The 72089-nt window shown below is 39.1% G+C and overlaps 2 protein-coding genes across 4 annotated transcripts; one reads left to right on the forward strand and one right to left on the reverse strand.

Moving 5' to 3' along the window:
- Nucleotides 1–976: 976 nt before the first annotated feature.
- On the reverse strand, nucleotides 977–15022 carry ftcd (formimidoyltransferase cyclodeaminase). Its single transcript, XM_004573198.5, has 14 exons — nucleotides 14865–15022; nucleotides 13149–13332; nucleotides 12946–13074; nucleotides 11083–11171; nucleotides 10698–10877; nucleotides 10259–10396; nucleotides 8229–8360; nucleotides 8083–8144; nucleotides 2433–2559; nucleotides 2193–2354; nucleotides 1995–2038; nucleotides 1615–1753; nucleotides 1283–1378; nucleotides 977–1199 (listed from the first exon to the last, which is right to left on the reverse strand). The coding sequence occupies exons 1-14, from the start codon at nucleotides 14916–14918 to the stop codon at nucleotides 1116–1118; spliced, it is 1620 nt and encodes a 539-aa protein (XP_004573255.2). The 5' UTR covers nucleotides 14919–15022; the 3' UTR covers nucleotides 977–1115.
- A 5250-nt stretch (nucleotides 15023–20272) lies between these two features.
- On the forward strand, nucleotides 20273–43665 carry LOC101466236 (adhesion G-protein coupled receptor G7). 3 transcript variants are annotated; one of them, XM_023154147.3, is made up of 15 exons: nucleotides 20275–21434; nucleotides 22004–22108; nucleotides 22189–22298; nucleotides 22471–22611; nucleotides 22702–22790; nucleotides 23402–23550; nucleotides 24009–24122; nucleotides 24318–24508; nucleotides 25005–25157; nucleotides 29307–29419; nucleotides 29721–30079; nucleotides 30394–30475; nucleotides 35640–35798; nucleotides 36154–36310; nucleotides 40525–43665. In XM_023154147.3, exons 3-15 carry the CDS (start codon nucleotides 22224–22226, stop codon nucleotides 40732–40734), a joined length of 1992 nt encoding a protein of 663 aa, XP_023009915.3. In that variant the 5' UTR covers nucleotides 20275–21434; nucleotides 22004–22108; nucleotides 22189–22223; the 3' UTR covers nucleotides 40735–43665. The 3 variants fall into 3 exon arrangements, with proteins under 3 accessions (XP_076736465.1, XP_076736466.1, XP_023009915.3); XM_076880350.1 differs by lacking the exon at nucleotides 36154–36310 and having other exon boundaries at nucleotides 20273–21434; XM_076880351.1 differs by lacking the exons at nucleotides 36154–36310; nucleotides 40525–43665 and having other exon boundaries at nucleotides 20273–21434; nucleotides 30394–30479; nucleotides 35640–35793.
- The last annotated feature ends 28424 nt before the right edge of the window (nucleotides 43666–72089 follow it).

Here is a 72089-nt window from a genome sequence, read left to right on the forward strand (position 1 = left end):
ATTACTCCATGCACAGCTAGCTCTCTCTCTATCTCTCTCTGTACTTCAAGAACAGTCTCCAATCTCTGTTTTCTGTATTATTCATTCGCTTATTACCCACCAGTCTACCGTTGTTTACAGCGCTGTCGGCTGCTGGCTTTTTCTTTTCTTTTTCTTTTTTTCACTTAAATGACCTCGGACAAGAAAGCCTATTTTTTCTGTTGTTCAATACTGAAGAAATTTAAACTTTATATGCAGAACATTGTAGAATATTTTTAAGGTTATCTGCTATAAAAAGCCAGACCAGGAAAATCTCCTTCATGTTCTTCTGTGTTTTATTCTCAGTTACTTTCACACAAAGGCATCTGCTGTGATGTTCACAATTCTGATGAAGTCAGTACTGATAAATGATCAGAATTATAATATTTCTGACTGTCTGAGGCTAAGTTGAATCGAATTGGGACTTTGAAAACCGGAATCGAATGGATTATAGAAATCAGTGATGATACCCAGCCCTAGTGAGCAGCCTAGGCACGACAGAAGTGGATGTAGCTGTAATAGGAAAAGAACTATTGCTAACTTTTCTGTTAAGGCCTGATCCTTCTGAAATTCATAGCCAGTGCTCTGACACGGTGTCATCAATCTTTGAATGCTGAAAAAGCACAGTGTATCCAGAAAAACACATTATATTATATAAATTATTATAAAATTTGTGTGCGCCTAACTTTTGTGCCAGTACGCCTAACTTTAAAAAGTTAGGCGTACCGGTACGCCCATGGCAAAAAGTTAGTCTAGAGCCCTGCCGGCGTTTGGGTCCTCTTTCCCCACATCTCCACGGTCTGCCATCGCATACGATAAAATTTTTACCAGTATTTCTAGTACCATGTTCGTCCACTGCAACATAATCTGTCCCGACAGAAAATCATCTTACAATAAAATGTTATTGTGATTCTGCTCTGTGAATATGAACGGAAAGAAATGACCAAAAATTAAAAACTTTTACCATTTCAAGTAACCTCTTTATTCTGAAGATTTTCCCTTGTAATACATTCATTGTATCCAGCTCTTCAGTGTTTAAAGTCACATTAATGTCAGATTATCTTCCTTGTGCAGCTTTATTTATTTCTTCAGTCTATTCAGTTTCTTTTCTCTGCAGCATGGAGGATGGCAGCACTGCTGTCTTTGGCTTCATGCAGCAGTTCTGACGCTCTCTTCTGGGTCTGCAGCAGAAACAAAAAAAACGAGTTATTCACAAGCAGAGCATATCAACAGCAACATTGAAGAACCTCATGGACACACTTACTGCTGCTCTGAAGGCTTCATCTGTGATGTCTTTGAGGTTGATCGTGACATTGTAGTATGCTCCAAAAACAGCTGTTTCTAAAGCTTTAGCTGCTACCTGAGACCAGAAATAAAACATGACAGGTGGGCTTATTTACAGCTTTGCTGTTGCAGGCGATGTTTGACAGAAAAGTGGGAGTAAAGACTAAAAGATTTAATATGCATTCATGTTTTAACACACCACTAATAAAAGACAAAGTTCCTCTCAGTTTATATCACCATGATGCTGAAGGTGCACTTTATAACCTTCAGAGAATCTGAGCAGAACAAGTAGAAATGAGTGTTTTTTCACACCTGAGCATCAGACTTGCAGCTAAAATTTCCGTAGACAACCATTTCTTTAAGAGATGGCCAAAGGATGCTGATCCTCTCAGCAAGAGCCAATGGGACAGCAACAGCTTGCTTCAGTCCTTCCTGCATCGCAGCTTCTCTCCTGATGAGAACAACAAACAAATAAACAGGAAGTGTTTCTGCAGCTGACAGAAATGAAATTAGTTTTGACCTTTTCAGCTGTAAAAAGAACAAAGTGAATATTTGATTATTTAAAAAAATGATCACAGGTGGAAACGTGGTTCTGAAAGTTACAAGGACATTTTAAAGACGTTTAAAAAATGTAACCTGACGGCATTCAGTCATTAGCAGTAATTGGTGGTCTTAAAGTCTTGAGTATTCACCTTTTCATTTCCTCTGCAGTTTTCTTTGGCATTTTCAGTGCTGCCTACAACATGAGACGAATATGATCAACTCAAATCTGACATGAAGACAAAACATAATCACACTCTGGTTACAGTGAAAGAAGTAAAGAGTGGAAATGGTTCCGGGTGCCTGCAGATGTTTCTGAGGCTCTGCAGCTGTTGGACCTTCCTCCTCACCATGTAGCTGTTGAAGGCGGAGGAGTCGGCATCCACCATGTCCAGCAATTCATTCATGGCCTGATAAAATGGAGGAATCAGCCTCCTCATCACACTGTCCAGATTCTCAAACTGCCTCTTCCCATACGTCATCTGACCAACCATGGCACCCAGTGCGGCCCCCTACAAGAGGGATACGAAATAAAATAAGTAACTAAAAGTAAAATTGTATCATTTTGTTATGAACCTAAAAGCTCGTACCATTGCACCAACTGCTGCAGAAACTGATCCTCCTCCGGGAGCTGCTGTCCGAGCACCAACGCTCTGAACAAACTGCCGCAGAGACAAAGACACCAGCTGTCCATCCTCCTGTGACTTCACCATGTACCTGCACAGGTGATACACACCACACCTACTTTTAACAAGATATCATGATCATTTATCATCTACTATATAATACTGACAAATAATGTTATATATAGCTTTTGTTTTATTTTAAAATATTCTGGGTTTGTCACAGGATTGATGCTGGATGTTGTTAAGGTTTAAATTTATAATCTTAAATGTTTATATGCTAATTATATTGCTTTATATAAGAAAGGCCTAACTCTGAGTACACTCTGTGCCAAAAGTGCTGACACGAAACTGCATGCTTTTGCAGAAGCATTGTAATTGCAGTAGAAAGTGAAACCAACTAGGCTGTTTGATCGAAACTTAAAGTGTGGTGTGACGTAGAGAGCAAGTATATAAATACCTAGGCTGCCGTTTGTGCTTCAGACCTGGGGTTGTGTGTTTTGTGTTCAGGTCTCATTATCCTGGATATGTAAAATAAAGATAATTTTTAAAGTAAAAGGACCACTTTTGAGCCATGTCTTTCTTGGCCCTAAAGAATCCAAAAGAACCGGAATTTAATACTTGGTGCCAGTGACCCGGATTCTTTTGCGGCTGAGGGGACTAATTTGGACCTTAAGGTACGATCTGATATGAGGTGGACAACAGACCACCTCATACCTATACAAAAGAGTATAGGTAAGCGCAAGCCTGTTGAAAATTGTGCACATTGGATGAATTCTAAATTAGTTGTCCACTGAATTGATGATTATTACCATTAAAGTGGCTCAGTAGTGGAAATTAAACTAAATTATAAAATCTATTAAGTAGATCTCAGGTGACATGTCCATGATACCTTTGGGTAATTAGAAATAAATACAGGTAAAGTTTGGGGATATTTGATAAAATTTATTGTGATTAATTTTAGGGTGAAGTTGAAAGTTGTTGTGATGTATGTTTGAAGTTGGTGTGTTATGTGTGTGTTAAGTCAGCCAAGAAAAGAGATTAGATTAGGACATTTGGTCAGGGAATTTTATTCCCACATTGATTATAGGGTGGGACCCGGGCATCAGATAATAAACTGGCGGTTATAGTCCACAGTGATGCTTCCAGAATTATTTAAAGTACTTAGGAAGGGAATTTGGACTTCCTAGGGGTGCAAAATGTTCTGAGGGTTATGCCTCCACTCTGTTCCGGACGCGGAACATTGTCCTTGGGCGAGAGGGTTAATTCAGCTGGCAACTGCGAGCACTGGGGACGCTCGTTAATAGCTAGTGGTCAAGCACCACTTTTCTTGCACCATTTGACCGACAGGGGCGGGGCCCCCGGGCGTGACCATTTTAAACGTGGCTCACATGTAAGCTTTACATAAAGCTTCAGGCGCCAGCACGACGCTGGGCGTTCATGAGGTGGAGCTTCTTGTCGAGCTGCGTGAAGCTCTTATAGATTAAGATAGGACTTAGTAATCGGGCCGCTGTCCCGGACAGATAACGGCTACAATTGACCAGCAAGGTGGGTGAACCTGGGCTTAGATGCTTTTAAATTAGTCGAAATGGTAGGATGACTAGTACTAGAGGAAGATGAAGTGAAGATGTGAATATGGTAATGGAAATAATTTATCTTGGCAGTTACTGGGAGTCTTTTGTTATATATAAATGTGTGAATGTATAAGTGAAGTGTAAAATTGTCATTTGGAATGAATGATTAAAGGTGAACATTGTTTTGAGAAAAAAGTGTGTGTGAGACGACGAAGTTCAGGGAAGTGTGTAAAATGCTGATGAAAGTATTGCGTGAATGATGCTACAAAACTGAGCTGAAAGAATGGTGATATGTGTGGAAAATTGTTAATTGTCCTGATGTCTGAAAGAGCTTTGCTGGGCACGCTGAAGATTTGGTGTGAATGCTGGCAAATGAAAGAGCTTAGTATATTTAAGTGTGTGTGTGCGTGAAATAAGGGCACATTGTCTTTAGATCAAGACTTAGCAGCAGTGTTGGTCAAGTTACTTGAAAAAAGTAATCAGTAACTAATTACTGATTACTTCCCCCCAAAAGTAATCCTGTTACTTTACTGATTACTTATTTTCTAATTACTTAGTTACTTAGTTACTTTTTAAAAACACGATTTACAACCTGAAGAGGTAATAAAGCGATAGATCTTTCAGTCCAATTCTACTTTTTCTGCATAATCCATCATACAAAATGTAATCAAATGGAAAAGTCTCTTTTTTTTAACTTGTTTTATCAGTTTTAATCTTTTAACTTTATGCATCAAGCAAAAATTTAATTATATGCAACATTCTCTGAGTTGAATAAATTAGTTTAACATTTAAACCTATTTTCTACACATTCCAGCACATAAAATAAAATATTTTTTGTTTTTACACTCACTCTTTCAAATAGATGCAAGTAAAACACAGCAGAACATAAATAAAGTCAAAGACTCAGCGGTCCTGTTGCTCTATTTTCACCTGTAAAGCAGGACTGCGGTAGGCGGAGGTTTACCCTGGTGCAGGTGTGCCGCGGTCAGTTGAAGAATCCGCGAGTTTCTCTGTGAGTTTCCCATTACATCGTTGCGCACTCGGTGCTTGCTTGGAAGTTAAGGAAGTTTTTTCGTTGTAAAAAGAAGTTTTCTTCCCACGCACGATGGACACTAATGTTTTTGTCACTTTTTATGGAATCAAACTCAAAGTAAGGTCAGTACTTCCACGCTTTAAACGCTGCACGCTCATACTCTCTCCCACAATCGATATGTGATCCATTGTTGATCTGCACACAGCTGTTGTCACTAACGGCGCACTCGCTTACGTCACTGTCGTGAGACATTCTCGCACGAAATCACGGTTTTAGTAACGCAGTAACACAGCGTTCCTACGGGAAAGTAACGGTAATCTAATTACCGTTTTTGCAATAGTAATCCCTTACTTTACTCGTTACTTGAAAAAAGTAATCAGATTACAGTAATGCGTTACAAGTAACGCGTTACTGCCCATCTCTGACGTTCACCATATCACAACAATGAGGTTATACAAAACACACATATACAAAGGGTTACATGTGAAATTACTTTTGGGGAGAAGCAGAATTGAGATAGTTTGAATCCACAGCTCAGTGCAAAGAGGCATGAGTTAAACCTGATTATAAAATACATATGCAATGAAGAAGCAGCTTACACTCCATTAACATGACCACATAACATGAACGCAAGGAAGAACACGCTTACATTTATCAAGGTGAATACATGAAATAAATTGGTATTTCTGGCCGGAGAGAGAGAAGTGGGTCATTTAAGCACTCATGATAATAATGAAAATGTCTCAGTTTTGTTATTTTTAGGTGTAAAGCAGACCTGGATCAATTTTCCACATGCAGCGGTCGGAAGAAACTTATAGGTAAACATCACTGGAAACGTTCAGGCCGAGTTTCTGGTTGAATTGGCTGAAGACAAGGAATGCTGTTATTTAAGGTGGGACATCAAAATTTGGGTTAGTAAACTTGGGGAAGAGAAAACTGACTGCTTAAGTGGGAAAACACTGCAAAAAGAAACATACAAAATCACACACACAAACAGAAACTGCATTAACCTTACAACTACGAGAGAGCTCATGAAGATTAGACAGCATGTTGAGCATGTGAGTCTGTTTATTAGTGTTAAAATAGTGTGAATTTAACACACTTAAACTCTGAAGTTGAGGAATAACTCAGAAAAGCTCCATGACAAGAGAGTGACGTTGGTGAAAATGAAAAAGTGATTAAGAGCTTGAAGTAGTTTTAAAATAGTGAATTGGAAATGCTCTTGTGTCGATTGAGCAAAACAAGTGATTTTTCTAGGAAGGAATAAAATAATTTAATAATGTGGTAAGATTTAAATATGCCTTTCTCTTGTCATGGTAACTTCTTGAGATATGACTCAGTATGCAAATTAGCTGAAATGAGTGGTGAGAAAGAAGCTTCCTGTGTGGCTGTGTGTCTGAGGCTTTCAATGAAGGAAACATAGCAGAGACTGAGGAGGATTACTTGGTGAAAGATATAATAGCAAAGTAACAGGATAATAAATTAAGGTGGTCAGGTCTGTTCAGAAGGGCAGATTTGGACAAGAAATTTATAATTTAGTGATGACACATTGTTATAACGGGTTTACATCTTATGCTAAATCTATGTATGTTAAAGTGCTAAAAGGGGAACATAACTGTGTGGCTTTTAACAAGATTTTTTGTGTGTATTTAGCAGGTGAAATTATGTCAGTTGACCTCGGACTCTCAGGACGCTGTGGAATCTGAGGCCAACCACTGAGATATGATGTGGGGAAGAATGAACAGAGGGAGTGATTTTAAGTCTGATTTCAGACTATGTAAGTATTAATTAAACCAAGAGTAGGGCAAAACTTTTGTGGCCCTGAAGTTTTAATCTCCATAACATATTGATAGATTAATAAGCAAAATTTTTGTGTGTTTAAGATCCTTGGGGTTGTTGTTTGAGTGATGGGTGGATTCTGTCAGTTAGATTTGGGTTGTTTTCTTATTTTATTAGAGGGAGTTTTAGTAAACATGGACATGTCTAGAATTGGGCCCTTTAAAATTGTAACAGTGCACTTAGAGAAAACCTGTCAGGTGGTTATGTGTTGTGTTTTGATGAGCTAATAATCAGCTCTCTTTTTTTTCATTTTTTGTAAGCAGGCCTTCAAGATTGAATTAACAGCGCTGAAAAGCGCCAAGCAAACTACTGTTTTGGACGCTTGGCCTCAAATTAGGTGAACCACAGCCTCACAGATCTGGGACTATGGACCATACGGATCGGGCTCTCATTGGCATGTTTCAATTTTTTTTATTTTTTTTTTGCCTCAGATGAAGACAGATGAACTGCTCCATCTACAAAGTGGAATTTCTGAGCACCTGAATAGAGAAACTCTAAATCCCCCAACAGGACCTTCATGAAAATCATAACATGTTTGACCTCTTTTCTAGTGACGGCACTGCTAGTGAGAAACGTACGGTTTTTGATATTGTCATTGCAGAACAAACTGACATTGATACAAGATATCAGATATCACTGATACAAATATGATTGATATGGAACCACTGATATCAGTAACTACTGGAGGGACTACTATAAAAAAAAATAACTGATTCAACCAACAGATTCTGTCTGCCATGATTCTTTTTAAGACATGTCCCACCTTAACACTGTATAAGAAATGGTTCTCACATTTGTTGAAATATGGTCCTTAAAAGACACCAAAATACAACAGATGCTGGCATCATCTCAGTGGAAAAGAAGCATCCGACTGGTGTGCTAGGGTTCAGAAGTTCAGAAACATGATGTAAAATCTGGTACCAGAGACAACCTACTAACCCTCAATGATTATTAGGTGGGTTTGGCAGTTTTCTCAATCCACTCCACAAATGTTCTAGAGACTTTAAAAGGATTTATAATGTCCTTCTGCTTTCTGTTTATTTATTACTCACAGATAAAATGTAATCCTGTCATTATAAGGGCTGAATGTTCTTTGATGTTCTTATATATTTTTCGGGATATAAAGTATATAATGAATCAGCTGACTACATCACAGTTTGTAAATACTCACTCTATGATTCTCTCCTTTGGATTAAACAGACCGAGGGAGTCGAGGCCAAGTTTACTGATCACCTGACAACAAACAAACAAACAATCAGAGCCTATAATTTATTAAAATATCTTAAAAAAAAACAAAAAAAAGAGTCATCTGCTGACCAGTCGGACTTTGTGCTCCTCTTTGATAATGAAGAGTCGTTCTCTCTGGATGTAAAAGTCAGCAGAGTCCAGCAGAGCCTTCAGAGGGATCAGGCCGACAATCTGAGAGCCGACCACAGGCAAGTTTAGGTCCTAAAAGACAATTTCAATAAAAGAAAAAATTAAGTCAGTAACAGTCTAAGGATTTGTTGGTCTTTACTTAACCCTTTAAGACCTACCATAGTCTGCCAGAGCTTATATTTATATTTTTACATGCTGTAGTTCCCTTTTTGGGAGCATTTCAAGTTGCTATACGTTAATACAACAGTTATAGCTCAAATTTTAATAATATGTATGCATTAAGTCCATAGTAACCACAAAAATTGCAAAAAAGTGCAATAAACCACAAAAGAAATTAAAATCGTTTTTAGTTTTTTTTTTACATATATTTATAGTTAGAGAAATTTAACCTCTTAAGCACCAAGGGGGGTTTCTGAACTTCCTGCTCGAAAATGTAATGCCCAAATTTAATTGATTATTTCTCTCCAATTACAAACTCTGTCCTTACAATCTCGGTATCAAAATAAAGCTAACACTCACCAGAGGTGTAAATATTGAAGCAGATATTACTGTGTCAAAGTTCCTGAGACTGGAACACAGGAAAAGTAAGTATATTTTATCCTCGCCTAATTTTTTTTTTTTTAAATTTTTAGCATATAACCCTTTTAAAAATATGCCTCAGATCACATTTGGTTCCAGGATTTCAGTAACCAACATATAAACATCATCTGTGCAAAGATTTATGTTTCTAAAGTGAAACAGTGAAAAATTACTGCCCTGTCAATACATCAATATCCAGACGTAGTACAAAAATGACCAAATTTGGCACATAATTGGACACCATGCCAGTTGAATTTTTTTAGGTATTAAAGAGCAGAAATTAATAAATTTTATTATCAGGCCTAAAAATGCTCTTTTTTAAAATATATTTTTGAAGAATTAACCACACATTTACATGGTAATGGCCCTTTTCTGCAGTGCGCATGAAGCGTTTAAATGGTCTCTGGCCCTTTAAACTCCGAGGGGCTGTAACTTTGGTTTCTTTTGGTCAATTTGCATGATTGACACCTCTTTTTAATTGTTTTAGACAATAGAATCAAAGTAACGATGCCACGTTCACGTCACTTCAACCAATCAGACGTGGGCCCAAATTTGCTGCATGTGGCGTCTGTCCAGTCACGTGTCTGTAGGTGGGTCTAAAATGGAGGTTGTTGACAGAAAACGGCTCTGATGCGGCTAGGTAGGCATGGTAACTACTGGTAATCACGTGGCTACCGGCTACCAGCGAAAATAACGGAGGAAATCGGGATGGTAAGCCAATCTCTGTCTTAGCGCATTTGCACCACTCTGTGTTTTAGTGGTCTTCTTTTGCGGCTCATTCAGTGAATTTTGGTCTGATCGTGGTGAAACTTGGTGTGTGGAGTCAGTGATAGCTCTGGAAGCTATCCAGCCTATCTTTAGCCGGTTACATGAAGTCTGGAGAATTTCCGGTTCAGTTTTGTTTGTTTAGCGGTCTTCTGTGCATTTACGTAACTGCTTGTTTAATCATGGCTTGTTTTCAATGTGTTTGGTGGTTGTAGAAATGGTTTATATGACATTTTAGCTGAGATTCTGAGGTTTCTGTGGATACCACACATGTCTGGACTTATATTTCTCATCCTGTGTTATAACTGATTAAACGAGATGTCCTCCTTTTTGCCCCCGGTACCGGGGGCGTGGGGCTTAAGTGGTTTTAAGAGGTTTATCCCTCAAAACTGTAAATAAAAAAAAGTTGTACAAAAAAGTTTCCAACAACAGGAAATTTATTTTGAGTGTCTTCATAATTTTATTTTTGAGATACATCAATTTTTATATACTACAGGAAAAATGAAAATGAGTATTATAATGCTAATTTGCAAAAAAACCAGCATGTGCATCAAAATAAACTATTTCCAGCAGTGTAATTTGAGTTCTAAGCATCCCAGAAACGACACAAAGTACACAGCTCTAACCTCCGCATCTCTGCAGATCTCCTCATACACAGCATGGAGGGGCGTCACCTCATAGTCCAGAATGTTGGTGGAAACCTGAGCAAGGTTAGCCTCATCCAGGTACCAACCAATCCCCTGCACCTTCTTCAGCTGCCCAGGCTTATGAACACAGAGAAGAAGAAGAAAAGATTTTAATACTTAGTTTTATATCAAGTCCTATTTAATTAAGTAAACCTTTCAAACAAACATAAGAAATTCAAAAATAATCGGAAATTTCAACAAATTCTCCAAAAAGTGGAAAATATTAGAAAAAAATTGATTTAAAAAAGAAAAATCTGAAAAATTCATCAACAAAACAGGAAGAAAGAAATCCTAAAAGGACATTTTAATCATGTCATGACAGCGAGCAACACCCACAGCATGAAAAGCTAAATAAATAACCCAGATTCCCAGGACGCACCTGGTCCTTCCCTCGACCCTGCTCCCGGATGTCCAGTGCTATGCGATGAGCCTGTTCTTTAGTGCTGATCAGGTTCACATTATAGGCAATGAGGAACTTACGAGCACCAGTTACTGTTGCGCCCCAAGATGGTACAAAGTCGGCGGGGCCAAAGTCAGGGGCCCATTCATCACGTTTCAACTGGAGGGAGAAAAACATTGTAATTGGAAATAGAGACAATTTTCTTGTGGTTAACCATATTTCAAGTTAAAAATAAAAATCAATCACTGACCCTGCTGTTACAAAGAAACCTTTTTTTTTTTTTAGAAATCATTCTCAGAAGTTAGAACCACACAACACTAAATGAGCGAAGAAGAAAGGAGATAATGATTTGATGAGTCCTCACCTTTTCAGGCAAAGCTTCGTACTCTCCTGTTCGCACAGATGGGAGGCTTCTCCTGGTCTCTGTTCGAGCTGCTTCTCCATAAAGATACACTGTGGAAAAAGAAACTTATTTACTTCTTAATTTGAATTTAAACCAAAAACAGTGTATAGTAAGCTGAGACTTGAATCTCGGGTTTATTGCTGAGAGGGTGAAGCCTCCCTTTTGGTTCTAATGTAAAAACATTTTGTGGTTTTTAAAAATCAGAGCAGTCAGGAAAAACCCCCCAAATCATTTTACCTCATTAACCTTCCAGTTCTGTGCTCCCCCATCCCCCTTACTTTAGTGTTCTCATTCAAAATTGACCAGTCTGTTTTAACAGCTCTTAAAAGAATGACCAGGAATACAGTGCCACCCACTCATTTGCACTTCTGGAGTTTTGTTCTGGGCTCAGCATGCACTGGAGCTGACGTCCAAATGTTTGCATTTGTAGTGACAAAGTTGCTCTCTGACTTTGGCAGCAATTTATTGACAACTCAGTAAGAACATGGTAATAGTGTGGAGTGTGGCATAAAGGGACAATAGTTCCATAATACCATATACCACTATGCAATTACAATATAATAACTAGTAATAGCTTGTTTCATTGGCTTTTAGCTTTTGCATGCAGCATAGTAGAAATGGTAGTCTTATATTTAGTTGCACTGATTTATAGTTATTATATAAAAACTACCACACAAGTACACCACAGCATCAAATATAAAATATTTGAATATTATTACATTCAAACAAAGGACCCTTTTTAAGGTATATGGAAAATTCATTTCACATATAAATATTGTAATATTATCCTAATATATGAAAACACCAACGTGCATTATTATCTTATTATCATGCCATTACTACCACATCACTGTTATTATAAATGTATTCCCATAATTCTGCACAGAAATTACTATTTTATTGCTCACAGCTTCTCTTATTCTTAGAAAAATATTACTGTACTGTTACTAACAGCTTTACCCTCACAGGCATCATTATTCTATGCTATACATTTCGGCCAATAGTGGTCAACTAAAAATTACTTTGTTTATTATCTTGTATGTACATTAAAATTAAATAGTAATACGTAGTTCCCACTCTTTTATTGCCACATTATTGGCCCAGGATTATGTTATTATTGGGCTCTAACATAAAGTGTTTTATTTTCATCTCAGAAGTCAAGATAAGATAAGACTTTTGACTCAGTTAAGAAACAATAAATAAATCAACTTCTGACTCTTTGGCTTCATTTGAATGCGACAGGTGATTTTTTTTTCATGTACTTGGTCTCTCACCACTGATACAACACTAGCATCTGTGCAATCGGTCTCCGTACAGCTCTTATAGTCCTGAATAACAAACCAAAACCTTCCACTTCAGTCTGATTTCCTCAGCTACAAAAGACTTATTAAATTCCAGACTTATTTACTTACAATATGAAATTCTGAATTAAGTAGCACCTCTGTCATTTACCTAACTCACACAAAAATTCTGGGCACTGATCAGCACCTTCCACAAAACAAGGAGACATTGTTGCCATCATTAGAAAACCACTGGGTGGAGAAAAAGGCTTAACAACAAAAACCTCACAACTGTGAAACATTGCAGGTTGTCATAAGTCTGTCTGTGTTACTTGCTTTTTGTGCTTTATGTCTCGTCTGTCTTATCCAGGTATCGCTGTTTTTTGTTTTTTTTTAGTTTTCCTAATAAACAATAAAAATTGACTATTTTTTTTTAATTTTACATTGGCATTTAGTTTTATAATTTTATTCTGTTTCTCATTCTTGTTTTCTTGCATGTTTGACTGCAGTAAAGCTGAAGCTGTTTTTTTTTAATGAGCCTCACCGGGCACATGCAGCATCTCTGCCAGTTTCTGTCCAAACACGTTGGCACACTGCACGCAGTTGTCCATGCTGACGTTCTGGACGGGGATGAAGGGACAAACGTCCATGGCCCCGGTCCGAGGATGTTCACCTGGACAGGAAACATGTTAATGCCTTGATGTTAGGAAGCAGCTCCCTGAGATGAGCTGCTGGGCTCAGACACACCTGAATGTTTTCTCATGTCAATAAGGCTGAAGGCCTGGCGGGCGGCGTTCAGCGCCCCCTCCACCACTGCCTCAGGAGAGCCCACAAAGGTGTAGACGGTGCGGTTAGTGGAGGCTCCAGGGTCGACGTCCAGCAGGCTGCAGCCGGGTGTGCTGGAGATGGCTGCTGAGATGGCATCGATCACCTAAACAGTTCATAGAGAAGTTGTAATAATGTGGCTCACCTGCTTTAGTTAGTCAAGCTCAAAGGAAATATTGTGTTGATAAAGAGCAAGAACACTTTGGATTGCGAGTAAGGATACTGCGGTGGCCAGAGTTTAGACTGTAATAATGGCTCTAATGAGCATCACAATGAAGTGAATGACCAGAATTTTATGCAGAATTGATTCTATAACTGTAGAAATTTACACTCAGCTGTCATTGAAATAAAATGGAAACAATTTGAAATGATTTAAAACCCGCATTAAACTGGAAATAGAACAAAGATAACATCAAAAAATTGAGAATTTGTGTTAGCAACAAGTATCAAAGTCTTAAATTAGGAACATGTTTCTCAATGTACTGCATCGGCTCTATTTATTTATTTATTTATTTATTTACATTGTTATGAGGACACCAGTTGCTGCAGTTTGAAAACGACATACGTCCTTTCTCTTTCATAAAGTTGGGTTTCAGCTTCACCTGTTTTGTATTTTTGGTATCATAAAGCATCAGATGCTTTCAGTGAGTGTCCAATTTGGACTGTACTCTGGTTTGATTGGCAGCTGATTTTTTACAAACCAGTGCTGCTGGAATATGAGAACAGTGTAGTTTGTCAAAAAACAAGCAGCTTCTGTGGTTAAACAGAAAATCAGCTGATTATTTAATGTTCCCACTTCCGTGGAACTGTTTTCCTCTTGTGGGAACAGAGGGCAAAGGTCAGTACACAGCTTTACTCTGGAGGGAATCTTTAATGTCTGTTTAACGAATGTTTCAACAGATAATCTGAACTCAAGAGCACCTCACTCACACGTTAAACACATCAGTCTCCTGCAGATTTCATGTTGAGACATTTAAACTGTTTTCAGAGCAGTTTAAAGATATTTTGTTTGTTTAAAGATAAAAAGATTAGCTGTTTAATGTTTAATGACATATCTCATTACTCTAAACCATATCTTGGTCACTTTTTACTGAACCGCAGTTTTTGACAGTTTAAGTTATATTCTAGCATTTTATGCACTTCCTGTTCAGTAAAGATCCAGAAATCTGTCAATATTTTTATTTTAAATTCAAAGGCAAATGAAGAATGAAGTCTAGGATCTTGCTATGCTCTTCTTTTCTCTTTTCCTTTCTCCTCAGATGGCTGTTCCTCTGAGGGAGGCTACTTCCTGTAAGATGAAGTTCTTCCTCCCCACTGTCACCAAGTGCTGTTCACAGGGAATCATCCGATTCTCTCTCTCTCATGATCTCAAACTGCCAAAAGAGCCTAAAGTTTTTTCAGATTTTTTAAAATCATCTCAATGTCAAAGATATATAAACTATTAAATCAAACACACAGATCAAAGCAGCAAATACAAACACTTGCAGTTGTAACTTTAAAACTAAAGTCAAACAGCATTTCAATTCACAATGAGCACATTTATACTTGAATCACATTTTGCTGATAATACTCACACACCTTTACTTATTTACTTTAAACTGTTTAAATGTTAATTAGGCAGAAAAGTCCTCCTCTCACCTCTTTGTTTCGGCCCTCGGAGAAGTTGGGGACACACTCCACCAGCCGAGCCATGGTGCCTGCTAACTGAATGAAAACCCAAAGAGTTCAGTTTCACCCAAGTCCAACCTCACATACCCCCCTCCAAAAACCTCTGAACCCCTCAGACAGACACTGAGCAGCGGTTCAATCATTAACTGTGTGCAGCAGATCAGTATGTAGGTCACCTGACAATGATTACCACCTCTGCACACAGACACTCTTTCAAATGCCAGCAGATTTTTTCTACATAAGAGAACTCTGTCTCAGTTTCTGATCACAGGCTGCGCTCTTGAGATAGTCCAGTCCAGAAGGGCAGAAAAAGCATGTTTCCTTCTATTCCTAAATCCTTGACCAACCAATCAGCATACTTCAAGACATTACTGATGCTGAATTTGTGAAAACTAAAATAAAACATAGACTTTTCATTCTAATAATTTTATCCTTTAGCTCTATGTTCACCGAGATCTGTCTCGCTAGCGTCCTGTAGCTGAATTTTTGCCAATTTCAGTACAGTGTGAGACATATAAGGACAGCCATAAACATCTGGGCTCTGTGCTGTGAAACAAATTCAACATACTCAGAATAACTTCCAGTTACCTGGATTTATGGCTTTACCCTACCCTAACATCATCAGTCAGACAAAGAGGCCATAAGAAAGTAGGTATCAACATTAGGTTAAACCAGGTCAGTCTAGGTACAAGTGCTGTAAAATGACAAGGGTGGCTTTGGCAGCATGTGACCAATTTGCCACCTAGCCGAAAACCCGTAGTGATCACGTACGTGTCTGTAGTATTGGAAGAGTTGAGACACATTTTTTTATAAACACTGCATCTCTGTGGCTTTTAAACCCCAAAACACGCTGCACCAAAAATTAGCCCACTCCAAGAATCGGGTCCCCCGACACAAACAGAGTAAGATAGTGTACGCTGTTAAGTGCCAAGAGGATTGCCAGGATTTATCTATTGGAGAAACCAAACAACCTCTGCCAAAGCAGATGGCACAACACAGAAGAGCTACCTCATCAAACCAAGACTCTGCGGTCTATTTACACGTACAGGCCAGTGCACACTCTTTCAATGATGAGGATGTACACATCCTGGACAGGGAGGAACGCTGGTTTGAGTGCGGAGTCAAGGAGGCCATTTACGTGAAAAGGCGAGGAATCCAGGCGGGGGCCTATGGGTACATCTTTCACTATCTTACAATGCTGTGATTGCAGCCATTCCCCAGCTCTCTGTAAATGGTACTCATGGCCATTGATCAGTCGTCTTTGATCAGTGGTCTTTGATCAATGATCTTTGATCACTAGTTGTTGATCAATGGTCATGAGAATTTGCATAATTATGATGAAGAAACTAACCTCCTAGCCTACTGTTCCTTCAGTGGTGCTAGTTTCTCATTATACAAATGTACTGTTTATAAGATTGGGGAAACCTGCAGTCAGCTGAGACTGAAGAAGTCACTTAGATGAGTGACGAAACGTTTCTCCCACTGAAAACGCTACGTCCAGATGAACAGAGTCAACTTTTTGGGACTTGGAGTTGATGTTCCTCACTTTTGCCTAATAATGATTTACATTTCAGGTGTAGAGAGGTTGACCCAAACATGGAAGCTTTTTTGTTCCATTTAACTCATAAGGAGCAGTGGGCAGCCACCAGCATGGTCAGCATCAGTGGTCATTACTTGTTTTCTCTGTACATTTGAATTCTGGGTTAAATTGTCCTAAAACAAAACTCCCCCTACTGAATAATTTACAGCCAGTCCCTGTAAACTGGCTCTAAATTATTAGAGTGGGTGTCAAATGTAAGGCTCGAGGCTCACAGTCGGCTCATAAATGTTCGATTTTAACTGTATTTTCATGAGTTTTACTGCTTGTCCTGCTGATAAAGACCTCCCCCATGTGCATTCATACCACACTAAAGTAATTAAGTAATAGATAAAAAGTTCAATGACAGAAAAGTTGCATTTTCTTTGTGTACTATAGAAATCTCTCTGTTATTTATTTATTTATTTTACAATCGGCTCATAATAATAATAATAATAATAATAATAATAATAATAATAATAATAATAATAATAAAAAGGTAGAGGACAGTGAGCTACCAGGACGTCTCTGTAATTTTACAAAATGATTGTTTAAAGTTTAAACCCAAAGAGTCATGCTGACAGATTTCTTTGATTAACTACATTAGCATTTCTCTATCATGTAGAAAAAAAAGACATACGATTGTAGCAACACTTCTTTTTCCCGTATTAAGATATCTCATGGATTGCAGTTAAACTTCTGTACAGTGACAAAAAGAAGGGTTTCACTGGTCAGGACCACTTAAAGGCAAAGTGGGTGGTGCATGGTCCATGATGTAAAATGAGTTGGACATCACTGCTATACAGTATTATGGTGTTTCTATTATTTTGACCTGTTTTTGATGAACACGTGTTACCTTTACCTTCACTGCTGCTGACTGTAGGTCCTTGATCGTTTTACAATAAAAACAAAAACGACATTAAAAGTTTGCAGATACTGAGATTTACCAGTGACACTTCAGGTTTCACACTGTGCACCTTCCCTACGGTAAATCACACCATATTTATTGATTTAGCACCTTTTACGAAGGTGGACTGCAGTTCAAAGTCCTTTATAGGTAACTTATGAGCAAAGACAGTCGATACAGGAACTTTTTCCTGAAAAAAACGTGCAGTAAAACAATCATGTGTTATATGATCTGGTGGCTCATTGTGAAGCAGAATAATGCAGCTGAATGGTTTCATGCAGACTCACAGAGTGGCGTCTTTAAATATGTAAACTTTTACCAAACCGGACAAACAGGAAATCTGATTTGCAGCAGCTCATCATCATGGATGGCTGGGTTTGGCTCGTTTTCACTCTGGGTAAGAACAACTGAGTTTATCTGATTGTTGCTGGCATTTCTGGAGTTGTTAGTGAGACACAGTGTGACCTAAGTCACATCATATGATACCATAAAACACAATTTCTACTGTATTTTTTCCTTGACAACAATAACTATTATTTTAGTCATCACTGAAATCTCATCTAAGTCAAACTTGATTTTTCTTAATTTTAGATAAATAAGGTTAAACTAATGTTTACAGTATGAACAGATAAGTTATGCATGCAATATATAAAATTATTTATATAATTTGTCTATTTTTTTTTTTGCTTTTCTCAGACTTAACCCAACAATTAAAAACATCTCAGCAACAGAATGAAAAAACATGTCATTTTATTGTTTTGGTTAATTTGTCATTCCCCAAAAGTTGATTCTGTTCATCTGGACGTAGCGTTTTCAGTGGGCGAAACATTTCCTCCTAAGTCATCCAAGTGACTTATTTAGTCTCAGGTGACTGGTGGATTCCCCAACCTTATAAACAGTACATTTGCACAATGACTGATACCAGCCCACTGAATGAAAAATGGGCTGGGAGGTCAGTTCCTTGATTGTTAATATAAAAATTGTGAGACTAAAGAAATCACTTTGATGACTGCTGTTTCTTCCACTAAAGATGCTACATCCAAATGAACAGACTCAAGTTTTTGGGATTTCCTTGCCTGGATGATTGAGCATGTATCAAGACTTTTCTTTGTCATTATCTTTATAACTAGCAAACTCTGTGATATATATACCAGTATATACACACACGAGTGCAGAATTTGTATTAATTATTTTTCTACATCATATAGATGTTGATGCTCACAGTGATCTATGCAGTGTCTGTTAAACACTTTTTTTTTTCTATTTTTTATGTCACTGCTCGAGATTAATTGTTTGCAAAACTATGACTGTTATGTGTGTCCCATAATCATAATGAGCAGTGCCCAGCTATAAAACATAACAGTTCATCATAAAACAGCCCAGATTTTCTCTGTGGATCAAGCCTAGGCATCATTATCAAGTAAAGAGTTATTAATTAGTTGCAACACTAGATTGTAGACTTGTACTTAATTGACACATTGGTGTTTTTCTTAAAAAAGTTATAGAAAACAGAAGTGTTACACAATAAATCATTCGCTATTACCTTTCAGGAGCTCCATATTAATAGATTTTAGTACTGAGTGCATTTTTGTCATTCAGACTTTTATTTCAGACTGAAAAAAACATTACTGGATATCAGGGTTCAGATGTTCATGTCCCCTCAGGTTGAAATTGAATGACCTGAGTAGTCCTGATTCTACCTGTACTGCTACCATCAGATCATCATTTTAATGTGCAGTACCTGTAAAACTATCTGTATCAGCCTAAGCTGTGCATTGTGTTTAATAACAACACACTAAAGTCATGGTAAGCACAGAAAATACTCTACATTTAATTTGTAGTACTTTTATAGTATTTGTTTTTTACATATCACTTCTGCTGACAATCACTAATTACAAAGCATGTTAACATTGCTAATGTCAAACTGATCATTGTAATGCTGATGCGTTTCCCACATCTGTTCCTTTAGCCTCCTCCACAGCTGGAGCAGAGTTGACTGCAATAACAGACATCCCTGATACTGCAACTACTGCACTCCTGCCCACTGCTCTTCCTGATCATTCTACTACCTCACAAAATATTACTACTACACCAAGCTTCACCGCTTCACAAAGCATTACTGCACCAAGCCTTACTACTACACAAAACATTATTACTGCATCAAGCATTACTACTGCCACACAAAACATTACTACTGCATCAAGCATCACTACTGCTACACAAAACATTACTACTGCACCAAGCATTACTACTGCTACACAAAACATTACTACTGCATCAAGCATTACTACTGCCACACAAAACATTACTACTGCATCAAGCATTACTACTGCCACACAAAACATTACTACTGCACCAAGCATCACTACTGCCACACAAAACATTACTACTGCACCAAGCATCACTACTGCTACACAAAACATTACTAGTACTACACAAAACATTACTACTGCATCGAGCATTACTACTGCTACACAAAACATTACTACTGCCACACAAAACATTACTACTGCACCAAGCATCACTACTGCTACACAAAACATTACTAGTACTACACAAAACATTACTACTGCACCAAACCTTACTACTACACAAAACATTACTACTGCACCAAGCATCACTACTGCTACACAAAACATTACTAGTACTACACAAAACATTACTACTGCACCAAGCATCACTACTGCTACACAAAACATTACTACTGCACCGAGCATCACTACTGCTACACAAAACATTACTAGTAGTACACAAAACATTACTACTGCACCAAGCATCACTACTGCTACACGAAACATTACTAGTACTACACAAAACATTACTACTGCACCAAGCATCACTACTGCTACACAAAACATTACTACTGCACCGAGCATCACTACTGCTACACAAAACATTACTACTGCACCGAGCATCACTACTGCTACACAAAACATTACTAGTAGTACACAAAACATTACTACTGCACCAAGCATCACTACTGCTACACGAAACATTACTAGCACTACACAAAACATTACTACTGCACCAAGCATCACTACTGCTACACAAAACATTACTACTGCCACACAAAACATTACTACTGCACCAAACCTTACTACTACACAAAACATTACTACTGCACCGAGCATCACTACTGCTACACAAAACATTACTACTGCACCAAGCATCACTACTGCTACACAAAACATTACTAGTACTACACAAAACATTACTACTGCACCAAGTGCTACTGCTACTACTACACAACACATTGCTACTACTCCAAGCACTACTGCTACTATTACACAAAACATTGCTACTGTACCAAGCATTACAAATACTACACAAAACATTACTATTGCACCGAGCATCACTACTGCTACACAAAACATTACTACTGCACCAATCATCACTACTGCTACACAAAACATTACTAGTACTACACAAAACATTACTACTGCACCAAGCATCACTACTGCTACACAAAACATTACAAGTACTACACAAAACATTACTACTGCACCAAGCCTTACTACTACACAAAACATTACTACTGCATCAAGCATTACTACTGCTACACAAAACATTACTACTGCATCAAGCATTACTACTGCTACACAAAACATTACTACTGCACCAAGCCTTACTACTACACAAAACATTACTACTGCATCAAGCATTACTACTGCTACACAAAACATTACTACTGCCACACAAAACATTACCACTGCACCAAGCATCACTACTGCTACACAAAACATTACTAGTACTACACAAAACATTACTAGTACTCCAAGCACTACTGCTACTACTACACAAAAAATTACTGCAACTACACAAAACATTACTACTGCACCAAATGTTACTACTATTACACAAAACTTTACTACTTCCCCAACAATTCCTATTACTACATCTAAAACTTACACTACACCTTCTACTTCTACTAGTACTACATCTCCAACTTCAGTTACCCCGCCTACCACCACTGCCCTGAAATGTGATAATGGAGGGGAAAACGTAAACGGTGTCTGCCTCTGTCCTGATGAATGGACTGGAGAGACATGCTCAGAAGGTAAGAACAAACAAACAAACAAACAAAGAAGGTTGAATTTTTTGTTCACTTTTTAGATTTGCAGAAAACAGCAACTATGTGATGCTATTAGCCGCAAGCTGATGCTTTGTGTCAGTAATTTACTTTTATATTTGTTGTTACATTAAAGTTTACATAAATTACATTTTTTCTGTGATATAAAGATGTGGGAAACCACAACCAGATCGTTAACTGAAATAAATAACTAACCAACACTTTGAGCAGTCATTACATGTCCAAACTTAGGATCTTCGGGTCTTTACTTTATTGTGTGATCCAGCTTTTAAACTACAAAAATCCTGTCTCAGTTATAAAACAAAACAAAACAATAAGAGATGGTTATGCAAATGCAATTTTAAAAGAACATGCCATTGGAGTCCGCTCAAATGTGATTGGTCAACAGTCAACAGCATTCAGATTGTAAATAATCACTGAAACTCAAATTCTTTCTCTAAACATGGATCATCGATTTTTTTCCACTTTTGTATTTTTATATAAATAACTAATTATATGTTTTTTCTGCCTATATTTTAATACCTTTGTCTTCTTAGTAAATTTCTGCGCAGCCCAACGATTTGAAGGATTCAGGTTCCCCCGTACACCCATTGGTTGGTTCGCATATTCTGATGAAATATGTGAAGTGGGAACAAGTGGCGGTAAGTCATCCCTTCAGTCCAACATCACTTTGTCAGGTACACCCCAATGTAGTGATGTTTGTCTTTCTATCCCTACTCAGCTGGAAAACCTCAGGCTTCAACCAGATGCTTGTTCATGAGCGAATCACCAGGTTTCAACACTCTACATATCTTCCAGTGTAACCTGACACTCAGTGATATACAACAAAATGTAAGAACTGTTTTTATTCTTCTGAAGACTTATTACTTGATGGTCTTATACAGTTGCAGCTTGAACTGAGTATTTTATGTAATCCGGTAAAAAGGCAGCAAGACATGCACAGGATTACACATTCATTTAAGGACCACAAAAAAAAAAGAAAAAACGTATTTCTTCCACTCAGCTGACCAGTCCAGCTGATTTAGAGATGCTGGCAACCAGCACTCAGATTCTGACATCCAACCCAGAAGAGCTGACGGCCGAAAATGTTACGGCAGCGGCTGAGATCGCCAACACACTGCTGCTGTCTGCAAACGCCACAGAGGTACAAACAGTCAACAAAACTTAAGAAAAAACCCTGCTGTAGCATCAGTAGTTACTGACTGTAGCATCCTGGTTCACGTTTGTGTTGCAGAGTGTCAGAGTGGCAGCAGTAGCAACGGTCAGTCAGCTGCTGAACACCACTGTATCAGATGACACAGAGGAAAACAACACAACTCTGGGGTGAAGTACTAAGAATAAAATATTAATCTATTAACTCATATGATGTCTTCAATTGTGTTTAGCTTAAATTAGCCGCTTTTCCTGGTTTAAAGCAACTATACTCACTAGGTACTTCATTAAATACACATTGATTGTTGCAGGTTGGACTGATGCTCTTTTAACTTCAGAACTGCATAGATTCAACAATTTGCTGGAAATGTTCCTCAAATTTTGGTCCATATTGTCATGATAGCATTGCACAATTGCTAGAGATTTTTTGGTTGCACACCCATAAACCCTTTTTCAGGCTGTTTTCTGTAAACTCGACATTTAAAGAGAACACCCATTTTAAGCAAATATCCCAGCAGATCATCAGTTTCCAAAATACTCAGACCAGTGCATTTGACACCAAAAAACTACATTCAAAGTCCCAACCTGTCCCCATTCTAATGATCAGTTTGAAATCCAAGATGGTCATCTTGACTATGTCTATATGCATGCATGTACTGAGTCACTGCCATGTGATTTGCTAATTAGATACTTTCATTAATGAGCAATTTTGTAAATGTATCTAACAGACCAGTGAGTGTAAGACAGCCTGTTTTGTGGTGGCTTTTGTTTGTTATGTCCAGGCTGACGGTGACTCTGGACCAGCTCTCAGTGAACCTCAGCCTCAGTCTCAATGCATCTCAATCTCAGGTGGTTCAGCCAAACCTGGTGGTCCAGTCGGCACAGATCCCTGCTGCAAACACTCAGGGAGTCCAGTTCACTTCTCTTAGAGGTCAGTGAGAAACGGTGTTAAAGAAAAGTAATCCTCCAATTTTTTAATTTTTTTCCCCCATTTTACTGCTTTTCATCCCTTACATACAGTTTGGGTCAAATTTGACTAAATTTGACACTAATAAAAATACGCTAATAAAACTTTTAACATTCAAGGCATATCTGTTCAGATAGATATTAGATCCACCGGTGTGCGTCAAGTCAAGAAATATTGTGGTTTTAGGGAATCTTTAAACTGTAAAACTGTGTTGAAGTGGGGACAGTTAACAGAACTGTTTGTGTTCCCCCCACAGTTGTCCAGGTTCTTGCATGGACAGGCACCCACAGGTCTCCTCTCAGAATATCATGATGTAGTGGAACAATTTCAATATTTGTAGCTTTAAGATTAAAGATCCAGTGGTAAGGTTCTGCATTTTTTATTATGTGATCACAAACAGCTCACTTCTTTTGCTGCTACAGGGACATCTGGCAGTTTTGTAGCTGAGAGAATTCAGCTGAACACAAATGCAACACAGGTTGTGGTGGAAAACGGTTTCATAGCTGATGCCCTCATTTATGTAAGATTCCCTCAAGGTGAGTTTTCTAGACTTACACAGTCTTACAACAGAACTTGTTAAGATGCTTAAGGTGTCACTAAGAGGTATTTAAGAGAGCTGTTTTAGTTTGTTATTAATAAAAATGGAGCACTTCTATTTCAGACATTGTCAGTTCTTGTTACACCCACACAAAAGTTTACCAACTGCAGTGGATTTCTTTCTCTTATGTCAGGCAAAGGTGTCAGAAGTCGTCAGACAGACTCAAACGTCTCTCTGGGTTTCGTTCTCTATCAGAACGATCGTTTCTTCCGTTCAAAACTCTACATGAGGCGACGGGCCACCATCAGGGTCCTGTCAGCCAGCGTCAGAGGGCAGGAACCCAACATGGTGCCACAACATGTGGAGATGATGTTCAGGCCAAGAGTAAGAAATCCAGCATTTCAAATTAAAGTCAATTTTAATATTTGTTGACCTATTTTAAGTCAGTTTTATCTTCAAGATTTCAGATAATGGTGACCACTGGACAGCTTTTCCTTCAATAACTTGTGATCTCACCTGACAATGTATCATGTTTGACCTTTATCTGCAGGTTTAGGGCACACAGATAGTGAGCAGTGTTTATGGTGTTTTTTATGAGACAGATAAATTAATAAACTTGCAGTAGCTGTAGCAGCTGTGATAATGGTGTAAAAATAGAACAATACCAATATACACATCACAAAGTAAAATATTCATACCTAACTTATGACCAGTTGTGTTTTTATTGTTAAAATGGTTCTGTGTTATTTTCAAAGAACTGCATATGTGCAATAAACTCTAAAAATGTGAAACATACCATCTGCTTTTGAAAGCAAATTGTATGTTTACATGTAAATCAGAGTTGTGGATTTCTGAGTAAGGCTGTGTATTTCTGTTTCAGAACATAAGTGGGACGTCTCTGTACGACTTCTCTTGTGTTTTCTGGAACTACAGTCAGAAGGACTGGAGCACCAGTGGTTGCTCTAAAGGAAACACTTCAGATGGACTCATGAGGTGTTTCTGTAACCACACCACCAACTTTGCTGCTCTCTGGGTGAGGGTCACAACTTTTCAGGGCAATAGATGACGTTACAGTGTTGGGTTGCAAATTTTGAAGCCTATATGATAACCTTCAGATCCAATTAAAACCAAAACACTCAGAAAGATCCTCTGGAAAAGACTAGAATTCTTGGAACAGAGTTTATTAAACAGTGTCATATGAAGAGCAGAACAGTACATTTACAGCAAAAAAACACATGGAAAGCAAGCAAAGCAAACCCTGGGGTGTAGGGTCTTAAAGCACAAACAGCAACAACACACAAAATGACAAAAAGGAAAAAAGCAGCAGTCTGGGGCATATCGACCCTCCTCTTACAAAGGATCAGTGACCGCTCCTCCTGTTGTTTGGTAAATTTCCACCCAACAGCAGGAGGAGGAGCAGGAATTTCCGATCAAATCTACAAATGTCAATATTATCTCAATTATTGATACTTTTCTCCAATCCATTGTTAATCATACTTGCACCTTGCTCCTTTCTTTTAATCTTACACTTATGTTACATACCTTTCTGACCCTACCCCATAACTTTTCAAGCACCAGTCTTACATCCATCATTTTGAAATGTGTCCCTTCATCGGTTTTATGGCCAAAGTGATTCCAAAAGTTTGCAAAACGGCAGCTAACAGTTAATCAATTTGACAATTTTGTCAGGTGCACTTGTCAGAAGTAAACTGGTATCTATGCTAAGACAGGGTTTTTCTCATCTTCTGGCGGCTGATGCGAGAAACTGAATCCCAGGTGCATGCCCACCGGGGCCAGGTTTGTTTACCGTATAGGTAATGAAAGGGCTGGACACAACGTGGAGCAAAAAAGATGAGCACGGAGAAAAAGGGTCCCAGGTGCATGCTTTAGCAGTGCCAAGTTTAATTAACCCTATGTTTGGACTAGTCACCATTGGCCTTAACACAATCAAAGGTTACTTACTGATCCTAATTACTACATTTTCAAACAGTATTGAACAACATGTGTTCATACAACAAGTGGCACAAACTTCATTAATATAATTAGAGATAATATTTGACTTAAATATGTGGGTCTTGTGATCTCGAACATGTGATTCCATTATATAAAATACTCCAGTATAGGTATATATATATAAAAAAAAACACCCAGCACGCCCCCCTGCGGGCGGTTTATCCTTCAAGCTCGGGTCCTCTACCAGAGGCCTGGGAGCTTGAGGGTCCTGCGCAGTATCTTAGCTGTTATATATATATATATATATATATATATATATATATACAGTGTTGGGAAGGTTACTTTTAAAATGTATTCCATTACAGAATACAGAATACATGCCCCAAAATGTATTCTGTAACGTATTCCGTTACGTTACTCAATGACAGTAACGTATTCTGAATACTTTGGATTACTTAATATATTATCATGCTTTTTACAACAACGTGAATGTACTATTGCTGTGTGATTTATTACTATTACTGAAGGTCCGCGACTCCGAACTGTAGTAAAGGGACCTCTGACTAATACGGCGGGGTCCCTGTCGGCTCGTAGCTGAAAAATAGCTTTACTTTGTTGTGTGGGTCAACTTTTCTTGCGAGAGACAGAGAGAGGCGTTGAAAGGCTGCTCCAACGGAACTTATTGTTTTCGGAGGAAAACACGAACACGGTGTACAGTCGAGTCTTCATAGCTTACTTACAACTGGGCTCGTCAGGCACTCTTCTTGGCTGCAGTGGTTATTATTATATTTACATGCTTCCAGCTCCCGTTTTTCCTCAGTGACAACTCGTACCTTTCCACTCCCCTTTTTCTCCCTCCTCGCGCTCACAGACCCCTAACGTGTATGGCAGTCCATTCTCCCTGCAACACGGAATACACTGCCCATGAGGCTACATTCTTTAGAGCTATGCTTGTAGCATTCTGCCTGTTAGCTTAGCACAACAAAAACGAAAAGGCGCTCTCTCACCCAGGAAACACACAGTCGCAGAGAGAGAGAGAGAGCGTCGCCCGGTAACCATGGCAACCGTAACACTGCCGCCTGGAACAACAGAACGTAGCTGTCAAACAAAACCCAAACAGTCCTGACCCGCGACAAAATGAAACAGGAAAGTACCGCAGTGTAATCCATTTATTTCAACAAAGTAACTGTATTCTGAATACCACCTTTTTAAACGGTAACTGTAACGGAATACAGTTACTCATATTTTGTATTTTAAATACGTAACGGCGGTACATGTATTCCGTTACTCCCCAAAACTGTATATATATATATATATATATATATATATATATATATATATATATATTAGGGGTGCAACGATATTCGTATCGATATTGAACCGTTCGATACAGTGCTTTCGGTTCGGTACGCATATGTATCGAACAATACAACATTTGTAATTTATTTTATCAACTTTCCTTCTGACGATGCTGTCTGTGTTGAGCGCTCAGTGAATCTGTGTTCGACTACTCCGCCTAGGCTGCACTGTCGAGCGCAGATCCACTGAGCACTCAACACAGACAGCATAGTCAGGAGGAAGAGCGCAGGGCAAGCTAGCGAGACAGAAGTTAAGCTCTCCTTGCAAGATGGACCTCCCCCACCCTCATTCAGATCTGGCGTTTGGAATTATTTTGGTTTTCATGTGACGTATGACCCTGAAGGTAAGCGAGTCATGAACTAAAGTAAAACAGTATGTTGGATGTGCCATGCAATGCTTAATTACATTGGTGTGAACTAGTGTGTTAGCGCAGTTAGCTCGTTAACGTGTTGGCCGTCTAGCCCCATGCACGGGGCGATCGGCGGTAGCTCGTTAACGGAGATTTGCCGTGTTGTGGCGTTAAGGTCATTTCAACGAGATTAACCTGAAAGCACTAGTGGGAACACAACGAATATGACTGCACATTTACGCCGACATCATCCTAGTGCAAAGACAAAAACAACAAGCATGCTACTAACTTTAGCCGAGTCATTTAGACAGCTGTTAGCACGTGATTCTCCTTATGCTGCTGAGAATATAGCCCAGAAGAAGCGGATAGTATAGCTTTTATTTTGGAAAGAGACATTTCTCTGTAATAAACTCTCTTTTCCAAAGATGAGTGATTCCTCAATCAGATACAGGGCTTGCAAAATCGCTAGCCCGACGTCCCGGAGCTAGCGATCTTTCCAGTCGGGCTACAAAAATCTCTCTGCCCTGCCCGTCGGGCTATTGTAGGAAAAATATATGTCAATGCTTTTGCATTCTTTCAGAAATGTAGCTGGGTAATTATGTCATTGGCATCGGTGAGCCACTGTCAATATGTGACATATTGAAATCGCGTTTGAATTTGCGCTTGTTTTTTTGCTTTCACTTTGCAATGACAGCACTGATCTGTGAGTGATGATAATTTGTGCACCAATTCCTCTGACATCGTCTTATTAATCGTTAGCTTACTATGCAAACATGACAAGTGAAATCTCCCGCAGCAAGCTTAAACATGTGAGAGGTTGATCGCGCAGAGAATCGCTGAGCTTATGTGAGTCCGTGTGTAAAAGTAGCAGTATATATATTTTAGTTCTGCTGAGCCAAATAAGACAGGTCGGGGTGAAGAAGTGACAGCCAAAGAAAAGCTTACCACAAAACGGAGAAGTTATGACAAATCAGACTATAAGGCAAAAAGAAAGTGCAGCTTTATGGTTTCATGGACAAAAGAATTTCTGTGGCTGCAATATGACAAGCTAAATAACCGGGGCTGCACATAAGTGGTCCGCAGGTGCGCATTCGCTGTCAAAATAAAAAACGCGCACAAGGGTTAGGGTTAAATTTAAAAACTGTACTTTTGAGTTAAAATATATATTTATAATTTTAATAAATGACAAATTAAAAAGGCATGAACATTTTTTTGTATCGAAAAAATATCGAACCGTGACACCAAAGTATCGAACCGAACCGAACCGTGAATTTTGTGTATCGTTGCACCCCTAATATATATATATATATATATATATATATATATAGTGTATATGAGTATATATGATTACATAGTATATATGTGAGTATATGTCAAGTGTATACAGGTATATATGTCATGTATATCATACAAAAAAACCTCAACAACAGCTTGTTAAACCTTGGTCATGACATAGCTCAAAATGTAAATCTAACTCATCGCAGATATTTTATGAGTTTAAATCTGAATCCTATTTTTCAGTCATACAGAGAGAACTACGAGTATGCAGAAGCTCTGGGTGTGATCTCCATTGTGGGACTTTCTCTTTCTATTCTGGGTTTGGTTGTGACGATCATTTATCACATTAAAGAAAAGTAAGTTTGGGTTACTTCACAGATAAGAAATGATGTTTAATTATGCTGCATTAAAATTCTCTCATCACATTTACCAAACACTTCTAGTTGTTATTTAACAAACTGAAACTTTCTTGGATGCAACAAATAGTTATTTTCATTTTACATTAATGCTTTGATTATTTTATTTGACCTATAAAGTCTAAAAGTAGTAAAATTGCTGTCTGTCTGTTTTTATATATATATTTTTGTGGTGTTTTTCTTTAAGAAATACCAAAACTTAAAAGATATTAAAACTTCTTTGTTATTTTTCTCTCTGTAGCTTTTTCAGCAAGTCTCATGGGCAGCCAAGTAACTTGAATTCAAAGCTGGCTCTGCTGTGCATCTACCTCAGCCTGCTGGCCTTCATCATCACCTTCCTCTCTGGAGTCCAAAACTCCAGCAGACAGAACGACACTAAGGTGCAGAGTGATGATCGGATCAACAACATCTTGAACTCTGATGAACACATAGAACCAGACCACGGCTCGTGTACGGCTGTAGCAGCTCTGCTGCACTTCCTCCTGATGGCCACCTTCATGTGGAACAGTGTATACAGCACTCAACTGGTGCTGCTGGTCCGGTCAATGCGCCGCAGCCTGCCAACACACTGGACTCCACTGAGTGTGACTCTGGGATGGGGTAGGACATTCAGAAAGAAAACAAAAATGCCAAATTTGAAATATTTTAGAAGAACTTTAAAGTAGTATAATTAGAAGGAAAAAAGTCATAACATTAAGGAATGCAGATACACAGCACTGTGCTAAAATCTTGAGCTTCTTATCATTTATTTTAGTTTAAAACAAAATTAAAATAAAAACTGAACATTTTGCAGTGATACACAGTTACATCCGCAAACCCCCGGCACATCATTTTCAGATCACCGCGGTCTTACGCTACTCAGGTTAAATTTCATTTTACTTAAACTGTTGTTTTGATTTGTTGTGTCCTGTTAGGAATGCCAGCGTGTTTCATGGTCATCACACTGGGGGTGAGCTACAGGGTGGACAATCCGCTGGGATATAGACAAGAGGAATTGTGGGTAATCTGTGAAATTCTCCACCCTACAATGACCTAAATTCCCAGTTTGGATTATAGAATAGTTTATATATTGTGAAATTTATGGAAGACCACAAAAGCCACGCGCATCAAAATGAAGAATTCTGTGCTTGAATAATAAATTGTAGAATAAATTCTGCATTTGCAAATTTATTTTTGAATTCCACATTAGAAAACTGATTTTTAAAATGTTTTTTAAAAAATTCATTTCAAAAACCTTTTCCGAATTCCAATTTAAAAAACTTATTTTCAAAATGCTTTTTAAATTCCACTTCTCATTTCAAAATCCATTTCCCTTTCCTGTTCGCTCACGGATTAGCTCAGGGATTTACATTTGCATTAGCAACTGGATTAGTAACTTCATTTTAAAAAATCTTTCTGCAATACAAATTAGCCACACCGTGAGATGTAAGGAGCTCTCTGATTGGTTGGACAGACACAGGCTGCCAGCCTGAATTTTTCTTGCTCATAGCTTTGCCCTGCTAAGAGGCGTGTGTGCTTGTACAAAGGCCGTTCAGCCTCGGGATTTACACTCGGCTCGACACGGATATGTGAAGAATGAAGGGACCCTGCAGCGAAACGGAGAGCTGAACCTCTGACTGTGTGCCTCTTTACTCAGTCTGACCACCTGTTGAAGGTAACGTGCTAACATGGCTAATGCTAGCATCACCGCACGTATCCCTGTTATTTTAAGGTCATCTTAGCTTATGAATCTTTTACGTCGCAGCTGTACAAGCTAGCTACGTTTTTTTTACGCTGCTGTGGTCTTCATAAATAAAGCTTGAAGCAGCTCAGACTATTAGCACTGAGCCCTATTACATTTATACAGTGTTAGAGCATTAGAGCTGCGACCTACAGCCTTTAAACTAGCGATTAAAATGCTGACAGTAAACTCGTCAGTCCAGATGTTACCAGATTACTTTATGATACTTAGAATTAAAACAACTAAGACAGGCTGATTAAAATAACAGCTGTCAGTTCTCTCATTCCTTATATCAAAACTGGAGATCACACTACTGATTTCAGTTCATTTAATATGTGAGTGCACAGATTCATTCTCAACTGGACATAAATGATGATCAAAGGTTGTATATATGATGAATTCATCAAATCCCAGCCTCTAACACAGTGTGCTGAATCTTAGCATTTAATGTCCAGTATATTCTAATCAGCACACTTTAAGCATTCACTGCAACTACAGTATCTACACCTCTGTGGCAAATGTGTGGTAAAGATGCAGATCACGACATGTAATTATTAATAAAATATGCATAATGAAAAACACAAGATGAAATTGATTGAGTACAGGGTGGGCCATTTATATGGCTACACCGTAATAAAATGGGAATGGTTGGTGATATTAAAGTCCTGTTTGTGGCACATTAGTATATGTGAAGGGGCAAACTCCTCAAGATGGGTGGTCACCATGGTGGTCATTTAGAAGTCGGCCATCTTGGATACAACTTTTGTTTTTTCAATAGGAAGAGGGCCATGTGACACATCAAACTTATTGGTAATGTCACAAGAAAAACAATGGTGTGCTTGGTTTCAACGTAACTTTATTCTTTCATGAGTTATTTACAAGTTTCTCTTTGTTCTAAGCCATTGACATGTCGAAGAGGTTAACACGTGAGGAGTGGATCAAAATTGTGTTGATATCTGTTGAAAGCAGTAACCGGGTCATTGCAGCAGATTTAAATGCAAGACATCCTACGAGACCACCCATCTCCCATGCTACAGTTAGCAAACTGCTTGCTAAGTTTCGTGAAACTGGTTCAGTGTTGGATTTGCCAAAATGTGGACGCAAGAAAACTGTCACTAATGAAGAAACATCAGTGGCTGTCCTAGCTTCATTCAGCAAGAGCCCACAGCGTAGCACTTGCCGCATGTCACTGGAGAGTGGCATTAGTCGGATATTAGCTACTCACAAATGGCACCCTTACAAACTACAGCTACTGCAGCATCTCAACGAGGATGACCCAGATCGGTGCACAGAATTTTCAGAATGGGCAAAACAAAAATTGGAACAGGACCCTCAGTTGACGCACAAGATTTTGTTCAGTGATGAGGCAAACTTTTATGTAATACTTGCTCTTGACGAAGGCTGTCGCACTTTTCTCCTCTCCTCCTCCTCTCCCTTAGCTTCCCTGCTTAGCCTCTTGTGTCCTTGTCTAGGCTCGTGTTTTTTGTATTACTTTTCCCTGGAACACTCTCTCACAGTCTGTTCTCTAAAACCTAAAAGAGGAATTATGGATTTGATCAACTGGTCCTTGAATGCAATTGACACCCTTTTCTCAATGAGAAGTTTGGGCTCGGGTGAGCCTGAGTGCTGAAGATATCTACCTATTAGGAAGCATGATAACAGGGTTCTTGCTGATCGGAGCTGGCTTGGCCCTGACTTATCGAAGAATCAAGAAAGTGGAACCGGCTGTTTAAACCCCCACAAGGCTGTCCGCTGGGATTGAAACGATGGAACGAGGCGTGAGTTTCTCAAAATGGGCTCATTGAGTGCAGCACGGATAAGATCTTGGAGAAGCTTACGGCTGCCGTGAATACTCAGAATAAGACCTCTGAGCGCAAATTGGATCACATCTTGGAGAAGCTCACTGCGGTCGTGAGTTCTCAGAATCGGCTCTTTGAGCACAAGAATGACAACATCACGGAGCGTAAGTTTGATAACATCATGGAGAAGCTCACGGCTCTCCAACGGGAGCTTGAAAGACCAGTGTCGGACTGTTAGAACAGCTTTGAAATTCTCATGAGTTGTTCGCACTAAAGTAAAAACCAGCATTACTACATGTGGATATCCCTTCAGCGCCAGCTGCCGTCTCAAGGCTGGAGCTGAACAAAAACACCCTGATAACGACTGTGTTTAGACTGTTCTTCCCATTCTATGCAAGGCTACCTGGGTTGGCTGGAAGACTGTTTACTTAGCCTGGCAGGGCGAAGGACACTGTCTCAGCTCTAGACACATACACACACACACAGACATATATACACATGCAGATGTACACTCATCCCCCCTCCCCCCTCCAAACGCCTTTGACGCTTATTCCCCTCCGATGCTGACAGTGGATCAAGGAGACCAGCGCTTATGCTGCAGGCCCGGATGCACTGTCTACATTGGCTGTCTCTCACCCTTTACCCACCCCTGTGTCTTCTCATGTGTTTCTTTGGTGTATTAAGAGTTTTTTTCATGTGCTATGTGCAGAGGTGTTTTTTTTCTGTTCTCAAACTGATCTCCCTGTTGGAGCTCAGTCTGGGGGGAGTTATTTCTTTTCTCCTGATCTTTCCTCATGTTGTGCATTTTCCATTGTTATACCTCTCTGACCTGTCTTCCCCATGTGATGTTTGTGTCATGTATGTATGGTCAGAAGGGTAAGGTCGGCAGCCTTAACCCAATTTCCTTCGGGGTCAACCTTCAGGATCAATAAAGTTTTATTGAATTGAATTGATTTGAAAATTGAAGTTAACAAACAAAACCTCCGCTATTGGTCTGACACTAACCCATATTGGATGGATCCCTCCAAGACTGTTGGAACAACAAAAGTGATGGTTTGGTGTGGTATATGGGGTACATTCTTCATCAATGGAAACCTCAAGGCCACTGGATATTTGAAATTGCTGCATGATGATGTGTTTCCCTCTTTATGCACTGAAGCTGGCACGTTCCCTGAGTTTTTCCAGCAAGATGATGCACCACCACATTATGGGTGCCAGGTCCGAGCATTCCTAGATGAACAGTTTCCTGGAAAGTGGATTGGTCGTCGTGGGCCAGTTGAATGGCCCCCAAGGTCTCCCAATCTGACCCCTTAGACTTTTATCTTTGGGGTCATCTGAAGGCAATTGTCTATGGTGTGAAGATAGGAGATGTGCAGCACCTGAAACTACGGATACTGGATGCCTGTGCTGGCATTTCTCCTGCGGTGTTGCTATCAGTGTGTGAAGAGTGGGAGAAGAGGGTTGCATTGACAATCAAACACAATGGGCAGCACATTGACCACATTTTATAAGTGGTCAGAAACTTGTAAATAACTCATGAAAGAATAAAGTTACGTTGAAACCAAGCACACCATTGTTTTTCTTGTGACATTACCAATAAGTTTGATGTGTGACATGGCCCTCTTCCTATTGAAAAAACAAAAGTTGTATCCAAGATGGCCGACTTCTAAATGGCCACCATGGTCACCACCCATCTTGAGGAGTTTGCCCCCTCACATATAGTAATGTGCCACAAACAGGACTTTAATATCACCAACCATTCCCATTTTATTACGGTGGCCCACCCTGTACTTTTCTCTGTATGCTCTGTGCTTATAAAGGCCTTGAATTCTGTGATATACACTGTAAATGATGTGAAAATTGTTTTCACAGAGGTCTTAAAGTAGTTAAATCACTGCTGATAGCCTGGTTGTTTATAGTATCAATGTTTTTGTGTCTGTAGGTCTATTTGATAACAATTTGGACTCCTCTGGGAGATGAGGATACACCCACATCTGTTCCATACCGCAGTCATGGATGGTGTTATGGCTCTGAGTCAGCTTTGGGGCATCAGACAGACACACGGGGAAACCAGCACCTGGACTTCATGAAGGAAAAACTGCCTCAGTGATGACTGACTGGCTCTTTCTTCTTTAACACACAATTAAAATCACTCCAAAAGAGTGTAAACCTACTGAGGAAGTCTGTAACTTTTTACACATTTGTACTTTTACTTGTTTTATGAGTTATATTTAAGAAGAGTAAAGTTATTCACATAAAGTTTTTATTCTTTTGTAATATGTACCACAGTCATACTGAAGTTAGAAAAAAATATGTCTATGTATATGATAAATTGATTAATTGTCTTAATTGTATTGAATTGGAATTTGAAAATGGATTTTGAAATGAAGTTTCTAAAAAGCATTTTAAAAATCAGTTTTTTAATGTGGAGTTCAAAAATGAATTTACAAATGCAGAATTTATTCTACAGTTCATTAAGAACAGAATTCTTTATTTTGATGAGGGTGGCTCTTGTGGTCCTCCATAGAAATTACATCCACTGCCTAAAAAAAATGTCATTTTCAGTAAATAAAGTATTTATAAAATTTTGATCAACACGTAGACAAAAGTGTTTTTTTATGTTCTTTTCCTCTCGCTGTAGTTGTTGGCTGGCAGCGTTGGATAAGAACAAACAGTTCAACTTTGGAAAACCGATGTTTTGGGCTTTCCTTCTTCCAATCGGCCTGATCCTGATTTACAACATCGTCCTGTTGGTTATTACCTCCATGACTACATGCAAAGTTGAACCCAGACTGACCAGGTAACATCTAAAGCTGCTGTTGTTTCAAAAAATATTTCAAAAATAAATTACCCAAATTTAAGTGGCTGTTAAAAGGTGCAATTCTCAGATATAAATATATTAAGAAAACCAACATTTAAAAATGAGAAATGAAAAAGAAAAACTTTGAACACAATTTAACTGTGAGCAAAACAAAATGGCTTTATTTCTTTTTGTTAATAATAACACTAATAACCAATAACAGTAATGCTCCATCTTTGTCTTCAGGAGAGGTGTATCAATGCATACACTCCATTTTCACAGATGTGATGAAAAGATTATGCAGAATCCTTTCTGACTAGCTTCCATGTGGATTTTAACTCTGTTTTTACTGTAGCAACAAGAAGTCATCTTTAAGCAGGAAGTTCCTCATTAGTTTATCTCTGGCGGTGTTACTCGGTCTGTCCTGGACTCTGGGATATTTCGTGCTGCTCAGTTCAGAAAAAACACACCTGATCTTCAGCATTTTGTTCTACATCTGTACAACCACACAGGTACGACTCCTTCCACTTCATTCTAGAACTGAGATTAAAGGTGTCATGAGCTTCTCAGACTTCAGGTAAACACATAAAATGCAAAAAAACAAAAACAAATGGGAGGTGATTGTTGAAAGTTTTATATTTAATTCATGGTATATCGAAGGGAACAAGGAAAACTGAAACATTTTAACTGAAGCAGTAGTAGTAATAAAAGTACGAAAATGCTGGTAACTCTTGCAAATATTAGGATATTAGAATAGAATAGAATTAGAATTCAACTTTATTGTCATTGCACATGCACAGGTACAGGGCAACGAAATGCAGTTTGCATCCATCCAGAAGTGCTTTAGTGATATAGATATATTACAATATATATTAGCAATAATATAGATATGTGAGTATATTACAGAAATGGGTCTATTATGGTATGTTATAATGTACACGGTATGAAGTATGTTGTGAATATTCTATAACTATAAGTATGTACAGGCTGTAGTGAGTACAAGCTATGTACAGGCTATGAACAGGATATAAATATGAAAAACTACAGAATATGAAATAAATAACTTTACAGAATCTGAGATATACAGCTATACAGAAATGGGAACTATGCAAGTTGTAAACAGTTGTAGGATTAAAGATTATCGAATGTACAGAATGATTATTTACACAGAGCTATACAGTAGTGCAGTTAAGATAAGTGAGGGTGTAGATAGTTTCTACAGAGGCTATATAAAGTGCTAGTGGTTGTGAGTGGTGGTTCAGTCCATGTTATTATTGTGTGTTTGAGGGTACAGTTGTCCATTGTGGGTGTGTGTATGTTCAGTCCATGAGTTTAACGTGGGTCAGATGTCAGGAGGCAGAGTTCAGGAGTCTGACAGCTGTGGGGAAGAAGCTGTTCCGGTACCTGGTGGTCTTAGTCCGGAGGCTCCTGTGGCGCCTCCCAGAGGGCAGGAGGGTGAAGAGTCCATGTGATGGGAAACTGGGGTCTTTGATGATTTTCCCAGCCCTTTTCAGACACCGCTTCCTGTAGATGTCTTTTATGGCAGGAAGTGGTGCTCCGGCGATGCGCTGGGCAGTTTTCACGACCCTCTGCAATGCCTTCCGGTCCAAGGCAGAGCAGTTCCCGTACCAGACTGTTACACAGTTGGTCAGGATGCTCTCGATGGTGCAACGATAGAAGTTCACCAGGATGTCTGAGGACAGGTGGTTCTTCCTCAGAGTCCTCAAGAAGAAGAGGCGCTGGTGAGTCTTCTTGATCAGCTTGGAGCAGTTGGTCGTCCAGGTGAGATCCTCGGAGATGTGGACTCCCAGGAACTTGAAGCTGCTCACACGCTCCACAGCCGTCCCCTTAATGTGGATGGGTGGATGTGGGTCAGCATTCCTCCTGTAGTCCACGATGAGCTCCTTGGTCTTCTCTGTGTTAAGCAGCAGGTTGTTTCTGTCGCACCACTCAGCCAGACGATCCACCTCCTCCCTGTAGGCGGCCTCATCGTTGTCACTGATGAGGCCAATCACCGTGGTGTCGTCTGCAAACTTAATGATGGTGTTGGAACCATCAGCAGGCCTGCAGTCGTGGGTGAAGAGGGAGTAGAGGAAAGGGCTCATCACACAGCCTTGTGGTACACCGGTATTATTAGTATTATATTAGTGACAAAGCCAAGAAAAACAAAGGTTCATCTCAGTAACCACAGCATTTAAAGAGGATGCCACACCCGAGTTTCAGTCGCTGTTGACAACTGACTGCAAGTAGCTCTGGTATCCAATTGCATCACCATTTTAAAAAGATAGCCTGGTGGGAGGCAACCTGTCTTCCAACAATCATGGCCTGACTTAAACTTCTGTTCTGCAGCAAGTACGTCACTATTTGTGGAGGAATTTCTATCATGGTACTGGGTCTGTGACCCAGTGTTTTGTGTTTGTTTAAGTTATATTCCTTGATTATTTGTTATTCATGACTTTGGTTTTCTTGGTGGTTTGCTGTTCATGTTATATTTGTAGTTCTAGGTCCTAGTTTTGGTCACTGTGTCTTCCCTGTGTTCCATGTTGCATATACAGTCAGTCATGTCTCAGTGTCAAGTCCTTGGCTGTATCCCAATTCAGGATCTGCATCCTTTCGCAGTCTTCGTGGGCCGGGTCCTCCAAAGACCGAGAAGGCCCGAAGTGCCAGTCTTGTGAAATGGGACCGTCTAGCCTCTGTCACGCTGCTCAGGTTGCCTAGCAACCATGATACTAACCGCTGGAAACGTTTCATACAGCATTGTTTGACAGAAATGAAGGAGACATTTCTTTTGTTCATCTGTTTGTTTTTACATGAGCTTTGTTTGATTTGATAAGTATCTGAGGCTGAGACCACAGGACTGTAAAACATGATTGTTGGGCTTCATTTCTGTACTGAACAGTCATTTAAAGATTAGCTAGTAAATAACAATTAGCTAATGTTGTTCATGAGACTAAAGTCATCTCACTTTGGTAATGTAAATACAATATGGCCAATATTAAATTAACTATTATATTAATTATTATTAGGTATTACAGCAGTGAACCTGAACTCTGTATCAAATACTGGGCTTCAGTAAAGATTCAAGTTGCAGTTATTTATATTTCCTAAAACCTTATATCTTCACTCAAAGACAAGTATCTTTTACAGTGTATATACAGATGTATTATATATTGTTCTTTTAATATGTTGGCTGATAGGTTTGTAGCATAAACCTATTCGCTGGAACGTTCAAGACAATTCTACTACACAGCAAAGCAAGACACAAGCAGGCAAAGTTCTTTATGTTTCTCGTATACAAGAAAGACCAACTGGACAAACACCGTTCCTTCGCTTGACCCCAGTTGCTCTTGTCTGCTCCCTCGTAACGCTGCTCTTTTATTGCAGTTACATGAATATACATAGGCTCATTTACATAGGTACACATGTAAACAAAGTACTGTCTGTGTGTGTGTGTGTGTGTGGGGGGGGGGGGGGGGGGGGGGGGGGGGTCAGAATGTGACCACATAAACAACTTCCCTAACCCTGCTGGTCTGGAAGTCCAGCAGTTCATCTAAACAAAAGGCACTTATACTAAAACAGATATAGATGTGTTTGCTGTACCATATATCAGTAAGAGAAGATACAAGATCTCTCATGACCCTAGGGTGTGAGTGTGTATGCCAGAACACTCTGGAATGCACACAAAGTCTTTGCAGACTACTAAGAATCACACATCTTATCACTACACAATCGATTATACACCTCTAAGGTCTGGTTAAATATTTCTAAGCATAAATGACAATCAACAATATAAACCTGACATTGGCATTAGTAAATATGTCTGAATCCTTACATATATGTGTAAAAAGAAAATGTACGACCTGTGATAACTGTTTCTGATAGAATGAAGAGTAGACTGATATATGAAATATTCCTTTATTGGGTGAGAAAATCAGACTATGTCATAACTGCTTTAAGTCATACAGAATAGATATCAGAGCCTTAAACAGGCTGACTTCTGCTAAATGGGTCAAACTGGGCACAAAGTATACAAACACATAACATCCTTATAGAATATGATGTAACACTATAGATCAACTTACCTCAGAATATATAAAGCATATAAACAATTACAGCAATATGATACAACAAACACAGCAGTGCTACTAATCCAAAATACTCAAAGCTTCATAGAACTGAAACAAACATTTATTTTTAGGTCCATTCTGCTGCTGATACATACTTTAGGTTTCTGAATATTAAACTTGTTGCTGCCTTTCATAGTGTGTAACTTGAAGACCCTGAGTACTTCCCCCCACACTGAAAACATTTGAATGATAAAATTATTTTATCATTACCTAATAAGACTGATTCAGGACAGACAATTAGTTATTTTAAACTTTCCTAGCAGTCCTTCACAAACAGGGAACAGTCTGTCTATTCTCTCCATCTGTCAGCTGCTGCTGGCTCTTCCTCACACACTGCTGAGTTTGTCCTGGTGGATCATCAGGGGTGCAATGCTGGACATTTGCAGTTTTCACACATGGAATTCAAATGTGTGATAAGCTGCAGGATTCAAACACAACACACAAGAATTTACAAAGTAATAAGAAAAATCTTGCAAAATAATTTCAGGTACTTTACTAATAACTATAAAGAATAATTTGTTACTTATAAGTAGCATCAAACATGACATTACTTACAAAAATAAAGAGAGTAACCATCATCTTCCCTTTCTGTTTTTTAGGGTTTACAAATTTTCCTCCTCTTCACAGCTCGAACACGGGCCTTCAGAGCCTCCATGTCACGGTCCATGCAGTACATTTCCTCAATCAACATCCCTCTGAACAACACAAAGTACAATCTGTGGAAGAAGTGGAATACCTGGAATATGAGCCAATCAGAGACCTACAGGGATCTGAGTGACATCGAAATGACCACCAGCAAAACCCTGTAGGACCTGAGGAGGACTTACAAAAAAGCCTCTTCCAGTAAAAACTTGTCATGTTGACAAGGATTACATGCATACATCACAATGAAAATTCATATTTTTCAGTGTAAGCTAATAGCTGGGAATATTGCTGAATTCTCCTGGATGAGCTTCTGATTTTTTAATTGTATTTTTGACTGACTGAACTGCATTTCCCAGAATTTCCAACATGCTGTTCTGCCATCAGAGGAAGAAGCGGTTGGATTTCCTGACTGCTTTGACAGTCTCTCGTTCTCTACATGAAAGACGACAGAGATGACATAGATTATAAAGACTGCTCTTCTATGCACTTTCTATCCAAAATTATGATCCTAAGTTGGCATTTTTCCTTCACAGCTATCTATAAGTTCACTGTATCTTGTATAAAAGACAATGTTTTGTTCATCACATAAATAGGCAACATAAATAAATATTTGTTGTCAGGTGGTAAAGTTAATATTTTATCCAATTCTTTACTTTCCACCTATAAATTAGAAATACAAAAATTGAAGGCTCTGAAAATGTGCTGAGGTTTGTTCATGCTTTTTGTACAATACTGATGCACTGTTATTTTTAGTGTTTGTTTTTGTGCTGTTATTTATGTCCAGCAGAAACTCTTGTTTCTGTATTCATTATGAATTCAAGGTGCTGCGCTGGTGTCCAAGCAGCTCTTCATACTGATCTGAAGTGATTAATGATGGTGAATGTGTCTTTTTAAAAACTGGTGACCCAGCTGGACAAAGCAGTGATCATTGCTGCCTCCAGGTGGTGACAGTTAGTTTGTTTTGACTTCAAAGTTCACAGCAGAGCTGAATGATAAACGTTTTATTTTACCAGAGAATAATGTTTATCATCATTTAAATTGTACTGGAAGCTTTTGAAATGTTGGAAATGTCACACCTTTTAATTTTAAAATTGCACTTTTTTCTTTAATGAATTACAGTTATTTGTATTTTAAGCTTTGGCTTGTGTCTGAAAACATTTAGCTGTCCACTAATTTCAGATTTGCAGCCTAAAAAGTATTATCAACACTTTGAAAGGAGCCAATCTGCATTTCTACTCAAAGTTTTGAGCCTTTAATTTGTCATTTTAATTTTAAAAGATTTGTCTTTAGTGGCGTATTGTTATTTCGTTATGTTGTCTACTAATCCAACAGCTTGTGGTTTAATATGAAATGTGAAGTTTTTGATATGATTTTTGTATTGAACAACTTTGTGACAGAAAAATGACACTTAATTGGAGAACATAGTTGTCTTTAAAAACTGATTTCCACTTTAAATAATTTTTTGTGTTATTTTGTTTGCTGTCTTTTTTATTTTCTTTCTTATACTCTAATGTGGTCTTCATGATTTAACAGTTCACTGGCATAAACAGGTTTTTCAGTGTTCTGTAATGGAAATGGCAGAAATATTCTTTTTTACATTATATATTCTTATTTTAAAAGGTCTGAATTATTTCTAAATCTTCTAAAGTTATTACTAAAAACTTTATTTAAATAATTCCTCCACGGTGCTGTAAGACACATTGCCAGTTATTGCAAATGCTTGATTGCAGTTATTGCTTCTAAAACCAGTTATTAGGTGCAACTAGTTATTAGGTTTAGGGGGCAATCACTTTTTCATACAGGGCCCTTAATAATAAATGCCTTCATTTAAAAACTGGATTTTTGTTTACTTGTGTTATTTTTGTTTAATATTAAATTTTTTGATGATCTGAAACATTTAAGTGTGACACGATATATACAGAACCTCATATGGGTATTTTGCAATCGCTACATTTATACGTTTACATATCACAGCAGTACTGCTGTATATCAAATGATCAGCGGATGTCAGTACATCGTGCATTGTATGATTTACCTTTTGGTGGGAAAAAAAATTCACAGGCATTTATCATACCATCACTAGTTGTGAGAGTCCCAGTCACCAGGGGCAAGGGTTTCCTCTATCCACAGTTTCCAGTAGATGTCTGTAGACGATGCATGTCAGACATGACCACTTTTGTAACACTTTTATTCTTGGCTGCAGCGTTCCAGCTGCCAGCCACACATACACCAACAACTTCAGTCAGGACCCAGTACAGACTTAAATGCAGGGGAAGTGTGATGAGCTCTGCCTCCCCACAGCTGCGCCACAGATCCACCACAATGTCTTAAATAGAGAAGGTGTTGAAGCTTTGCTCTGATTTCAAAGAAAGTGTTATGACCCAGGTCATGATTTTGTGTGTTGCTTTTGCTCGCCACACCTGAGGGTGGCGTTGTTTGTTCTCTGTCTTGTTTGCTAAGAAACATCTCCAAACTGCGAACTTTGCTGTCTAAATCTAAGTTGGAAATGGTTATTCATGCTTTTATTTCATCTCGCTTAGATTATTGTAACAACCTTTTTCTTTGTTTGAGCAAAAGGAATCTTGACCGTGTCCAGTTAGTCCAGAATGCTGCTGCAAGGCTTTTAACTAAGACGCGAAAAAGAGAGCACATTACACCAGTGTTATGTTCATTACACTGGCTTCCAGTACATTTCAGAATTCATTTTAAAATCTTGGTACTGACTTTTAAAGCTTTGAATTGTGATGCCCCTGCTTACATTTCTGATCTTTTAGAACCTCACGCTCCCTCTCGCAGCCTGAGATCATCTAATCAAAGGCTGTTGGTAGTCCCTCGAACATATTTTAAAACCAGAGGTGATAGATCTTTTAGAGCGGTGGCCCCCAGGTTGTGGAATGCTCTCCCTCCATCATTACGTTGCCTTGATTGTATTTATTCTTTTAAAAAGCAGCTTAAGACTCATTTATTTAGATTGGCTTTTAATTAGATTTGTGCTGTGTGTTTTATTATTAATGTATTTTATGTATTTCTGTTTTATATTACTGTGAAGCACTTTGTGGTTTTTATCCTGTGAAAAGTGCTATATAAATAAATTGATTTGATTTTGTGCTTGTTTAACCCTCCTGCCATCCTTTAAAAAACTCACACCCATCACCCTAGGGACCATTCTCAGCCACGCCATAAAAAGACCATATATCCATATTTTATTCCACTTTAAATTAGCCAACCTTGTAAAACTACTTCTCCCTGAAATATTCATGTAAAGTTTTAATTATATTTTCGTTGTTTTAACCCTTCAAATCCCAGTGTTATTACATGAGCGCCCTGTGTTATAAGCCCCAAAAACCAAAAAACAAAACTAAATATTTCCACAAAAAACCAGTTGAAGTAATATGTGATTGTCATTATAAGTAGGCCTTTAGATGGACCAAAGATTGGCACCAACATACATTTTGACCTGCCATTATTTTTTTTGCATTTTTTTTGCAATTTAAAAATTTAAACTTCAAGGCCCTGAGTCTTCATTGACATCCAAGAAAAGAAGAAAAAATAAAATCATATGATGATAATTTGGGGTTGAAAAATAGCGTTTATAATGGAAGTCAATGGGCAGAAAATGGTCCCCAGGGTGATGGGTGTGGGGATTTCTGCTGCTCAGCCATTTTAGGCTGATTTAAGGAATTCACACTGGAATATTAACATTGACAGGTAAAAACTATCCTGTGGCAAGTTTGGTTATATTCCACTGAACACAGTGGAAATGGCAGCCATTTAACACATAGCAGTGGCACAAAAAGGTCCCAAGAAGGCAGGAAGGTTAAGTTCCAGATGGAGACTGACCATTAGTGGAAGAGTGAGGCTGTGTCCCAATCCAGCGACCGCACGCTTTGGTGAATAGTAAATGCCAAGATGAATCTTGTGACACCTGTTGGAACCACATTATCGTAAATGCACAGTCCCGCAAATCTGTGAATCATTTTCCAGACAGAAGGCAGTATGAATAGAAGTATCACCACTACAAGTGTAATCAGTTGTACCAATATTACCCTTCCCTGGCCACAAACTGAAATGTCAACATATTCCAGGCAGGAATGTAGCTGTGTACACACCAAATATCTGCGTGAGCCACCAAGACATCACATATTTGCAAAGGTTGTCACACCATCCATGTCAAATATGATAGAGAACCCCCTGACCTTAACCTAGAACCTTAAAAAGTAAATGTTTGGCCTCAGTTAGTGCTGCCCCTGTCCCACAATAAATCGTTTTACCTGACATTTCAGTTTGTATGTCCCACACAGCTGAATATGCTGAACATACGGAAAATAGGGAACTGATAAAACAGAAGTGCAAGATGGTCAGGAATGTAATCCAATGTCTTGCTGCATTCCAACGGCAAGGAGCAGACGGCCAAACTCATTCGACTCCGCCGTGAAAATGAGCACCTGTTCACCGGTGCAAAACACTCAGCCGCAGTGGGTTGGAGGTACAGCAACAGTATGAGGTTTCCAATCAGTGAGGCACAAGGGAGAGTGAACTGTCTGCCCTGCGGTCCTAATCTAGTACATTTTGCTGTGGATGCCATTCAGGGAATAACCTTATTTTCATGTTCTATCATATTTCGTCTGTCAGAGCAATCGTGGAGAAGATGGACCTGGTAGGGAAAATCTCCCCTGTGCAGGCCAAACGAAAATGGGAGAATCTAAAAAGGAAATACAATGTACAGTGGTATTGACAGATGTATCTCCACACGGAATACTGCGAAGTCATCTATGTAAACCTGTACTGTAGCTGTTTTTGCCAACTGCCACTTTTGATGTACTCTGCCTTTAGGAGTGCAAGTATCCAGCGACAGGCAATAGTGCAAGTGGGAAGCCCACTGCTGCAACATGGCCCTGGTTTGGACCCATGGATGAGGTGTTAGGACAGAGGCCCTCTACCAGGCCTCCAGTCCTAATTTCCTCCATCCAGGAGGACACACCAGGGCCCAGTGCAGTAGTGGGCAACCCACTTCCTCACCAGGAAGAGCAGGAGGATGAGGAGCCGCTGGAGGCATGAGTGGCGAAAAGAAAGAGGGACGGGGAGGATGAACTCATTGCTCTAATAAAAGAGGACATGGCACAGCAACGTCAAATGGAGGAACAGAGAGCCGAGAGGATGGACGGGCTGCTAGGTGTCCTTGAGAAGCATGTCGAGCAGAAAAAGGATTGAGTCGTGTTCACAGACATCTAATGTACATATTTGCATACTTTATTTATGTTGGCGTCCCAACCTTTGTTGTGTACAAACAAGATGATTTAAGTTATGTAAATAAAGACATTCGTAACATCCCAACTGTATTTGCATGTTTGTAACGAACTCCATAAAACAATTTCTGAGGGCCTGACCTATTGCATTTGCCAAACTGCGAAAATAACAACAGTACAACGAAAAACACAACAGGATTATTGGTAATGAAATGCCCATTGTGGTCCAGGATTAACCTGAGTGTCCCAGTATGCACAGGCATTGTTAACCAGGCCTGACATTTGGCTGAGCAGGGAGTCTCGGGCAGTGCTGCTGAAGTGCTGTTGCAGCCGAAGATAGCGTAGGCCCCGCTAGCTGTTCCCCGGCAGACCCCAAGCAGCTGGGGAAAGAGGGCAGCTGGGTGACGGTGAGGAGGAAGCATAGTCTTAAACAGAAGCCCCAGGTACACTACAATCCCGTTCATGTGTCTAACCGTTTCCCCCCACTCGGCGACACACCCGCTGGGGGTCAAACTCTGGTAATTGGTGATTTTGTTCTCAGACATGTGAAGCTAGAGACACCGGCAACCATAGTCATTTGTCTTCCAGGGGCCAGAGCAGGCAACATTGAAGGAAATTTAAAACTGCTGGCTAAGGGTAAACGTAAATTCAGTAAAATCATAATTCACGTCGGCAGTAATGACACCCGGTTACACGGGAGGAGGTCACTAAAATCAATACTGAATCGGTGTGTAACTTTTCCAAAACAATGTCGGACTCTGTAGTTTTCTCTGGTCCCCTCCCCAATCAGACCAGGAGTGACATGTTTAGCCGCATGTTCTCCTTAAATTGCTGGCTGTCTGAGTGGTGTCCCAGAAACGATGTGGGCTTCATAGATAATTGGCAAACCTTCTGGAGGAAACCTGGTCTTGTTAAGAGAGACGGCATCCATCCCACTTTGGATGGAGCAGCTCTCATTTCTAGAAATATGGACAAATTTATTAAACCCCCCAAAATATGACTATCCAGAGTTGGGACCAGGAAGCAGAGTTGCAGTCCTACACGCCTCTCTGCAGCTTCTCTCCTTCTGCTACCCCCCCAGAAAACCCATCTCCATAGAGACTGTGTCAGCTCCCAAAAAGACAAAAAACAAACTAAAAACCAGCAACAAACAACTTAAACATAAAAAATCACAAAGAAGGAACAATACAGTATCCACATCTGAACCAAAGAGTAAAACAGTGAAATGTGGATTATTAAATATTAGGTCTCTCTCCTCCAAGTCTCTGTTAGTACATGACTTAATAATTGATCAACAAATCGATTTACTCTGCCTTACAGAAACCTGGTTGCAGCAGGATGATTATGTTAGTTTAGATGAATCAACACCCCCGAGTCATTCTAACTACCAGAAATCTCGAAGCACAGGCCGAGGGGGCGGTGTGGCAGCAATTTTTCACACCAGCCTATTAATCAACGAAAGACCAAGACAGACTTTTAATTCATTTGAAAGCCCGATGCTTAGTCTTGTCCACCCCAGCTGTAAAACTCAGAAACCAGTCTTACTTGTTATCATATATCGTCCACCTGGGCATTACACAGAGTTTCTGTCTGATTTCTCAGACTTTTTTTCTGATTTACTTCTCAGCTCAGATAAAATAATTATTGTGGGTGATTTTAACATCCATGTAGATGCTAAAAATGACAGCCTCAACATGGCATTTAATCTGTTATTAGACTCAATTGGTTTCTCTCAAAATGTAAAAGAACCCACCCACCACTTTAATCACACTCTAGATCTTGTTTTAACATATGGCATACAAACTGAACATTTAACAGTATTTCCTGAAAACCCTCTCCTGTCTGATCATTTCCTGATTACATTTACAATAATTGATTACACAGCAGTGGAGAGTAGACTTTATCACAGTAGATGTCTTTCTGAAAGCGCTGTAACTAAGTTTAAGAATATAATCCACCCACTGTAATCATCTTAATAATAATGAATAATAATGGATTGCATTTATATAGCGCTTTTCGGGGCCCTCAAAGCGCTGTACAATTCCACTATTCATTCACTCTCACATTCACATACTGGTGGATAAGCATCTTCAATGCTTATAGAGCAGAGCAGCTATCTGAACACTACCCCATCAGAGGTCAATTATCTTGTTAATAATTTTACCTCCTCACTACGTACGACTCTGGATACTGTAGTTCATGTGAAAACTAAGGTCTCTAATCAGAAGTACCTGACTCCGTGGTATAATTCTCAAACAAGTAGCCTAAAGCAGATGACTCCTAAGCTGGAGAGGAAATGGCATGTCACAAATTTAGAGGATCATCATTTAGCCTGGAGAAATAGTTTGCTGCTTTATAAGAAAGCCCTCTGCAAAGCCAGAACATCTTACTATTTGTCACTGGTTGAAGAAAATAAGAACAACCCCAGGTTTCTCTTCAGCACTGTAGCCGGGCTGACAAAAAGTCAGAGCTCTATCGAGCCAACCATCCCTTTAACGTTAACTAGTAATGACTTCATGAACTTCTTCACAAATAAAATTTTAATCATTAGAGAAAAAATTACCAATAATCATCCAACAGATGTAATATTATCTACAGCTACTCTTAGTACCATTGATGTTAAGTTAGACTCTTTTTCTCCAATTGATCTTTCTGAGTTAACTTCAATAATTACTTCCTCCAAACCATCAACGTGTCTTTTAGACCCCATTCCTACAAAACTGCTCAAAGAAGTCCTGCCATATCTCTAATAATCGGCTATGTACCACAGGCCTCCAAGGTGACTGTATTTAAACCTTTACTCAAAGAGCCATCTCTACACCCAGCAGTCTTAGCTAATTATAGGCCAATCTCCAACCTTCCTTTCATATCAAAAATCCTTGAAAGAGTAGTTGTCAAACAGCAAACAGATCATCTGCAAAGGAATGGTTTATTTGAAGAGTTTCAGTCAGGTTTCAGAGCTCATCACAGCACAGAAACAGCTTTAGTGAAGGTTACAAATGATCTTCTTATGGCCTCTGACAGTGGACTCATCTCTGTGCTTGTCCTGCTAGACCTTAGTGCAGCATTCGATACTGTTGACCATAATATCCTATTAGAGCGATTAGAACATGCTGTAGGTGTTACAGGTACTGCACTGCAGTGGTTTGTAGCTATCATATCTATCTAATAGACTCCAATTTGTGCATGTAAATGGAGAGTCCTCTTCACACACTGAGGTTAATTATGGAGTTCCACAGGGTTTGGTGCTAGGACCAATTCTGTTTACACTATACATGCTTCCCTAGGCAGTATCATTAGAAGACATAGCATACATGTTCACTGCTATGCATATGACACACAGCTCTATCCATGAAGCCTGATAACACACACCAATTAGTTAAACTGCAGGAATGTCTTAAAGACATAAAGACCTGGATGGCCGCAGACTTTCTGCTTTTTAATTCAGATAAAACTGAGGTTATTGTACTCGGCCCTGAAAGTCTTAGAAATATGGTGTCTAACCAGATTCTTACTCTGGATGGCATTACCTTGGCCTCCAGTAACACTGTGAGGAACCTTGGAGTCATTTTTGACCAGGACATGTCCGTCAACGCACATATTAAACAAATATGTAAGACTGCTTTCTTCCACTTGCACAACGTCTCTAAAGTTAGAAATATCCTGTCTCAGAGTGACACTGAAAAACTAGTTCATGCATTTATTACTTCCAGGCTGGACTACTGTAATTCATTATTATCAGGATGTCCAAACAACTCGCTGAAAAGCCTTCAGCTAATCCAAAATGCTGCAGCAAGAGTACTGACAGGGACTAGAAAGAGAGAGCATATTTCTCCTGTTTTGGCTTCCCTTCATTGGCTTCCTGTTAAATCCAGAATTGAATTCAAAATCCTGCTCCTCACATACAAGGTCTTAAATAATCAGGCCCCATCTTATCTTAATGACCTTGTAGTACCATATCACCCTATTAGAGCACTTCGCTCTCGCTCTGCAGGCCTACTTGTTGTTCCTAGAGTATTTAAAAGTAGAATGGGAGGGAGAGCCTTCAGTTTTCAGGCCCCTCTTCTGTGGAACCAGCTTCCAGTTTGGATTCGGGAGACAGACACTATCTCTACTTTCAAGATTAGGCTTAAAACTTTCCTTTTTGCTAAAGCATATAGTTAGGGCTGGACCAGGTGACCCTGAATCCTCCCTTAGTTATGCTGCAATAGACATAGGCTGCCGGGGATTCCCATTATGCATTGAGTTTTTCCTTTCCAGTCACCTTTCTCACTCACTATGTGTTAATAGACCTCTCTGCACTGAATCATACCTGTTATTAATCTTTGTCTCTCTTCCACAGCATGTCTTTTATCCTGTTTTCCTTCTCTCACCCCAACCGGTCGCAGCAGATGGCCGCCCCTCCCTGAACCTGGTTCTGCCGGAGGTTTCTTCCTGTTAAAAGGGAGTTTTTCCTTCCCACTGTTGCCAAAGTGCTTGCTCATAGGGGTTCATATGATTGTTGGGCTTTTCTCTGTATCTACTGTACAATATAAAGTGCCTTGAGGCGACTTTTGTTGTGATTTGGCACTATATAAATAAAACTGAATTGAATTGAATTGAATTGAATTGGTCCCGGCAGTGTGCACCACTGACTGCCTCCAAACCAGTCTCCCCCTCATCTTTGGTATCATCCTCGGGCTCCTCATCTGGGGCCACAATGTCACCAGCACCAATGCAGATATTATGCAAATGGCACATGCTGTTATGACCTGCAACATATGTTTTGTCTTGTAAGCACAGTGTACATGCCAGATTACACACTACAGTTACCATTATGATTCGACAAACAACAATGATGATTGTATTAGACTGACGTACATGTGGCACAAAGGTCCAGCGCTTGCAGAAAGATGACACGGAACCTCGTCATTCCAAAAGCACGCTCTATGACAGAGCATGCCCTGGAATGATGTGCGTTGAAGCGCTGGGCTCCCACACCGTGGACTGGCCTCTTGTAGGGGGTGATGAGGGGGAGTGGATGTTGGAAACATGGGTACCCTCCATCTGCAAGGATGAAATGCCCTGGGGGAGGGTTACAGACCTGTCGGTACAGTGGGCTGCTGCAGAGGACCCTGGAGTCATGCATTGACCCCGGCCAGCCCACATGTGTATTGACAAAGCGACCCTGATGGTTATATACCGTCTGCAGGATTATAGATGGGAACAACTTCCTGTTCCTGTAGCACTGACCATCAGGGCCACTGGGAGGCTTGATGCAGACTTGGCAGCAGTCAATTGCACCAGCAGCTTTCACAAAGGCTCTGTGTCCTGCCAGCTGTGCAAACCCATTGGACATGGCATCTAGGTCTTCTGGGGTCCGAGGGAGGTGGATGACCTGGTGGCGAGTGGCCACACCTCCTCTGTGACCGTGTACACAATGCGGTGAACAGTGGAACAGGGTATTACAAACACCCTGGACACGACCCTGTAGGATGCTACACTTGCCAGCCAGAAAAGGAACACAAGGGCCTCAATCGGGGCATCCCAACCATGTCTCCAAACCTGGTTAAGTTGATTCATCAGTGCTCTCACAGACTCCCTGCTGAGGCGAAAATCAGGCCTGGTGTCCTCATTATTGAAGAATCTGTCCAGGACTGGGACACTCAGGTTAATTCTGCAGTACAGGGGTCTGGTCTGGTGAAGGCAAATACAGGAAATGACAGACATTGTTTTATTCTTGTCATTATTCTGACTGTTGCTGTTCTTCTTTTAGCAGACAATGGACACTGTACTTGTGGAAACAGTATTTGGGTTTTTTGTTAATTGCACTTTTGTAGAATGTCCTAGGATGTACTGCTTCAGTGTGCAGGCTACGGGTGCAAACACTCCTATCTGGGACTCACATCTTCAGTGGTATATATCAGGGTGTTACGCTAGTACACAGGTACACACGTCAAATATCTGAGGGGGGAGAAATGTCGACATGTATTTATCACTGTACCTGAACGTGGTTGTCTCGTAGTTGCAACAGAATCAGTCGTCTGTGACGGGTGGGTTGTTGGAGCTCTTCCATTAGCAGAGAAATTACACACGCAAGGATGTGGTCTGTATCCATTTTGCTGATCGGGAGGAGTGATATGGGAAGGTACAGCTGGTGACGCAAATTTGAAGGGTAGACCGTCCTATTTCACAAGCCTCTCACTTCTGCACTTCTTGTACTTCCTAGTACACACCGTACATAGTATGCGAACTGCGCGTACTCCAAAGTGTGCGGTCACTGGATTGGGACACAGCCTGAAGGCCTGTCTCAATATGCGTACTTATGCGTACTTATGCGTACTTATGCGTACTTGCGTTCTCGTGTACTCGTGATACGTCATCAGTCGGAGACCAAGTACTGTTACAATTCAAAGTGCGCATCAAGCCAAGAACGCTGTTTTATCGAACATGCATTGGTAGTGACTTGTGTGGACTTGATACAGCTAAATATCGCAGAATGCATTTCGCCCAAAACTCAAACGCGGCAATGGTGGACGAGCGTGGCTAAAAACTTTTAAATATTACTCTTTCTGGGTCACAAAATAAACTTTTAAGTTATTTTCAAGCGAGAATGTAGCTGTGTAAACTTCAAACATCTGCTCGATTTATCAAGATATCATATATTTCCAAACGTGCTCCGACATTTTCTGAGACGTCTGTTACCCACCAGCTCCATAGCAGACTGGGAGGTCGAGGATTAGCCGGTGACAACAGCAGACTCCCGGCACATCGTTGTCAATCCCCCCGCTGTCTTTTGCTGCTCAGGATAAAATGATATACAAGTCTCTTAGGTAACTTCGAAATGTTAATTTTTGGTTTATTTCAGTGTTTTATTTTTTCCTGAGTAAATCATTTTGGCTGAGATATATTTCAATTCAGGAGGAAAGATTTTCACCTGGAACAAAAACAGCATTAATAATGTTAATACGTGGAGATTTTGAAGGCTGCTTCAAAATAATCAGATTATATTTTAAATATGTGTTCAGTTCTCTTCCAAACCCCAGCAGCTGTCTATTGTAATTTTTGAGTGTTCACTAAAATAAAAATAAAGGTGTTCTAACATCTCACCTGTTTCTTTTTATTAAGGCATACATGTACACTAGTTTTATTAACTGAGATTTCGCAACTGAGGTTAAACATGATATATAAGTCACTTAGATCACTTCTAAATGTTAATTCTTGGTTTATTTCAGTGTTTCCTTTGTTCCTGAGTAAATTGGTTTGGCTGAGATTAAAGTTAAGCTTCATAATATATTAATCACAGTTAAATTAGACGGGGGGGGGGGGGGGGACTCCGGACCTGCGACATCATCAAGTACGCTGGTGTTCCAATTGTACAAATTGTGAGTCCGTGCTCGCGTTCTTGGCAAGTCCGTACTCCCGTGCATTCTTGGCTAGTCCAGACTCGCGTACTTGAGAATGTGGACGGGCCTTATTGTGGCCCGTCCAGACTGGCAGCCCCGCCTACATCCTGCTTCAAACGAGCTGTGCATTTAGCCCTGTGCCTTGCAGTGTGCTGTGTGAATGTGTTTCTGTGATGAGAAGAGCTTGGCTGCATTGTATATATTGTAAATAGTGTGAACAGACCTTTTTTGTTGATCTAGTAGCTGTAGGGGTGGGATGCAGTTTTCTTTTAGAACCTTTTTCTCCCGTTTAGGTTAGAGAGACAGGTAAGAGGCCTGTATTTTCTTTTGGGTTTCTGATTACAGGTAAGTCAGTTCCATTTCATGACTAGAATGTTTTGTTTGTTGTTTTGGCCATGCCCACCCCTGATGCGCGCTACTTTTTGAGTTTAATAATGCAAGAGCGGATTCAAAGGATAAAACATGGACTAATATAAGAGATGTTTGCTGGGTCCAGGTGTTTGAGTGCTCCGCTCACCAGGTGGAGGCTTCCGGTGATGAGGACGTGGATCTCGGCGGCCTCACGGAGGGGAGCAGCTTTGGCCGTGACACTCTGTTTAACCGGCAATGTCGACTTGGCCAGGTCGGCCAGCACAGAGTCCCTGCCTTGCGTGATCCACTGGAGTGCGCTGAGGATGCACGGGAACACCAAGGTGTCCCCTCTGTGCTCAGGTAAACGAGGAAGACTGTCCTGAATCAGCAGCTGAATAATTCAGTTATAAACATAGTTTAATTAGAGGTTCAAAAACTTTATAGTTTTCTACCTGGTTGTTCTAAATGTAGGGGGGACCTCTCCCTCTGAGCTCTGTAAAAGTTTCCAGGCAACAGCAGGAACACAACCAAACAGGTTACTATATAACAGGTTATTACATGTGTATCACACCACAAACATAACAGTTTCTTACAGAAGACAATTGGAAATCATAACATCCATCAATATGTCCGCAGGGGAAAAAGTATCTCGATGTGACACTGTCCTTTACTTATATTTGGGCTTCATTTTTTGTCACTTCTGATATGAAGTAATCCAGTCAATGAGATGATGTAAATAAAAAAGATGCAGACTTAAGTTGTTGTTTTATGGCAATCCTTTCAAAATCTGAAATTTGAAACTCTTTTAACTGTTTAGTTCTTGGTGTGTGTGCCTGTTTTCATGGTTGAAGTAATGGATTTTAATGTCCACATGTTGCATTCAGCTAGAATGGAAAGAGAACAGCCTTTTAATAATAAATTAACAACAACAGCTGACATCTAATTTCATGTTTGCTGTTTATAAGTTCCTGATAAATCTGTGAGCTTCAGCTGTGGGAAACGGACACCAATTGGGTCATGACCAACAAACTGTGGACACCAGGGGGCGCTGTGGAGACAGCAGTAAACTCCAAACACAAACTGAGAATGAAAGGTTAAACAGTGATCAGCTGATTTGCTCAGTGAGAAATCAATCACTATGTCTCGGGGTGAGAATGGGAGATAAAAACACTTGCAGCATGTATTTAAAATAATTTATATTTTTCCTTCTCCTGCTGTAGAGTGAAGAGATATATTAGTTAGTGTTGATGGCTGATGAAACTATGTGAAACCACTAACATGGTCAGCATGTTTTTGCTGCTAACTAACATTACAAACCACTGAGTACTAGTTTATTGAATGTTATCTCTCTATGATAATCAGATAAGATAAGATAACCTTTATTATTCCCACACGTGGGAAATTTGTTTTGTCACAGCAGAAAGTGGACAGTGCAAAGTTACATAGCAAAAATGAGAAAAAACACTGGAATAGGATAAGAATAAGATACTGTACACAATAGAATAGAATAAAATAAAACACTATATACAACAGAATAAAATAGAATACAAATGCTATATACAACTGTGTAAAGTACAACATTGTCAGAAAAAGAGTATTGCACTTAGTGTTATTGCTGTTGCACATATGTGGATGTGTGTGTTTGGTCAGTTGCGAAGTCTTTGTTGTGGAGTCTGACAGTAGTGGGGAGGAAAGACCTGCGAAGTCTCTCCGTCCCACACAGCAGGCTGCCACTGAAGGAGGTGCTCAGTGCTGTCAGTGTTTCCTGCATGGGGTGGGAGATGTTGTCCAACAGGGATGACAGCTTAACCACCATTCTCCTGTCACTCACCATCTCCACTGGGTCCAGAGGACATCCTAGAACAGAGCTGGCCCTGCGGATCAGCCTGTTCAGTCTCTTCCTGTCCCCAGCAGAGATGCTGCCACCCCAGCAGACCACACCGTAAAAGATGGCTAAGGCCACCACAGAGTCCAAAAGACCTGAGTGTAACCACGGTAACTTCTGACCCCACTTCCGCCAGTCCCTTTATTGTGGCGGGAATGAACCCTATATAAGTTCCGGGTCAATCAGCTGCATGTCCCTCCTCTGGCTGCTGTTGTCCCTGTGGTTGACGTACTTGTCAGATATCGACAAATTTTACACTGCAGACCAGTTGACAGCGTGCAATAACCCGGCCGATTCATTCATCTTTACACCACCTCACAATCGACTCAACGGTGAGTTATTTGTTTGTTTTGTCACAATTAATGAAAATGCGGAGCCCCGATCGAACATCCTAAAACGCCGGTAAGCTAATGCTAGGCTAGCGACAGTAAGTGCAATTACTAGTTTTATTTATTGAATATTGTTGTTTTTGTTTATTCCATTATGGCCGAATGTTGACTTAACGTATCTAGAGTTGAACGAGTGATTTGATTTTTGTAGTTTTGTCAGTTTTGGATGTTTTTGTTACTTTTCTGGTGAAATGCCAAAACGGCCTATGAGATTTTGAATGGAGTTAAATTCCATTGAGATTATTGAATCTGTTGCGCAACACCTGTGGTTAAATGAGTTTTGTAAATATACTTGAGTAACTTTGGATAATGTTTATTAGCTTTATTGCTGATATACTTTGATGGGACCCATGAGAATGTTTTTCTATAATAGTATGTTGAATGAAATTCATTATAAGAGATGGTTTGGTGTATGAAACATGGTATTAATTACTTGTCTTTGTTATTTATGGATTTATGTATTTATTTTGTCACAGCAGTAGAATGCTGTTTCATTTTCTTCGGTGAATGATAATTTATGTTTTTGACCTTGTTTAGGTCAGGTTTTTTTTTTTTTCCTCCCGCGATCAGCCCTGATCAGCGCGGGATGGCGAGCCACCCGACCACCGCTACGTTGCGGTAGGAATCGTAAACCTATGGACTGAATTTAACTATGACACATGACCTATCACAGGTCCATGTAACTAAACTAAATCTCATACTGGACTACACCTCATCCCACCTCCTTTTGGAACCTAATAAGCTGTTTTGTATTGTCAACATTATTTCTGTTTGTGATATATATGCATATTTTTTTTGTACATCTGTCTATACATTTCTCAAAACAAACATAATATATATATTTTTGAGCTCTACTTTGGTTTCCTGTGTTTTATTCACACACTCAGGCTCCATAGTCGAAACTAATTCTGATAGCTCATTGTCTATGAAGTAGAGCTGGGCGATAGAACGATAACGATATGTATCGCGATATAACTTTTACTCGATAGAGAAATTAAACTATCGCGATAGACCTCGCCGCTCTTGTCCTCTTTAAAAAAAAAAAAAAAAAAAAGGTCAGCAATCCAAATTACGTAGCGCAGAGCCGAACCAATCACAGCCGCAGCGTCACGTCGCGTGACTTGTTACGTACAGCACAAGTGCCAAGCCGCACATGTGTATTTGTTTGGGAAGCAGCCAGCCACCGTACCGCCTGGGTAATGGAGGAAATGAGTGTGCCGACTAGAAAAATCAACCGAGCGTGACCGAAGGTTACCGAAGAGAAAACAGATGATGGTTCCAATGCCGGAGAGATTGTCGAACGGAAGAGCCACAGAAGTTCCGTAGTGTGAAGGTATTTCGGCTATTTCAAGTCTGACAAAAAACAGAGTAGCGTGCACTGTAAATTGTGCCGAAAACAAGTCTGGAAATACAATAAACTGGTGCATGCGTCACACTGTGTGCCACGTTATTGTTTCGGTGAAATGAATTTCTACAATACTGTTACTGTTAATTCTACTCTCTGCAGTGTTTAAATGCTTACATATAAACACAGTTACTGTCCATCCACACATACGACTCGGTTCTGCTTCTATGCCCCAGCTTTGTTTACTTTTTCCCACCGAGGCTTCTAGACTTCTGATTGGCCAACATTTCTGCACGGTTAGGAATCTAGCGCCACCTGCTGCTTTGGCATGTTCACAGCAGCGTTTTCCTTCATTTCTGCCTTTATGTGTGGACGGGATTATTTTTTAAAACGAAAACGGAAAATCTCCGTTTTCAAAAATACCCGTGTACGTGTGGACGTAGCCTCAGTCTCTGACTGGAAGCTCTAATTCGTCATTCGGCTTTTGTCAGACTAAAGTAACTGTTAAAACTGTTTGAAAAGCTAAGCTATACAACAAGGAGAGATTGAGAATTTCCTTTTAGTTCTCAGTTTATTTGATATTGACAAAAGTTAGTCAGTTTTGTCTGTTCTTCTGTAAAACAAACTAAGATTTATTTTTAGAATTAATATTTTGTTTCTAAGTGGAATTGACAATTTAGTCTATTTCGTTTGTTCTATTTTGAAACTTAAACGCTTTAGCGGCTGCCTTTTGTGTAGTTTGCAATATTTGCCTTTATTTATCTGAAAAGGTCTCATGTTCCTTAAGTACATCTACCCTGTTGAACTTCATCCATCCATTCGCGTCCGCTTAATGGATGAACTTATTATGGGAAATAAATATTTAAATAAAAACAAGCTGCTGATTATTTCACATTTAAATCTTACAAATATTGTTATTTGGCTTATATCGTGATAGATATCGTTATCGCCTGAAATGAAAAAAACATATCGTGATATGAAAAAATCTTATATTGCCCAGCTCTACTATGAAGTTTTAATATAAAAATAAAAACGATATTAAAAGTTTGGAGAAGCTTAGATTTACCAGTGACACTTCAGGTTTCACTCAGTGCACATTCTGTACAGTAAATCACACCATATTTATTAATTGAGCACCTTCTACAAAGCTGGACTGCAGTTTGAATTTCTTTATAGGTAACTTATGGACAAAGATAAGGAACCTTTTCTTGAACATGCAGTAAAACAATCAGGCGCTGTATAATTTGTAGAGATGGCACGATACCACTTTTTTATGTCCGATACCGATACCGATATCATAAATTTGGATATCTGCCGATACCGATATGAATCCGATATAGTGTTTTTTTTTAATCAACAAAACTGTTTTTTTAAATATCTTGCTGCATTTTGCAAGTCTGCAAGTTCATACTCAAGTTTAAAACAACAACTACACTAAAGCTATTCTGTTATACCTGTATACAAAAAAAATATTTCATAGTTCAGCAATACTGATCAATCTAATAAACTTAGACCTACACCATCCTCCCTATTCTGGTATTTTAAAGAGTACTTAGCGTAAATATTAAGCAACCTAACTAATAGGGTTCCAACTCCCAGCAACAACAAACATAAATAAATAAAAAATAGGGAACCACCCCTCACGCGCCACCTCATGATGCTTAATCGACGTAATCAACCTTAATTTGATGCAGTGTGAAAAAAAATGCACAGAAATCAATTATTTTTCAAGAAATATTAAATAGATTCAACATCTTTCTTCAACAAAATTGCAGACTGCACAGATGGTACCTTCCCAAAGTAAAAAGTACTATAGCTTACTAGGGTATATATATTAGACTTAATAGTCACTATATACAGTAATTGACTTCTATTCATTTTACATGAAATTAAAACTTTGGGTGTCAGATAATTATTTATTAAAAGCTCGACATTTTAAATGAGAATAAGAAAGAAAAGTATGTCTTTGTGCCCCCTTTTCCCTGTTCATGCCCTATCGGCCCCCCTGGCTAAACTTTGCTAGATCCGCCCCTGCACAGTTACCAGCGTCAGCTACGTAGAAAAAGATCCTGGTGTAGAAAGTAATATTAAATAAATTCTAACAACAGCTTATCAAGCTTAAACGTTCTGCTGTTGTTCAGCCGCTGGTTTCCTCTTTCTGGTGCAAAGTGGGCCAAAAACAAACAAGAGAGACGGACTCGCGACAGAAAAGCCGATCAGCTGATCATTTAAGCAGTTTCACGATTGAAGTAGCAGCCGGAGAGCGAGAGGCAGTCGCTTGTTAAGCTTAACGTGGGAATGCTTTACAAACATTCAGCGATGGACTTACACACTTGCTTTACTTCTCTTGGGGATAACTTTGTCGGAGATGAAATGCCAGGTTGCTAGCGAAGCTCCACATGCTATCCAGACCACCAACAGGTCCGGTGTTCTGACAAACCATCCTACTTTGGCAAAACGTCCTACCCGTAGGATAATTTTACGGTGTCCCCTGACAAACAGTCCTACTTTGGCAAACCGTCCTACCAGTAGGATAATTTTACGCTGCCATATGACAAACTGCCCTACTTTGGCAAAATGTCCTACTGTATGTAATTTATGCACATTTCTGCTGCCAAACAATAATTCCAGCACAAATTTAAGTAGGTATGACGGTTTGCCACTTAACTTTGCCCATCAGAGTATGTTTGTAGCTGATATTCATAAAGCCAGTTCGGTTTGACACTTTTTTTTACCCATTAAAGTGTGCTTGTAGGTCACATTCACAAAGGTAGCATGTTTTGGCACGTAATTCTTCCTGTCAGAGTATGCTTCTACTTTATAATAACAAAGGTAGCATGTTTTGGCACGTAATTCTTCCTGTCAGAGTATGCTTCTACTTTATAATAACAAAGGTAGCATGTTTTGGCACGTAATTCTTCCCGTTAGAATTATGCTTCTACTTTATAATAACAAAGGTAGCATGTTTTGGCACGTAATTCTTCCTGTCAGAGTATGCTTCTACTTTATAATAACAAAGGTAGCATGTTTTGGCACGTAATTCTTCCTGTCAGAATTATGCTTCTACTTTATAATAACAAAGGTAGCATGTTTTGGCACGTAATTCTTCCCGTCAGAATTATGCTTCTACTTTATAATAACAACGGTAGCATGTTTTGGCACGTAATTCTTCCCGTTAGAATTATGCTTCTACTTTATAATAACAACGGTAGCATGTTTTGGCACGTAATTCTTCCCGTTAGAATTATGCTTCTACTTTATAATAACAACGGTAGCATGTTTTGGCACGTAATTCTTCCTGTCAGAGTATGCTTCTACTTTATAATAACAAAGGTAGCATGTTTTGGCACGTAATTCTTCCCGTCAGAATTATGCTTCTACTTTATAATAACAAAGGTAGCATGTTTTGGCACGTAATTCTTCCCGTTAGAATTATGCTTCTACTTTATAATAACAACGGTAGCATGTTTTGGCACGTAATTCTTCCTGTCAGAGTATGCTTCTACTTTATAATAACAAAGGTAGCATGTTTTGGCACGTAATTCTTCCCGTTAGAATTATGCTTCTACTTTATAATAACAAAGGTAGCATGTTTTGGCACGTAATTCTTCCCGTTAGAATTATGCTTCTACTTTATAATAACAACGGTAGCATGTTTTGGCACGTAATTCTTCCCGTCAGAATTATGCTTCTACTTTATAATAACAACGGTAGCATGTTTTGGCACGTAATTCTTCCCGTTAGAATTATGCTTCTACTTTATAATAACAACGGTAGCATGTTTTGGCACGTAATTCTTCCTGTCAGAGTATGCTTCTACTTTATAATAACAACGGTAGCATGTTTTGGCACGTAATTCTTCCCGTCAGAATTATGCTTCTACTTTATAATAACAAAGGTAGCATGTTTTGGCACGTAATTCTTCCCGTTAGAATTATGCTTCTACTTTATAATAACAACGGTAGCATGTTTTGGCACGTAATTCTTCCTGTCAGAGTATGCTTCTACTTTATAATAACAACGGTAGCATGTTTTGGCACGTAATTCTTCCCGTCAGAATTATGCTTCTACTTTATAATAACAAAGGTAGCATGTTTTGGCACGTAATTCTTCCCGTTAGAATTATGCTTCTACTTTATAATAACAACGGTAGCATGTTTTGGCACGTAATTCTTCCTGTCAGAGTATGCTTCTACTTTATAATAACAAAGGTAGCATGTTTTGGCACGTAATTCTTCCCGTTAGAATTATGCTTCTACTTTATAATAACAACGGTAGCATGTTTTGGCACGTAATTCTTCCCGTCAGAATTATGCTTCTACTTTATAATAACAACGGTAGCATGTTTTGGCACGTAATTCTTCCTGTCAGAGTATGCTTCTACTTTATAATAACAACGGTAGCATGTTTTGGCACGTAATTCTTCCTGTCAGAATTATGCTTCTACTTTATAATAACAACGGTAGCATGTTTTGGCACTTGTTTGTAGAAGCAGTCTGCATGCCAAGGTGCTTAAGTTATACAGCTGTCACCACTGAAGTGATTGGAACACCTGACTATATAAACTTTGACAATGAACTCACTCCATTATAGTTACAGTATATATTTACTGAATATATTTACAGATACATATATTTGACATTTATATAGATCTAACAGAACACAGGGAGAAAGAACTGAAAAAGAAACAGTGTACAAATTATGCACATTTGTCGCACAGGTACTTGACCAGGCTGCTCTCATATTGAGCACATCCAAAATGTGCCCATCTGGAACAAAACTCGCACTGCACCTGAAGAGGGAGAGGGGTGTAAGTGTGTTAAACAACATTATGAGTTTGATGAGAAAATAATTACTACAGTGGCTTGCAAAAGTATTCGGCCCCCGTTAACTTTTCCACATTTTGTCAGATTGCATTCACAAACATGAATCAATTTTATTGGAATTCCACATGAAAAACCAATGTCTCTACCAGTCTCTAGCTGTTAGAGACAGACCCTAAAAGACTGGCAGCTGTAATTGCAGATAAAGGTGGTTCTACAAAGTATTGACTCAGGGGGCTGAATAATTACGCACACCCCACTTTTCAGTTATTCATTTGTAAAAATTGTTTGGAATCATGTATGATTGTTGTTCCACTTCTCACGTGTACACCACTTTGTATTGGTCTTTCACGTGGAATTCCAATTAAAATTGATTTGTGTTTGTGGCTGTAATGTGACAAAATGTGGAAAAGTTCAAGGGGGCCGAATACTATTGCAAGCCACTGTATATTGCATTTGTGGTTTATTTGTTTTACCATTTCAATCATACTGGAGTCTGGATCGGCTTCCAGCATGGAACAAACCACACAGTAGTCATCAGCATTACCTAGAAACACACTGACATTAAACCTAACAGTTTTAAACAAAACTGAAAGTGCTATTGCAATACAAAAGCACATGACTCAACTTACTTTGATGTTCTAGCAGTTCGCAAGCAATTTCAGTGCGGTGCAGCCCAATGGCTTCTGGAGTGGACAGCACCCTAGTAACCTCTCCACTCAGAAGGTAGTGTTCGGCAAACTGTAAAATATGTTACAGTAATTGCAATTGATTAACTTAATTCTAGTTTAATACATTAAATACAATTGCTTATTAAATACCTTCAACACTAAAACTCCACAACTGCTGGAGTCCATCTGCTTGTTGTGTGGCAGAGTCTCCATTTTCCAATCCACTTGGGACTCTTCCTTTCCTTTCATCTTCAGAAAATTCCTAATAAAAACAAAACAAGTTTTTAAAATGTAGCCAGCATTTTGCTCTAAATAAAAAGAAAAAACCCCCCACAAACCAAACAACCTAAAACAGATAATTAATGAATGATGAATACCTCCAGTTACGCATAACTTTCCTTTCATAACAACCTTCATTTCCAAGAGGGTCTAACAGCAGTACAGATTGTGAGGAGATTTTGACAACCTAAAATAAAAATTGTATTTAGTAGAATATGTGTATTACACTCACTTAAGTAAACAATCAATTGTAAACATTTTCAAAATAAGAATATGCTGCTAAAAAGAACAGTAAAACAAAATAGAGAAAAAACACATGAGGTGTGAACATGTACCACAAGTATCCAGTGTGCACCAGAGTTCAGTGGGCACAACCAAATGTCCTCAGCCGGAAACAACATCTGTGGAATATTTTTAAGTTTATAAAGGTTTAGATTTATTTACATAACATACACTATATAACCAATATAACATCTACATTACCTTGCTGACACATTTAAACTTCCCAGAAAACAGAGAGGTTGCAACAACGCAAGACAACTGATACACGGGTTTCTGAAAAAATGCAAGATTATTATTATTATTATTTTTTTAAATGATTACAAAATTTTATAAAATACCTTTGTGAAATAACTGGCATACGTTCTTACTTGCCTTTTGTTTCTTAATGAGGCAGTGCAGGTATGCATCAATGACCTGTTTGGATTAAAAGAAGATTATTTTTACAGACCACCACTAGGACCAAAAATGATTATTTCACTTACCTCATCAGAAAGCCACCCACTATCCTCCAGTGTGCGAAAAGAAGAGTCATACAATTTGTATGGCCCAACGACTGCCTCCACACGCCCGGTGTCTTTTGCAGCCCAAAGCCACTTCACTAAAAAACAAAATATGATAAGTTTCTTTAGTAATAACAATTGCCATTTGAAAATCACGGTCAATGGCCAACGGGCCACAAGCAGACAAGGGCCAACGGGCCACAAGCAGACAAGGGCCAACGGGCCACAAGCAGACAAGGGCCAACGGGCCAACAACATAAACATGCCAGAGGGGAGTAGCTTTATGTAAATCAGAAATTAGCCAAAATTGGACCAACAGGTCAAAATTAGCAAGAGGGGAGAAAAAAATAAAACATTCTATCCATCTGACTAGCCAAACAGGCAACAATTGACCAACCGGTCAGAATGAGATTTTTAGCTATGCCACCTTTTTCTTGAGTGCTGGGTTTCTGGGGGGTCACTGGTACAAGCTCTTCTGGTGCTTGGACTGATTTTACCTGAGCTATTTTTGGTGCAAACTGAATGACAGAGGATCTGTTATTTTGCAGCGCTTCATGTTGATGCTGAGGACTGCAAGGCCACATCTCAGAAGATGGGCTACTCTCAACAGGTTCAGCTGGAGTTGAGACTTGGACAGGGTGGCTTGTTCTATAGGGTTTAATGTGGTCAATACTGTATAGACTTTTTAAAGTATTTCCCTCAGCGTTTTTCAGTCTAACACATTTTCCACTGAAGTCATCAATTGTGTAGGGACCTGAAAAATCCGGTTCAAGTCTTCCTCCTTTTCGCCCACGTTTCCTCATATTTAGAAGCAGAATTTGATCCCCTACATTGTACACAACATTTTTGTACTTTTTCAGGGCCCGCTTGGCATATGCAACCTTTTGCTTGTCTTGTGACTTCGCAATGTTTTCTTGTGCAGTTTCTTTAACTGCATGTTGTGCTTCACTTTCAGACTGTACATAGTCACTGTACCTTTTGTCGTCTGGCAGAATGATGTTGGAAATCTAAAATTTTGTAGATATTAGCAATTAAAACAAGATGATATCATATTCATAAAGACATTACTGGGTTTTTTTCTTAAATGGTTTCAATTCTTAGTTCTAACATAGAAAGAATTTGACAAACACTCACCGGCACTTGAGCAGGCACTTCTGATGGAAATACTGCCTCTCTTCCATACATCAGAAAAAAAGGTGTGTATTTTGTTGTGGTGTGTACTTTTGACCGAAGTGAAAACAGGGTGGGCTCTAGATACAGATCCCAGTTATTCTGCTGGTCATTCACCAGTTTTCGGAGGGCTCTAAATGCAGGCATAGAAATATGTAAACACAGTAAGTAAGACAAAGTTTAATTAGAAGTAAAGAAATTAATAAATTATTAAGTAACAATTAAGTTTGAATAACATAAGTAATGTTATTAAAAACTGATAGATAAAAATTAGGCATACCTTTTTATGTTGTCATTGGTCTTTTCATCTAGACCATTCGTCTGTGGATGGTATGCTGCTGTGACACTTCTTTCAATTTGCAATAACTTGCAAAGATCAGAGTTGAGCTTCAACAGATAAGGACAAGGTTATACTGCTTATACAAGCACACAAGAAAAAATCTTTGACCCCAGTGAAGTAAAGTTAAAAAATGTAACTGAAAATTATTTAACACTTACTTCATTCACAAACTCTCTGCCTTGGTCTGACAAAATCCTTTTGGGGCAGCCATGTCTATATATAATGGAGCACAAGTGCTGGGCTACCTCAGATGCAGATTTCGTTTTTAATGGGAAAGCTTCAACCCATTTTGAAAAGTAGTCAGTTGCAGTAAGTATATACTGGAAGCCGCTTGAAGTTTTAGGAAGAGGTCCAGTAAGATCTATACCAATAAGTTCCCACACTTCAGACACCTATCAAGGACAAATAAATAATTTGAATAACAATTTGTATAATGTACACATTAACATTGATGGTTAAAATTAGTTGGCAAACCCTCCTGCCTTTATGAATATGAGCTACAAGCATAGTTTGATGGGTAAACGGGGCATAATATTTACCTGAATACACTGCAACGGTTGCACAGCAGTCAGTGGTTTCCCAACTTTTTGACACTGGTCACATTCCTGAATCTTTAAGGTAAAAATATTTATGGAATTCACGTAAATGTTCAACATTCTCATTTGTAAAAAACAAAAACACTTAATGACATATTCTCTAACGAACAAACTATTTAGCAACAATAGTTTGTGTGCGTGTCTTCAAATCTCTGCCAGGCCTACGGGTTATTACTGTAATATCACTAATTAACCATATTTATTTATATTTTTAACTGATATCAAAAAATGTGCTTATTTTAAACACTATTTAACAACAGTACAAACAGTTAATACATACCCATGTTTTAATGTCAACTGTCATACCAAACCAGTAAAATCTGGAACACACTGCATTTAGCGTTTTGTGTGTGCCAGTGTGTCCTCCAATTGGAGATGAATGAAACTCATGAAATATCTTCCTGGCATCATCCATGGTTTTTACTACTCTTCTGGTTCCAACAAAGAGTTCTCCATCTGCAGTAAAACAATATATATTTAGAAATTAATTTAACCACATATGAGTTGTTAGTATTAACAGTAAATTACTGACCCTTTTGTTTGAATTTTGAGGCATATCTTCTGAGGTTTTGCCTCTGAGCCTTGTCATATCCTGAAGGGTAGGAGCCCGCAGAAATGAACGCGTAAATCTCTTCCCACTTCTTCTCCATATCTACGAATGTCAGTAAACATTTTCTTATGAGCTTCAATATGTGCAGTTGACAATGCAAATAATTTAACTTATTAAATAACGAAATTACCGAAACAGCCTTAAAACACCGAAGCTGCGGACTCAAAAGTGTTGTGCAAATACCACGTGTCCGGTAACTTGACAGCAGACTTCACTGAATCTGCAAATTCGACAGTTTTGTGCAGAAAGCAGATAGTGACTTCACTTTAATATTGACAAACAATCACAAAGGCTTAAAAAATCAAGTATCAACGTCAATAAAAAGTACTAATACTTACTACTTACCTATTCTCCTGCAAATATGACAATGGAGTAGCGTGAAATCACAGCCGGATGCGCTTAGCTTCCCTTTTTGTGTTGTGCGCATGCGCGCACATGCTCAGGAACTACGGGTAGGACGGTTTACGGGGTAGGAGAAATTCCCAGAACACCGGCATGCCACAGCTGCTCTATCACGTGATGCATACTGCTCCGACTGCTAACGTTCTGAGGTGAGTTACGGCGTGTTGCAAGTTTTGCGAGGTGCTTTTGTGATATTTAATGGATCGGATTACATTTTTTATTTTTCTCCGATATCCGATCCAGTAATTTAGGTCAGTATCGGACCGATACCGGTACGTAATATCGGATCGGTCCATCTCTAATAATTTGATGGCTTATTGTAAAGCAGAGTAACTCAGCTGAATGTTTTCACGCAGACTCACACAGTGGCGTCTTTAAAATATTACCAAACTAGACAAATGGGAAACCTGATGTGCAGCTGCTCATCATCATGGATGGCTGGCTTGTTTTCGCTCTGGGTAAGAAAAACTGAGCTTTTCTGATTGTTGCTGGCAGTTCCTTAATTCGTCACTTAAAACTGAACCAACTCAAATGCGACTCTCCTTAATTTTTCATAGATAAGTTTGAATTAATGCACATAAACAACTGCAATATATATACACAACATATCAAAAAACTTATGAAATGCATTGCCTTTCTTTGTCATCGTTTTTTCAGACTTAATAATACAGTTTTTAATGATAATTATCTCAGTAAAAGAATGTTAATAGTGGTAATTTCTTTGTTTTAGTTCTTTTACTGTGTCATTGTTTTTATAATTAGTATCAGTAGTAGTAGTAGTATGCTATGATACATTGTGCTACAACACATCACTCTAATCTGACATACCTTTTCATAGATACTTTTTGTTCCCACAATGGACATATTAAAGTCAAGAAAACACAACAAATGATAACTATACTATGAGAGAGTGCTGCAGTTATTTATTTGTAAAAAATGTTTGGAATCATGTATGATTTTCGTTCCACTTCTCACGTGTACACCACTTTGTGTTGGTCTTTCACGTGGAATTCCGATAAAATAGATTCATGTTTGTGGCTGTAATGTGACAAAATGTGGGAAAGTTCAAGGGGGCTGAATACTTTTGCAAGCCACTGTATATACTTACAACAGTAATACCCCCCCCCCCCCCCCCCCCCCAACCACCACCAAAAAAAAGCATTAAAAGAAACTGTAATTGAAAACAGTCAGTAATCAAGTAAGACTAACGTTGTTTCAAGAGGAAAGTGCAAATTACATTAATGAATAATATGCATCAACAGCTGCATCAAGGTATAATACAAATATATGTTTAGGACCTTATGCCTGACAGGTGTGCTCACCTGTAACAGAATGAAAAGTTGTTATGCAGATTTGTAGAAAATAGTAGGAATGATTGCCTGAAGTGTTCTTTTTTTGGCAGTGAGGTTGTGTCAGTCTGAGGGAGAGTGTGGAGTGCAGTGGGTGTGATGGTTTATCCATGATGGAGAGCAGTTTGTTCAGTGACCTCTCTCAAATGCCTCCAAATTCTAATTAATGATGTTTCCAAACTTGTGGATTTGTTTGTTGATCCTGCTGGTATCTTTGGCACTGATGCTGCCCACCCAGCAGACAACAAAGTGGTGCTTGTTTGAACTGTCAAATGTGCAAACATATAAGATCGTGACATTTGTATATATTATATTATTTTATACGGCATATAGATGTCGGCGCTCATAGTGCCCTAGGCAATGTTTATATAAAGTATCGTCAAGATTTGCTACTCGACTAGGAGGACAACCTACAAACATGCACTATGTCTATAACATTCATAGTTTTGTTTACAATTAATTTGGAGCAGTGACATCATACTGTAATGATCAAAGTATCTAGAACAGTGAGTATTTTTTTATGGACTTCTTTTCCATGACCACTGACTGCACATAAAGTAATGCATCCATCACTCATCGTTTTACAGCTGCCTGCTATAACTGGAGAACGTTCCAGGATCTGGTTATGAAGGTTGACTTGAATGTTTTCCCTCTGTATCACATAAAAGTCAACACAAGTCTGTGAGCTTCACCGATGTTTGATGTTCTCCATTTATCACATTGGTACTATATTTCCTTGTTTATAGAGGCCATTACCGTGTTAATCACTTTACTCTATAACATCCTGAAGGCACAGAAAGGACAGATAATATTGACCTCTGACAATATCCAGCTGCTGCTTGTGAGCACGACTCCAGGTATTGTTGACATTTAGGTCATTGCATAGACTACTCTGGTGTGGTTCAGAATGTGCAGCTGTGCTTATTTCCAGCTGTAGCAAGCCTGCTGTTTTAACCTGTGTTGCTGATCTGATTCCACTACAGGACCTTTAAAATCAAAGTCAGCTTTATTGTCAAAGACCATATATACAGTCTGTAACAACCCTTATTGTGTTATAGCACCACTGTGCGGGGGGGCTGGGGGCTACTATTGTAGTAGTTGGGGGAGTCTCCTAGTGGGTGTGTGTGTCAGTATAGCGTGGCAGCAATTTCATGCAGCTCGTGTTCTGTTCACACTTGTAACGGCCTGGCGCCGGCGACTACCGACATGTATGTACGGACAGAGTAGAGCCGTGGAGACCTGGCTTGTATGGTCTTATGTTGCTGACAACGAATAAAGGTCTGTTGCTTGATTTAACTGACTGGCTTCGAGTTTTCGGCTAACCTCCACACCACACGCTCGCTCGGACCTGCTAGCCACTCCTTCTTCGCCAGTCTGCTGTTACAAGTCATACAGAGGAATTTGAAATTGCAATGCTACCATGGCTCTCTCGCTGCTCTCTCACACAAACTCGAGACCTGCATTCACCTCTTCCTTCTGAACCCCCATACAAAACTGAACCACCACCATTGGCTTTTCACTGACTGCCCCCCACCCCTCACCCCCACCCACTTGCACACAAACTTGCTCTTTATATAATTGTATAGTATTGTGTTGTACATAAGACTCCTATTTTATTTTTTATTTTTTATCTTTATATTGTTTTAGTGTACACTGAGGGCTATGTCAATTTAAAATTTCTGTGTATGGCTGTACATATGGTCTTTGACAATAAAGCAGAATTTGACTCTAGCTTGAACAACTATCACTGCTCACATGAAAGCCACCTGTAGTCAGAGTCCCACCCCTTAATCAAATATCGTCTGTCTCAGAAGAAGTCAATGAGAAAACTTTATTGAGACTGCAGGGGAGGAGAGTTGTGCCTAACCCATTCCCATAGTCATAACCAGCAGTGCAACGCTATAAAACATGAAAGGTTAATTTAATATAGTTCTGACTTTCTCCATTGGACCAGCCCAGGCATCATCATTAAGTAAAATTGTATTAGTTGGTTGCAATTCCACGTAGAAGATCTGAGGATCATTAGTCTCATTCTCCACAAGTTACAGTGACATGTCAGGGGCTCCACATTGACATACTGTGAAATGTAATGGCTTGAGTAGTCCTGATTTTACCTGCACTGCCACCATCAGATCATTTTAATGTCCAGCACCTGTAAAACTATCTGAATCAGCCTCAGCTGGGTATTGTGTTTAATACTACAGATGAGATGGTATAAGTTCATGCCAAGTACAGTAAATATTCTACATGCTAAACAAAAGCATGTTAATATCGTTAGGTTCAAACTGATCATTGTAATTCTGATGTGTTTCCCACAGCTATTCCTTTAGCCTCCTTCACAGCAGGAGCAGAGTTCACTGGAACAGCAGCCATCCCTGATACTGCAGCTACTGCACTCCTTCCTACTGATGTTTCTGATCATTCTACTACTACACAAAATATTACCACAGTACAAACGGTTAGAACAGAGGGTACAACTATAACAGTTCCTAACAATACCACTTTATGTAATATTTTTAATGTATGTACCAGTCCACCAGGCACTGATCCAACAGCTAACTCAGAGCATACTTTAATAACAGAATTTGTCACATCAGAACATCCACAAACTACTTCTGCTACCATTACCAGTCCTGCTCTTACAACCACAGATTTTACCAGCCCTTATACTATCTCTAACCCCATGACTGAGCAAATGCCTACTACTTACTATGCTCCCACTAATACTACTTCTAACACAGGTCCATACACTAACACTACTTTAACTCCTACAGCTAATACTACTGTAACTCATGAAAATACTACTACATACACCTCTCCTGATACTGCTTCCCCAACAATTCCCACTAGTGCAGCTAAACCTCACACTATACCTTCTACTACTACTACTACATCTCCAACTACGGTTACCCCTCTTAGCACCACTTTCCTGAATTGTTCTAATGGTGGGAAAAACCTGGATGGTGTCTGCATCTGTCCTGATGAATTGACCGGAGAGACATGTTCAAAAACGAAGAAAAAAAAAAATAACAAAGACTGAATTTTGTTACAAGGTGACAATAGACAATAACTTTGTCATTATTAAAAATATTTGGAAACTGGTTGTTGGCAATAAATTACCTCTTTTATTGCAAGATGTTGTGATTTGTAAATTAAAAGTCCATGTAGTGTAACAAATTATATTGTGTTTGTATTTTAATCTCATTTATCCACAGCTTATGCTACAAAGATGACTCAAAATCCCTTCAGTCTGATTACATTACTGTCATCTTGGATTTATCTGCAGCCAAAGTTTTTCTGTTGACCAATACATGGTTTAATAACAGATCTGATATTTGTGAGAACAGTACCAATGAAGCAGTTTTAATATGTTGTTTCATTAAACTTTACATGAATTATTTATTTCAGTGATGTGAGGATGCAGGAAAACACCATCAGCTTGTCAACTGCACTGTCTTGACTTTATTGTGAGACACAGCTTTTAAACTAGCACAGACCCATCTCAGCTGTAAACAAACAATGACAGATGGTTATCTGAATGCCAATATTCTTTTGCTCTTGAGCATGCATCATCCATTTGTTGTGATTTTTTTTTAAAAATATAAATCACTACGTATTGTTTTCTTTTCAGAGTCGGACATAATTCTCTAAAACACAGTTTGTATTTTTATAGATTTGTATTAGACAATTCCTGCAAAAAACAGACGTTAGGACAATTCACGTTCAACTCTACACTCAGTGGCCGGTTTGCATATTCTAATGGTTCAAGGTTCAAGGTTCTTTATTTGTCACATGCATAGTTATACAAGTATAACACACAGTGAAATGTAGCCTGACACGCTCCTCGACATGTGCAAAAATTGTGGGGGGGGTGTAGAGGAAGAACATTATATATA

Source organism: Maylandia zebra, linkage group LG23 (genome assembly GCF_041146795.1).
Source record: "Maylandia zebra isolate NMK-2024a linkage group LG23, Mzebra_GT3a, whole genome shotgun sequence".
Lineage (NCBI taxonomy): Eukaryota > Metazoa > Chordata > Actinopteri > Cichliformes > Cichlidae > Maylandia > Maylandia zebra.

Excerpts from the sequence above, each read along its gene's own strand:
- ftcd (XM_004573198.5), bottom strand. The coding sequence starts at position 14,918 with ATGGCTCGGCTGGTGGAGTGTGTCCCCAACTTCTCCGAGGGCCGAAAC. Across the intron at positions 10,397-10,697 it reads AGGGTCGAGGGAAGGACCAG|CCTGGGCAGCTGAAGAAGGT; the intron begins GTGCGTCCTGGG and ends TGTGTTCATAAG. Across the intron at positions 1,754-1,994 it reads ACTGCAGAGGAAATGAAAAG|GAGAGAAGCTGCGATGCAGG; the intron begins GTGAATACTCAA and ends TGTTCTCATCAG.
- LOC101466236 (XM_023154147.3), top strand. The coding sequence starts at position 22,224 with ATGAGCGAATCACCAGGTTTCAACACTCTACATATCTTCCAGTGTAAC. Across the intron at positions 24,123-24,317 it reads TTATGTAAGATTCCCTCAAG|GCAAAGGTGTCAGAAGTCGT; the intron begins GTGAGTTTTCTA and ends CTCTTATGTCAG. Across the intron at positions 29,420-29,720 it reads ATTTATCACATTAAAGAAAA|CTTTTTCAGCAAGTCTCATG; the intron begins GTAAGTTTGGGT and ends TTCTCTCTGTAG.